At 43.7% G+C, this 71,367-nt stretch overlaps 2 protein-coding genes across 4 annotated transcripts in view; one reads left to right on the forward strand and one right to left on the reverse strand.

Moving 5' to 3' along the window:
• Positions 1-9,628: 9,628 nt before the first annotated feature.
• On the forward strand, positions 9,629-53,918 carry SESN3 (sestrin 3). 3 transcript variants are annotated; one of them, XR_012622126.1, is made up of 11 exons: positions 9,629-9,855; positions 33,115-33,180; positions 36,238-36,435; positions 37,189-37,371; positions 37,759-37,995; positions 39,478-39,646; positions 41,874-41,989; positions 44,359-44,549; positions 44,946-45,090; positions 45,906-46,524; positions 52,310-53,918. XR_012622126.1 is itself a non-coding variant. In XM_074816227.1 (10 exons), exons 1-10 carry the CDS (start codon positions 9,757-9,759, stop codon positions 45,990-45,992), a joined length of 1,491 nt encoding a protein of 496 aa, XP_074672328.1. In that variant the 5' UTR covers positions 9,629-9,756; the 3' UTR covers positions 45,993-53,918. The 3 variants fall into 3 exon arrangements, 2 of the variants coding, with proteins under 2 accessions (XP_074672328.1, XP_074672329.1); XM_074816227.1 differs by having other exon boundaries at positions 45,906-53,918; XM_074816228.1 differs by having other exon boundaries at positions 39,499-39,646; positions 45,906-53,918.
• A 6,645-nt stretch (positions 53,919-60,563) lies between these two features.
• The window catches only part of ENDOD1 (endonuclease domain containing 1), an 11,666-nt gene continuing 862 nt past the window's right edge, over positions 60,564-71,367 (reverse strand). The window contains exon 2 of the mRNA XM_074816236.1: positions 60,564-65,949. Within this exon, the coding sequence (XP_074672337.1) occupies positions 64,816-65,949 (1,134 nt within the window). The 3' untranslated portion in view covers positions 60,564-64,815. The remainder of the gene's footprint in view (positions 65,950-71,367) is intronic.

A 71,367-nucleotide genomic window follows, 5' to 3' on the forward strand; every position in this document is an offset into this window, starting at 1 on the left:
GATAACTGCTCTTTCTGGACTTTTATTTTCACCATTCAGCACCTTGCATGAGTGGATCTCCCCGTACTTCAGGAAGCCTTGAAAGGGAGTATCAGGAGGCAGATGGGGTCTGATTCTCCAGTGCCTCATGCTGTCCTTTATAACTACATAAAGCTTAAAGACCTACAAAGCAATTTCAGGTGTGGGAAAGGAGAATCCAGTTTCACAGAATTTCAAATCTTGGCTGCTTTTCATGATCAAGCTGGATGCTGGTGAGCATTATGTCTCTAGAGAATAACTCTCACACAAAAGAAGACACAAGAAGTCTGTGGCAGCCCGAGAAGACAGCAGTCAGCTGTCCCAACCCCCAGTGCCTTGTTTTAAGAGTGAGCCTCAGCACACAGAGGCAGTGGAGACCAGGGCTTGGATACCAGGAGGATTGGGAAGATGACCGTATTTTTAGCAGTGAGGACTTTCATTGCTGCCACGATGCCCACCCAGGACAGGTGCCTCCACAGCAGCCAACCAGCACCCCTTCTTGTTTCTGAATAATCACTCACATCCATCATCCCGGTGGGCAAAAGGAAAACACGTTGCAGAAAGGACATGCCTTAATTTATTTTTACCAGACACCAACTATTTTGTCCAGTATTTTTCAGATTAAAAGTCAGCTTCTCTGCTTTGGTGCAGACAGCTACAGGTCTGCAAACCCAAAGATGTGATTTATTCACTTGTGCCCCTCTCTCCCACCCATAGCCAAACAAGTTGGCGATACTTTAACACCAGCTGCACATGGCGGCTCAGAACACAACCGATAAAATTACCTGGCATGGTCACAAGTTGTTCACCACACTGACAAACAGTTACCAGTCACTTTCTTCTGCCTTTCCTAGCTTAGTCATATTACAGACACCGCTCATAAACCACATCCTTCTGTTGCAGTATGACTTCTCCCCACTGCTTATGACACATTTTCTGATTAAATGCATGCATGCCATGTTTTATCACGGGGAGAAGTTGCTGCTGAGGTTTGGAGGATCCCCAGTCTGCACGGAGGATGCTTTGCCCACCAGCTGCAGGAGCTTGCTCGAGGCACCAGGACCCCCTTTGCCTTTAACCAAGTGCTATCCTCATCCCATGGTGGACCTCTTGGCACTCTTTCTCCAGCGCTTTTGGCTCACATATTACTTGCACGGTAGCACATCACTACTATTTTACTCAAAGGGAATCTAACAATACTGCCCGGGAAGTAAGGGGAGAAAATAATTTCTCATAAACTGACTAGGAAGAGACAAATTCTCTGCCTACCAACAGGAATGTGCCTATGAATAGCCCCTGTGTAAACACAGATTACATATTGCAGAACGACATCGAGCATGGTTACCGCCAGCAGTGTCTTCCTGAAATTCAATAGACATTGATATTTATATCCAGTCTTTGAGGTTTAGCATGCTTCAGCACAAATATACGCTTATTAATACCGCAATACATTGGGTCTTATTGACTCTTACTGAGTCTCATTTCACTCACAGATATACTTTTTTCCCAGACTGTCATGCTTGAAATAAGTTAAGTCAAGAGTGAATGATCTTTCAACAGAATAAGCAAGATGCTTAAGGCCACGTTCAGCATTATTTTCCTTACTTCCCTTGACCAAAGTGATATTTATAGAAAGGGATACATTCTGCTCAACAGTACATTAGTGTTAATGATATGTGACACCAGTGATTACAGCAGAGTGGCTCTGAACATGTATTGACAAAACAGGGAGCGGGAATTTGGTCCAGTGTTTTCAGAATAGGAGTACTAGGACTGGAGTTATGCCAGGCAAGAATTTGGCCCATACTGTTTCTGAAATGAGGGAGCCAAATAATACAAAAAAAAAAGCTGATCTGTAGTTTCTTTATAAGAAAATCCATGTTTTCCAGTGATTTATAGAGCCCAGGTAGAGGAAGATTAGGTTTCAAGAGCAATACAACATGACTAAAAGAAGTTATTTCTCCCTGTAAAAGGGCATTTTAATAGAAATGAGGACAAATAAAATTCTTAATACATGACCTTGCTGTGGAAATACAATCCTTTTATGTTTTCCATCTCAGATCATGCTCCTGTGCTGTACAAAGGCATTGCTCTGCCTATAAAACAGTCATTTCTCTGCTTCTGCTGTCCAGCATTCTCCTGAATCTTCATCAATATAAATGCTTCAGTGGTGATAGTAAATAGTCAGGTCTATGTGCCTGAGGTTCAGTTATACCAGGCGGATCTGGCAGTTAGCAGAGCAAGATGCAATGACCCCTGTTATTATTCATTTATTTGCCCAAGTAGGAGTCAGTTCTGCCATTTCCAGCTCAGGGGCTCAGCGCTGAAGCTGTGATTGCCAGGGCTTCACCAGCAGAGCAAGGTGCATCGCTTACATCATTTTTTTCCCTTCCAGACTGACTCTCCCTTTCCACTCTCCCAACATTATAGAGCTTGTGCCAACTGCAAAGCCAGGATAAAATAGGTCGGGGAGTCTTCAAAGGAAAATCTACATGCAGGAGTCATGCATTTCCATCCAGCAGCAGACAAACAGGCAGGCTAGAGGAGACAGGAACAGAAAGGAGCTGGCTGATGTTGGTCCAGGGAAGCTGCTGCTCCTTTTCTCTTGCTCTTCAGTGCCAGATGGCTAGGCCCATTCTGCTTGCTGTATTTTGGTATATCATGGCGGGCACCGCCTGGCCACGCAGGAGGGAGGGAGGCAGAAGTGCCAAGGTTAGCGGGTTGTGTGGCTCTGCACAGGCACGCTGTGCTGCCGATTCAGTCAGCCAGCTCCCCTTCAGGGGTCTTTCTTTAAGGCTGAATCTCAAAATTTGGGACCCCTCCTGTCCAAGGATGTCCCTGATATCCAGATGGCAATCGATGAAAGAAGAAGCACGCCATGCAAACAAGCCTTCAGCACTCAGCCGATTTTGCTGGGGAAGATTCCATGTGCTAACTGCCTTCGCTCACACGCCTAATTGCTTCTAAGTGTAATACCTTCTGAGAAAATCCTGTTTGCACTGACACTCTGCTTTTTCAGGGTGTAACCATCAGAAAAATAATGAAACAGGGTAAAAACATTCTTAAATGAAAATAAGCCAAGTCCATAACAGATGCAAATCTTTCAGCACTTCAGCTCTTCTTTGTCTAGAAACAAAGAATAAAAGTCTGTCATAATTCAGCCTGATCTTCCAACATACTTACGCTCATATCTCAGGGGCTTCAGGGGGAAATGGACATAAATTATGTGCCATATCCCAAAAGCTGCTGAGTTTTGTATTTGTCTTTTGTATTTGTATTTTGTATTTGAAAATAATGAAAGTCATAACATTGCCAGTGAATACAGGAAGCTAATTTCACTGATCAGCTCCATCCGTAATGTGGCATCATGCCGTACCATGTGTTTCAAAATACGAACAGACAAGCTCTGCTGCTTGAGAAATTTTAGTTTTTTTCAGCCAAAGACATTTGTGTGCTTCATACTGGCTGGGCACAGAACTGAGCCAAAGCAGTGGAAGGAAACAGGCAGGAAAACCCCGAGTTCTGGTTCACCTCCCAAGCCAGCAGATATCTGAGCCAGCTCTCCTGCTTGCCCTCTTTTGGCTCCTTGGCTCTTGAACTCTTGGCCTCATGGTATCCTGGCTGCAAAATGAGAGCTTGAGGTGTTTTTGCCCAGCCTGACCTACAGTATTGTGGTTAGGTTGTACTCTCCAGTGATGTGCGATATAGCTGGGAGCCGAGGCAGGAGCTCCCAATTCCCAGCCAAAGGCCAGCAGTATTTCTGTGTCTTCTCAAGGAAATCTCACCACCTGGACCCATGCCCACGGCACTGGGGGACACCCACATCTCACAGAGATATCATAACCACAGCTTTGATGCAGGCACCCATGTTTAGGAGAGGATGAAACTTCAGGCTCATCCTTCCCAGTGCTGCGGCCGGTGCCTCACATCGTGGTTGTGCAGCCGGTGCCAAGAGCCAGTCTTGTCCCTGCTCCGTGTGTACAACTCCAGGCATCTGTGTCCAACCCGTGAACTCCACCTCCAGTCCTGGAGGGGAGAGGCATTTCTGTCACCAAGATAGTCCTGCTGCTGTCATTAAATCTGCTCAGTAGGACTACTATCTTCAATATTAATATGAATACATTGCAAGGGATTACTTGTAATTGTCATTTTGCAGGGAGTAAGACCAGGCTACTTTTGTCCTGCCTTTCAGATATTTTTCAATTAATGTATTTCCCTGCTGTATCACTCCCCAAAATTGTACAGGCCAAAATACTTCCGAAATTAACTCAAAGTATAACCTATTTTTTTCCAGATGATCCCTATTTACAGGCCAGTGTGGTCTCAGAAGGCTGAACTGAAGTAAACAACATGTTGAAATATATTTAGTGAATTATCATGCAAAGCACGAAAGAACATAAAGAGAGAGAGGAGAAGAGGTTTCTTAGTTGGGTAGTGATTTAATGCTTTTTAGAGTTATTTAACTGTCAAAGAAATTAGATATTAAAAAGGCCTATTAGGTCAGCGAGCTCAGTTCTCCTGGGTCATGCCGTAATTGTTTCTTATGATAAACATAATTTTGAGTGCTTTATCTAGTCAGGGTTTAAATGCTGCAAATGAAAAGGCGTGTACCCCCACCCTCAAGGAAGAATTCCACAAACCATCACATCTCTCTGTCTCATGCAATTATCTGAACACTCATTTTGCAAATGAGCATGTGTAATTGTAAGGATGGGAAGTCATTTTGTAGTGTTAAAGTGTGCGTAACATCACTCAGGGCACAAACTTTATCTGCTGCCCTTCCTTTACCTAACAACGTAAAATAAATCCTGTGCAAATGATATTAGAACAGTGCGACAAAAATTACGATAATGAAGGCAGGACTATCACTCGTTTGACATAATGGCAAAATGGGCTGGATTTTTGGCCTGGAGAAGCCACATCTATTTTCCTATGTATCCATGTTCAGTATGGCTTTACTGAATGATTCATCGACTCATGAAATGTGAGGCATGTGACATGTGTCAATCACTTCGTCTAACCACACGCATAGCACTTTATCGTGGCAGTCAGATGGGGAGAGTGGGTAAGGCTCCAGAGCTGGGTTCTCAGGCATGCCCTCTTTTCCTGCTCCTGGGCAAAACTTGAGGATCTTTTAATTTCACGTGGGATTTCTAGTCTTGCAGCAATCCAGTCAGAGCTATTGTGTGGCAGCTGCCCCCTCCCTTCCTCTTTCTCCAAGCTGCTGAAGGTTTATGAATCACAAACATATTCACTGCATAACAAGTTCGATTTTACAGCACTTGATCTTGTCAATCCAACCTTTTCAGGAAGCATCAAGCTGCTGCATTAATGTCTGAACAACAAAAGCACTGCACGCTTGTACAGTAGGTGCACGTCTTGGGAAAGCATCGCGTGGACTTACTGAGCACTCCCATAGCACCTTCACAGCACAGTGCAGCTAGGCTGACTTTTCCAGGACACACAGCATGGTCAACACTGCACAGACAATCTACAGAGCATCTTCTTATTGCTCTTGCAGTAAGAAGACACTTATTGCTCTGTGCTCTCTCACAGACTGGTTGTACATTGGATGGCTGTTGGGTGTGATGCTTTCTGGAAGGCAGTGGAGATGCATTGTTTCGAGCTCTCAACCTTCTCTTCAGGAAATTCCAGGCAGAAATATTGCAGCCCCAGCAGGAGTTCAAAGCTGGTATCACACTGTTAAACCACGGTGTAAGTGCTCGTTCTGGAGATGAAAGCAGATCGATGTTTGGATGAGCTTTGTCTCTTAGCTGATCCGTTTCAACCATGTTAGTGTGAAGGCTGCATAAGGCATTAGGAGAACTTTGACCTTCTAGCAAAGGCCGTCACATCTCATCCACTCCTACGGCGAGGGCAGCAGTCCACGCCTGGCTGCAATGTGTCTGCCAAAAATGCATCTGATGATTTCAGGAGGCAGAGAAATCCCTACTTCCTTTTAAAGTTTGTTCCTGCCTTTTTGTTTCATCATAGTGTTTGGTTTTTAAACTTTGCAAAAGTTACAATCATTGATGATAAAAATCTGTTTAAACCAGTAACCACTTGTGCAACTCTATCTCAGCAGGTCAGTAATTTCTCTGAAAGGATGTGATGGTCTCAAGACGGTAGGTTTCGTACCATGAAGAAAAAAAAATCTCCACCTTTCCCACACACGGCAGTAACTTGCAACCTCTCTAAGTGACCTCAGCAGAGAGGACTGGTTGGGTTTATAGAACTGATGACCTTCTTAAAATTTTCAGGCAGGTCAAGATGCCAGGCAACTTCTAATTCAATTACCTCTTAATTTCAGGATTCTGCTTTCCTTTACGACTCAGTAACAAGGCAAAAACTGAAGGAAATCCATAGCAGTGGATGGCAAGTGAGGTACAGCTGGATCATAAAAACTGCCAGACAATTGTGAAGGGAGCACTCATTATTTTTTGCAATACTTCTTTGGAGAAATAAGTTTACAAGGAGAACTTTCAAGAATGTGGATATATTCACCAAGAAGCCAGCTTGCACAAAGAGAGGCTTTTACTCTGCAGAACTTATGCACATGTTTAACTCAAAATGGAACAAGCCAAGAGCTTAAAATCAGGCACACATGCACAAGTCTTTGCAGGCAGCAGGACTCTGCAGATGGCGTAAACTGAGTACATACATGGTGTTTTACAGGACCAGTGCCACAGGGATCCCAACAGTTCATTTCCAAACACTGCATCTAGACAGAGTTCAGGTGGTTTGAAAATTCTGGTATTGTCTCTAGTCTAAACACTAATTATCGAATACTGATACAGGATAAGCACTGCGTCTAGCCCTGTTAGGTACACTTCTGATCTCTATTAGGCATTAAAACTCTTTATAGAAAGAAAATGCAGAGGAAAAAATGAACTTCAGAAAAGATATCTGAGAGAGCTTTTGTTGGGTGCAGAAAAGGATTTTAGGCAACCTTAATTTGCTATGCTGTTTCCAAAAACAATGAAACACTTTCAAAGTTTATGCTTCTCTTGACATTTCTCAGATACTAAAGTACTGAAGGGCAAGACTGGGAGCCACAAAGGTACTTAAGTGCTTATGGTTTAAGTGAGGGTTAGTCAACCAAATACTTCAAGCATCTGGGCATACATGTCCCACCCCCTTTCACAAGAAGTTTGTGGCAGAACAGACACCAGATATCAAATTTCTCAAATTTTAAACTGCGTTACAAGTCAGCCTAACTTTCACACTTGGCTAATGGAGACTTTTCACAGTTGTAACGGGCTTTGCTAAAGGTCTGAATTTGTCACTAAAGGTGGAAATAACTTCAGTGTAGAGGAATAGGACCCAACCACATTTCTGAGGATGTCCAGTCATGTGTACTTGCCACTGTGGAAATAAATGAATGGATGTTGCTACTGAAATTTGAGTATTTGCCAATGTTCCAATGTTAAATATTAAGAGTAACTCAATCGAAATCATTCTTTTACCTGTGTTTCAAACTTGCCTGCTACCATCCTTGCCAATGGGTTTGTTTTCAACCAGGCACTTTGACAGCAAATGACTCAAAGTGTTCTTAGTTGAGCTAAAGAGTCAGCTCTGTATTGCTTGTGGCCTTAATAACTCTGATCTTCTGCTTCTTTTAAAACTCTTCATTTCAGATAATATTATCATGGAATTCAGCAAGAAATAAAAATGCTGTTTACTTATATTTTAGCATTACATTCCGACCAGATAATGGAAACCAACCTCTTTGGCTCCCCTTTGTCACTTGTTTTAATAGCACCGTGCTGTAGCACGTGGGATTCGGACATGGCACCACAAGTACCTGCACTCAAGCAAACTGTTTTCTCATGTTGGAATGGCATTTCTGCTACACTGCTTGGAAAAAAAAAAAAAACCTCTTCCATTTATTCCTCTCCAAGCATTTTGTATGGCTGCCTGTGACTGTAACATTTGGATGCATTCCACAGTGAACTGACTGGCAACAGCAGAGTCCACAGAGCGCCCGTCTGCTGAAGGCAGCTCTGCCTGAGGAAAAGATCCTTTTGGAAATGGATGGAAGGGGAAGAATGGAGGAGGGTGTTGCTGTGGATGGGTTTTGCTTACGGTGGCAAAGTCTGATTTGAGAAACTTTTCAGTAGTTCTCAAAGACAGTCGGGTCTAGGTTCAATTAGTCTCCTTTAAGATATGTAAATTACTAATTGCATTGTGTCCTTTTTAGCCAGCCACTTGGCTAAATTACACAAGGCTTCATTTTGCAAAAATATAAAGTATTCCCAGGCAAAGCAGATCACAGTTCTCAAGCAGCTGATTTACAACTGTTTTGCCAGGAGAAGCCTTGAAAACAATGTAACACCCTTAGTCTTCTTAGAAATTTTATAGGGCTACAGCATTCTGTTTCCATAACAAAATCAAATCCTTCTATACCATCATCTTTCAAGATAGGAGTTATACAATGTTCAACATTTAATAAGCAAACTTTTATTGACATTGGCATGACAACTCATGTTAAAGCTCATATATACGTATTTAAAATCTAAAGCTAAAGAGCACACAAACAAGGAAAACTGCAGTGATGCTATGATGTAAAAAAGAGGTTTATATCCCAGCTATCCTAGGCTGCAGATTATAGATTTGTCTCTATCCTAATTATACACTCCATCTCTGAGCATTAGCATGGAGCCTAGAAAACCTGACTCATCATTTCTAACAATCCCGGCGACCTGAGGCAAACACACACACGCTCGCATGCGCGCTCCAAACGTTCCCAACTTCCCCTAAAGCAAATACCTAATCCTATTCTGCCTGGCAGCAGAGCAGTCTTGTCCCTACATGTGCAAGCTGCCACCTCAGAGCGGGCGCTTTTGCAGAAAGCAGTTCGTCCTCCACACAGGCAGCCCCCCGCCCCAGACGCCTTCGGCTGGCAGCAGTGAGCACCCTCGCCAAGATTAACGGATCCGCGGCTCTGGGGACGGGATACCCCGGGAGGACGGCCTGGGCTTGGGCCTGGGCCTGGGCTTGGGCCTGGGCTTGGGCCCGGGCCTGGGCCTGGGCCGAAGCCTGGCCCCGGGGCCGGCGGCCAAGCGAGGCGGGAGGCTGAGGCTCGCACTTCATCACACCGGAGCCCCCTCGCCTTGCCCTGCTCCGCGCCCCCAAACTTGAGCCCCTCGGGGACCATCCTGGAGCAGCGCAGCCCCGAGCAGAGCCGGGGGACCGCCTGGGGAGGGCCGAAGCCCCGCGGCCCGGCCGCCCCCCGCTCCCGCTCCCCGCTTCCTCCCGGCGCCCGCCGGGCCGCGGCCCCCCGCTCCGGGGGCGGGGCCTCTCGCGCCTCGTTTGCATAGCGCCCGCTGGCCCACCCTATTGGCCGGGAGAAGGCACGCGCCGAGGCGCCGGCCCCGCCTCTCTCCCCAACGCTGCCCAGAGACGCGGCCGGCCCCGCCCCTCCGCGGCGGTGGCCACGCCTCTGACCCCGCCCCCGCTCGCAGGCTGCCTGGAGATGGGAACCGGAGAGCGCTCTGCCCATTGGTCGGCGGCGGACGGCCTCCGGGATTGGCCGGGCGCGGCGGCTGTGGGCGGGGCGGCCCGCGCGGATTGGCGGAGCGCGCAGGGGTGTGCGCAGGGGGCAGCGGCCCGGAGCGGGGTGCTGGGGCCGCGGCTGGAGGATGGGGGCGGCCGGCGGCGCGGGCTGCTGAGCGGCGCGGAGCCACCTTGCCGCCTCCCCCCTTTCCCCGCCCGGCCAGCGCCGCGCTCTCCGCCAGCATGAACCGGCTCGGCTCCGGCCCCGTGGGCAGCGCCGCCGCCGCCTCCGCCGCCGGCCAGTACCGGGTGTGCGGCAATTGCCGGAAGGTGCCGAGACAGGTACCGGGGGGGGGCCCCGGTGTGAGGCAGGGGGAGCCGAGGGGGCTGCGGGGGGCGGTGGGGTAGGGACTTGTAAGAGGGATTGGGGAGCGGCACGATGGGGCAGAGATTTGGGGGGGGGGGGGGAGAAGGGGGGCAGGGTCATGAGGACAAATGGGCCATAGGGCAGCAGTGGGGCGGGTGGATAGAGGGGTTCAGGGGGGGGCTCTGGGGCAGTAGGGTGGGGGCTGTGGGGCACCTGGCGGGGGGGTGTATGGGACCCGCAAAGAGGCGAGTGCCTGGGGGTGTGGGGTGGGGGGCAGCAGAGGGGTGCAGGGCGGGGGGGACACGGCCCCAGGTGTGCCGGGGGTGCTGAGGGTGCCAGGTCCCGCACCGTCATCGCCTCCCTCCCCCTGGGACGGTTGTCACTTGCCCCTGCCCTAGACTGCCCCCCCACAGCCTCCCGGCGAGGATCTGGGGGTCGCCTGCCCTCCCCGATAGCATGGGGGGGGATTGACTTGGGGCCCAGCAGCGCTTGGAAAGTTTATCCACACATTTCACCGGTAAAATCAATCACTGTAATCTCCGTCGAGTCTTTGTGCGGGGACATCTGAAATCAGAGCTTTAAAAACGTTGAAAAAGCCCCCCAAAAGCCCCTGCCCCCCCCCTCCCAGTCCGCTACACCCCATCCCTGCAGTTATCAGCCGCTCCTCTGCGCTCGGGGCTTCAGGAGTGTAATCGCTTTACCACCTCCCCTCGACATCTGCGGAACGGGGAGCATTAGTTGAGGTGCTTTTTGTTTGTCCAGTGCAAATGAATTAAAATTGCTGAGCTGTGCAAATGCGCAGAGTCCAAGCGCCCAAGATGAACGTGATGCCGTTTTTGCTTTTATTTTAATTCAGTCTCTCCCCATACATTTCGCACCAGGTTGGTTCTTGCAAATGCTAAGAAAGCCTCTAAGTCAATGAGCTCAAATATTTGCGCTCTTTGTCCAAAAACTGTTTTTCTTCCTCTGTGGGTCAGGCCAAGTGCCAATCAAAGTTGTTTTTCAAGCCTCTCTTCCCTGCAGTAGGACTGCTTTTTTCTTTCTTCTTTTTTTTTTTTTTTTTAAGGGTTTGGTTTTTGGAAAGGAGGTGTGTATTTAGGGGAGGGGGGAGGAGAAACGTTAAAAATCGGTCAGAGAGAGAAGCAGATCTTAAAAATCATGTTTCTCGAATATTTTAATGGAAACAAAATCTTATTAAATGTGCATGCTTGGTATGTGCAGTTATTTTTTCCATAAACTCTTGGATCATATTACAGTTGATACTTGGTGCTCAGCTCTTAGCTCAGCTTGCGAGAAATGTAATGGATCAGAGAAGCACACATCAGCAGAGTCTGATTTTTAACTATTTCGTTGCAGGATCGAATCCCTTCTTGGCTTTAACTTGCTGCTGTTACTGCTTTAAGAAAAACAAGTACTTAAAAGAGAGAAGTTCTGCGGGGTTAAAGCCTGAAACAGCTTCAGACTTGACATATGTCTAAAGACATACAAATTAACCGGTGCCAAATATGTCTGTGGAGAAAAGCAGGGAGGGAGCTTGCTTTGTTCTTCCAAATAATCAAAATGTTTTGTTGACAAATAAAGTGGTGCTTGGCAGCACTTGTAGATCTAAAATTAAATTTAAATTATTGAATTTTTTTGAAGCCATAGTCTCATCCTGCTGGGTAGGACTTTTTTTTGTATACCGCTTTAATATCAGTGGGGGGTGGAGGGGCACGGACTGGGCTAGATGGTACTTTTCTGGTAACAGGAAACTTGCTGGATTAGATTTTTGATTAGGGTTTTTTTTTTTTTTTTTAAAAGTAATTTAGGGATGCTGATGGTAAAACATAGGTACCCAGTTGGGTCTGTTGAGGAAGGCAGCTCAGCTCTGGCCTGCTTTGTCTGTGGTCATTTCAACTACTTACATTGCAAAATTGGGGAAAGAAGAAAGAAACTAAGCGACAGCCCGTGAAACCCTCTTGAAATACAGGTGTTTTGTGCTTGCAGTGGCTGTACTAGGACATTGTTGCATCTGTGTTTTAGGATGGACAATAACCATAGAAGTATAGAGCTTCTGACTACAGCTGTAATAAAAATCACTGTAAATTTTAACCTTTTGCACTTCATTGGCAAGCATGCAGATAGAAAACAGGAAAAAAAAAAAGGCTTGGTGGAAGTGAGATGCAAATTTGACCTGAGTCTCAGAGTAATAATCTTCAGATAAGTGCTGCCTCATCTGTTCTTTTGATGGTGTTGGGGTTTTTTTAATGCTCATGTGATAGTATACTGGAAAAATGATTGGCCTTAAAACATGTTGAATCTCTTCTGCCCTCCTCAGTCTTAAGTCTTTATTTGAAGCCACTTGAATGCTTGCAGTTTAGGTAGTGTTGTTGTCAAAATTATAAGGGGCAAAGCAAGCTTTCTACTCAGTGGCATATAATGAAATTTGAAATAGTCTAGCAGGTTTTGGATTCTCATGGGTGAAGGTAAGTTTCTCTTTCAAAAGGGGAACAGGAAAAGCTGGACGCAGTGCTTTAGGTTTCAGCTCATTTCAGATTAATCAAAGTTATGTTTTATTACGGAAAGTTCTATTAGAGGAGCGCTAGAAACTTGCTAAGGATCCATGGGTTAAATTTCCCTATGAGGAAGGTTTTTCATATTAAAAAGATACAATTTCCAGTTGGATTTGTTGTTATGGGACATGTTAAATAACCAGATCTACTTGCAGAACAATTGCTGCTAATCAGAAGGGCTTAGACAGTCATAGATATGACAGCTATGTTATTATTTGATTTAGAAAAAAAGATGACAACAACCAGTAATAGGTGATGCTGGTTTGGATTTTACAAGTGCTTGTTGAACAGACAACCGAGGCTAATGCTTTGACTCAGGTTAAAATAAATGGAAGAATGAACAAAACAACAGGAGTAGCTCTGTTTTGTGGGATTGATGGACAGGCTTTGTAACAAAACTGTGAAATATCAGTAGGGGAAAGTGCTTAAAATGGCATATGAGTGCTGTGGCCAAGTCCTTCCTGGAGGTGGCTGAGAGTTGCTGCCATTGCAGTTACCAGGATAGCCTCCAGCTCTCATGTTTTAAAATCCAACATGTAAGGGAGTCCCTGGGGAGGGGAGCACTGGGCTGTAAATCTGGAGGGGCTCTGGAACCTGATGGAAACCCAAGGTTCTCCTGCCTAAACAAAATCAATAGCCCAAGCAAGCAGGAAGAGAATATATAGGAAGGGCTCAGTATTCCTTTGGACAAACATCTGCTTCAGGAAGGCTTTTAGGAATAAGGAAAAAGTCTTCAGGGGATGGAAAAATCCTGATATATCAGGAAATGTAGGAACAGGGAGAGTTTGCCAACTGTTCAAGCTTAGTTGCAAATTGCAAAGCATGTGAAGTGAAAGGTTATTTTACATGTGCATACAAGTCGGTAGGATAGAAAAGAAAATTAGTATAAACGTGGTTCTGGGATTAAATATTTGTTTTATGTTAGATTTCAGCGAGGGAGATACAAGAGCAACAGCAAAATGGGTGATGGGGAAGTAGTGTGGTTTATAAGCATCTATCGCTGTTGGCAAGGTGGAAGTGAACCCGGCTTAGCTGACTCTCCTGGCTTGAGACAGTCTCTGTGCTGCAGTCCTGGATAAAAGGTAGATGAAATCCAGAATCTGTTCCTGTTTTTCATAGACCTACCCAATCAGGGTGATCCTGTGAGAGGGAAATAGCCATCAGTATGATGGATATCATTTTCAGTGCTCCTCATACCCCCATGCCAATCGCCTGCTTTAGCACAAGTCTCAATACTATACAAGTTACTAAAGCAAATTTTGACAGAAAAGTATACAGATACATGAAAAAAAAATGTATGACATGATACTGCCAAAAGCAGGTCACGCTAGAACTATGTAGTCTTCTGTAGATAAGACATCTGCTGGAGTGTCCTCTTCCGAAAGCTTTGGGTGGACTAAAACTAGACTTCATTCATTAAACATCTGAAATAACGTCAAAGGTTGAACTTCTTGCGGCACTAGCAAGTCAGCTCACATTAAACTTTGGGATTTACTAACACAAAATGTTCTAAATAACAAAAAGTTTTAAGTGGGTTTGAAAAGTATTTGGGCAAATTCATAACAGAAAAATTAAACTGGACCTGTAAATAAGAAATAGCAACAATCTGGTATAGTTTCTGTATGCCTTCCTGGATGTTACATGTCTGCTATTGCCCCCTGTGGCAGTGACAGGTTACTGGGCAATAGGAGACTTTGATCTGACACATGTCTATTTTTTGTTCCTGTTAATTATAGAGGAGTGTTAGGGAGCTGATGGGAGTGGGGATGGTGGTGGGCCATGCTGAAAGAAGTCACTGTGCTGAGAGTAGATTACCTGTGGGTTTTCAAAAGATCGCTTGAAACTAATCTGGTTTAACACTGTCCTGAATTGCGATGAGAATGTGACTGTTTCTAAAAGACATACACACAGCAGAAGTGGTAAATGTTGTTGGTCCAGGGAAAGAGTGGAACATTTCGCAGAAAGCTGGGAGACCTTGAGTGCTGGTGTAGTTAGAAGTGGGGTGAAATCCAGTGGTATGAAATGTAAGAGTTACAGCCTTGACTACTTGTTACTCATAATTTTTAATAAGAACAGCTCCTTGAAGGAGAGAGAGAAGGATGTAGGTGTGCAGGAGGACCAGCAGCTTACTGTCACCCTGCAGGGCAGTGGTGTTGGGGACGAAGGAAGCTGGGAAGGATGGACCCTAATCAAACAGGTGTAGAGGTGAGCTGGTTGGGTGCTGGGACAAACAGAGTGCTGACTTTGCAGGAGAGGATACTAAAAGACTGCTTTTTTAATACAGCAGAAACAAAGTCTGAGAGGGGATATGAATACATCTGATGGTAAGAGCCCGTGAGGAGAATTTATCTCATGAGTAATGGATGTAAAATGGTCATAAATACACTTAGGTTGGAAAATTAAAAAGTGTCTGAATTTGTGAGGCTCTGGAAGTTTGTTCTAGGTCTAGTGCTGTCAAAAAAAAAGCACTACTTTTAAGACAGAAAAATGTGTGAATGTCATTAAATGATGTAGTGCTTGCAATAGAGGTCATATAAAAAAAAAAAAATGAAGAGACACTTTCATTCACTTTATTGTTCTGTATGGGTAAGTGAAAAAAGTAGCCCAAAAGTGAACCAAAAATAGTCTAATGTCAGGTCTCATAAGCCTGTGCAAGCTAAAATATGTGTCACCATGAGTCATGAAGGTGCATGGAGATGCTGTTACCTGTTCTGTAGAAATCAAGAGGCCTTTCAAGGACGTCTTGACTATTTTGAGGTTCAATCTATTTTGAACATAGGCAAATGAAAGTTGCTATGCCTTTGCTTGAAAAACACCCTGGGTGTTCCACAGTGCAGCATCTTTGTCATTGGGTTGCATATTGTAGTTGGCTTTGGAAATCTGAACAAGCTTGACTGTCACAGAGAATCTTACTTTGTAAAATCAAATTATGTCTTCCATAGTTTGACCACTGTCAATAATAGTCTCGTCACACCGTAGTTGTCTACATTTACAGTTTCCTAGATGGCTTTAAATCTCTGATGTGCCTCTTTCTACAGGAGTCCTCAAAGTGATTTGCAAAGTCTATCACGGAAACCTAGCTCTGTTTCTTATTGGTTCTAATTTTAGCAACTTTCTGTTGCTTAAAGCATAGTGTCTGCCTTCGGTGTTTGTGTGTTCTGTGGTGAAACCAGCTCGGGTCACTCCACCACTAATCCTTCAGGCGCAGCTAGGGGGAGAAGACGGGTCTTTTGAGAGTGCAAAATGTAAAGCTGTAAACCAAGAGCAACAAACCCAACCTTTTAGGGCAGTTAAGATTGTCAGCAACAGGCTCCTCACCCTCATCATTTGTTCTTACTTTTTCTGGAAAGATTTGGTTAAAAAAAAAACAACTTACAAAACAAGATTCTTTCCTGTGAAATAAATGCCATGGAAATCCAGAGATGACTGTGGTTTCTTTCCTTCCCCATCCTCACAAGTCTTGCAGTGATTTGTATCTCTTCAGACTCTGACCCCTTGACATAATTGTTCTCCCACCCCCCTGTGTTAACTATTGGCTTTGCTGCCTGGAATCGAAGACTGCTATTGCTCTTTGCACGTCTGTGCTGGTCTTGAGGGTTTCTGGGTTCTCCCACTTTTGCCTTAAAAGCCAGGGTAAAAAATTTTCCTTTTACCTTTCTAGTCTCATGTGCTGAAAATGAGAAGGCAGAACTATTAAATTTTCATTAGACCTGTAATGAGAGTGGCATGAGTGAAATGAACCTCTGGTGAAGGACGCTGTTTTGCAAGAGAGAAAAGCTGTAAGAAGTGGCCTCATAGGAACCACGCTCATTTAGAATAGTCACTTTTATTTAAAAAAAACAAAACAAAACAGTCTTCCCTGAATTACAGGGAGTGAGTGGAGGTAGGAAAGGAAAGAAAATGGGGAGGAGGATTTTCTTCAAAAGAAACTTTGAGGTTTAGTGTTGGGAGTGGGTTAGCCAAGCATGGAGGTTGTCCTCTGTTAAGACTTACTGCTGCTGGTAGGAGTGGTGCGTTGCATTAGCCAAATCGCAGGCTGTGGTTTGGAGATGTGGACTCTGTGAGCATTTGCTTTAAATTTATGCGTATTACTTAATTAGTGCTTCAAATTTCACCTCTCTTTAAATGGTGGTGTTTTGAAATCTGAAAAAATAATATGGTTCATTAAGCATCCTTGGTTTTTCCTCTCTCCCACATTGGCGAGGGAGCTGTTAATACTTGTTTGGTTCTTTATTTGAACCTTTTTTTCTGGCTAGGGAGATTTGAGCGAGAGAAGATAGTGGTATAATTGTCCCCTGGCTTTCCATAGCTAGGGGAGCTGGTCTGGAGATTTTATTATAAGATTTCCATTTCCAGGGCTGGAGAATAAGGATCGCAAGCATAGATAGTTTGCTTGGCTAGGCTAAATATTGGCTTTTGTCTTAAGTGGGTCAGGATAGACTGGGGGTAAAAGGGGCATTTTCAGTAGAAAAGAAATTTGAATTGTCAGGAGGGAGACCTCAGTTAATGAGAAATTTCACCTCATCAGCTTTGGAAAAACCTGTATGGAAATAAATTATGCTATGTAATTTCTCTGTTCTTTGCAAGTATTCCTGTTTGTATGCAGAGGTCCTTCCCATTGTTGTCTCCGCAACCCAGCCTGGTAGTCTGTGAGCTTTGAGTAGAAGCTATAGGGAGCGTAATGCAGATGACTCAAATATCTTGTGAAATTCCATTACAGGGATATTCTCCACAAACAATTTTTTTCTGACTGTTTATCTATCAGTCAGTCCATTGAATGTGTTAGGGATAGTTCAAGAAATTTTCTGGGGTTCTCAGTATGCCACCCTGGCCAAACTAGCGTTACTGATAATAGAGGAGGCCATGATCAAGGGGTATTAATTTTAAATGTCTCTCTTAACCACTAATTTCAGATTTTTATTATAGGATGCTTCCTGCATATCAGACATTGGATAACTATCAGTTGGGGCAAAATACTCATGTAATGATAGTTAATATTACGTGTTTAGAATGCTGAGAAACTATTTTGTTCTTGGTATAGACCATATCAACCATTGATTTATTGAAATACCTTCATTCTCACATCTTATTTAAATTGAAAGTAAGATGTTTTGAAACACAGGCTTTTTTTTCTTCTAGGGCATAGTGTTTGTGGCAATCAGGGACTTAAGTTAGGGAGGGGCTGAACAGGGTGTAAGTGATGGTGCTCAAGGTAATCAACAGAAGTCAGTGCTTTTAATCTGGAAAGATGTCTTAAATCTTTCCTGAAGGTCCCTAGTTACCTGAATTAGAGTAAGATAAATAAACAGATACAACCTCCTGATTAAACACCTTTCCTTTTTTTTTTTTTTTTTTTCTTGTTAATGGCTCAGTCATATTTCTCTCAAGGCAAGCATCTTGTTTTGTTAGACTGACAATGGATTTCTGATGGATTCTGAACTCAGCACCCAACCTAGTGAACTTGGTACCAGTGTGAGGCTATCTGCAGTCCCTCAGGGGATCAGGTGTGGAAAAATAGTAATGGAGAGGAATATGTAGTATTCCTGGCTTCATGTGTTTTGAGTAGGCTGGAACTGAAGTTATAAGCCTGCATCACACGGGAAGTAAGTTCCTCATGACCTTGCTCCATTTGTGTGATCGCTGTGTGGACCACCCTTTGGGTTGTTTGAGTCTTCCAATGTACACAGATGTTAGGTTAACATGTATGAAAGCCAGGAGAAATCCCATTCTTGAGAATTACGTGGAACCATAGATGTCTATTATCTCTTCAAGCACGGAAGACATTTAGAAGAAAAATAAAAGGTGACTTTAAAATCAGGTTTTCATCCATTCAGAATGAGCAATAAACTTGTAAATACAACCACTATGTCTCAGTTGCTGCACTTTGGAATCAAAATGTGTAATTGTGTATCTGTTTTAAAGTGCATTAAATTTGAACTTAGTTTTCCCATGAAACTAGAGAGAATTATAAATCTTTTAGAGTCAATCGATACTTTAAAGGGTCAATTAAATTCTTCCTTAGAAGGGAGGAATTGTTTCAAGGATAACCTCTTAACATTTTTCACACAAAAATGAACATTAATTGTGACTTGAAGGTTACTTGGGAATGAAGAATCTGTGCTTCTGAGCAATTCCACATAACCTAAGTAGAATAGAGTTATGTTGATGATAGCGAAGAAGTACTGGCTGTCTTAGTGTAAGCCATTCTTAGAGCAGTACAGTGCTGCTTACTCAAATTAATCTTTTCTCTGTCTCTGAGCTGTTTATTACTGCATTGGATTTGGTCTGGCTGATACTAACAAAACAATTGAAAGCCAGCGTATGTTCTCTCCTCTGTATGAGTTGTGCAGTTAAAAACTATTTAATAAGACAGTATCTTAACAGCGTTGAACCTAATTTAATAGCATGTGCTTGTAAATATGTTTAATATCTCCTGCTTTAGCATGTGGTGAAGGGAGTGTAGTTACATTATTGGCTAAATGTATCTGGAGGGGTTTTGGCCATATGGTTCTAAATCTGTTTTAATGTAATTATCCATATTAACTAAAAAAATAAAAAATACTCCCTCTGAGTTGATTGACATTCTTCTCAGTAAAGCACCCTTGTTACTGATTAGAGGTGTGGAAATAGTAATTTGTTCTAGCATTTAGAAATTTGATTAGACCTCTGATGAAATGGAGTGCCTACATGCTGTCTAAATATTCTACCTGACACCAGTTGGATCTCATCCAGCATGGAAGAACACTTGAAATGTTGCTTTACTACAATATGTTTTGTGTCTTGAAATCAACTGTGCTGCCTGCATGCAAATACCCACTGGCTGTTCAGCGGGCAGAGTGAACCTTGACCCTCCCTGGAAATCAGCATCAGGATTTGATTATTCCAGTGAGCACTCATTGCCTTACTGCAATAACTAGCTTAGAGCTAGAAAATTAAGGCAACTATTTATGTGGAAGTACCCATACTACTAACTCCATAAACTGGACTTTAGAGTGGCTGCACACATACATTATATGTAGTATGACGTGTATATGAGGTAGAAGCATGCTGTTAAAGTTCACAAGTTGTCACTGGTTTTGTGTAGTAATAAGTTGATAATAGCACACTATAAATGAAAATTTAAAGATAAAGCACCACATTTCTTTCCCCCTTAGGAGCTGGCTTGTTCTGTTCCCTCCAAAGGATGACTGAAACACCCACTGGGTGCCATGGCAGCTGTTCTAGCATCCATGTTTTACATCCTCTTTAACTCAGTTACAGCAGTTTTCACTCAAGAGCACTACTGATAGAAAACTCTGGATTGGGACTCTTTGGTAGCATCCAGCAGTGGAAACTTCCAGTCCTTAGTGGTAGGAAATGCATTAAAACAACACTTTAGGTGCATGATGTTCATTAGTCAGCTCTTCATTTTGACTGGTTAGCTTCTCCCTCTGAAATACAGAAGATAGGCTCTAATGCATCTGAACTAGAATCAGATATAGCCTGTCTTCCTTGTAGTTTTTTTAATTCTGTTTCTCCACCATATTTAATATTTTTACATTTTGCAGTCTCCACAGTTAAACAAAACAGTGCAAGTGCCAAACCAGAAGAACTCCAATTAGTTTATGATGTATTAATGCTTTAGGAGAGTTCAGAAATTTTTTTCATCTTCTGTTCCTTCCAGAAAACCTAAACAAATTGTTCGATTACATTAGTAGTTTAAGTTTTGCATTACTGGGGAAAGAATGGACAAGGCAGTAACATCAGGGTTGATGCAGGTAGAACCTGCTTTGAGATAAGTGACTTCTATTCCAGCAATTTAAAACTTGTTGTCTCGCTTCAATGCTGGTGCTTCACAAGTAGTTAGAAGAAAAGGTGTGTTGGTTGAAAAGGTCAACTGTAAGGTAATTAAAGGCTGAAGGAGTCTGCAGCTGGTGTTGTAGTTCTTCAGGGGAGACAGAGCTTGGTGCTTGTTACACCTGAGCAGAGGACAAGTAGAAAGCAGTCTGCACTGAGGAAGGGTATGCTGGAGCCATCTTTCACACAGGGCTTAGAAATGGGAATGGAGGTGGAAGGTCTCCCTCCATGCCCCTGCTCTTTAGGTCACTTATGCAAAAGGTATTAGATAAAGCTATAGTTACTTGACCTATTTATCCAACAGAAACTTGCAGTACAAGCAGAAGCAGTTTGACTATCCAGTGCTGTTGCTGTTTTGTGTGGGACACTCCTTTAGGTTAAGCTGTGCCTCATGAATACTTACAGGCAGCATCTAGCCATCCAATATGAGTAATTTGTCTTGTTTGAGAAGCTAGGTCTATGGTGTTTGTTCTTGTTTCCCAGAAAAGTTGGAATACCCATTGCATGGTCTAACTTCTGTCTGTACAGAGCTAAGCTGGGTGCAGGTGAAGGCTGTGAATGTGTCTCTTAGGAGCTGGGCTCACTTTGGGTTTGGTGACTTCATTCAGAAAAAGGGCAAGTAGGCTGGAACACAGTGGAGGGTCTCATTAGGCAATGCATGTTAATAGCTCTTCCGTAGCTACAGAAGTCTTTATTCAGGCAGGGTGTAAAATAAGTGGGTTTATTATTTCTGTAGTACTTGCTGGTGATTTTTTTGTAGAGTCATTAAGTCACTAAAATGTAGCCGAAAGTTGTCTTAGTAAGAAGTGTAGGCAGTAATCTGAGGAGATGGTAAATGCCTGTCAGCTCTGAGGTTGGAGGTAAATCTGAAGTTCTGCCAATCTGCTGGCCTGGACAGCTGAAGAGAGCAGGAGTAGCTGATCTGTCTATGGACACAACTCTGTATTTACATTCAATAAATCTTCTGTAACAGTTATGAGTCTTCGTTTTTGAAAATCAGCATCTCTTTTAAGCTCTGTCGGGAAAATACATTTGTACCTTAGGTCTTTGCTGCCACCAGCTCAGCCACATTAAGTCAGTGTGTTTTGAAGATTGTATCTCAGTAATGACTCACTTTGGGCAGATGTAGTTTAAGATGCAAAATGTTCTTTGGGGGGAAAAAAAAAAGGAAAAAAGAAAAAAAAAAAAAAAAAAAAAAAAAAAAAGAAGAATGAGGCAGAAACTGCCTGACTGCAAGTATTGTTATGGTCATTCCAGCAAGTCAGTGGCTTTCGAATGTGCTTCTGAGATGAAATCTTTCCTCTGTCAGTCTCTTGCCCAAACCTCTCCCAGGCTAATCAAACATAAAACAGTTAGCGTGTCAGCTCCTTGCTCATTGTAAAACAGTCTCTAGCCTTTGCAAACAAGACTCCTTGGAGAAATAATTTGCTCTAATTGGTGACTATTTTAGGATTTCCTATCAGGTGAAGAATCAAAAGGGCTCACCTGTGGTTTTCCATCTGTGGCCCTAGCACCTGTAAGATTTCTCTGGACTTCTTTTAAGGAGACTGTGTAAGAAAACTTATTACAGTAATCTCAGAGGCATGGTGCAGATGCCACCTCCTTCTGAAAAATGCTTACAAGTCAACTAATCAAAAAAGGCTTAAACTCGTGGCTTAGACAGCAAGACTCTTGCTCTTGGAAATTGTACCTTTAGGCTAGAGGTAAAGCGTGTTAGTCAGGGAGATTTTATTTTTCGTCTGGCACATTCTTTGTTTGAGTCATCGACCAAAGAAAGATGGCAAAAAAAGGTGCTTCTTTTAAAGCAGGACTCTGCTGCTTTTGGACATCCAAAGGGGCTAGCCCTTTCCAGGCAAAGCTGTGAGAATAGCATCAGCGTTCCTTACATTATTTGAACTGTAACAAAGATGCTCAGTGGTCATCAGTTCTACATGAGCATTTGTCCGAGAAACTTGTGCCAAGGGGGCTTCTCTTTTTTTTTTTTTTTTAAAGGCTTTTCAATGGATTAACTTTAAAATTTTAAGGAACGTTGGCCACAAGTTCTGTTTGCTATAAACTAGAAACCTTATGTCACCCACATGTTTTAATATTTTGATGTTGGTTTGAATTTTAATGTGAACAGCTTAGCTGAGATTCTTCATGGTGAGGTGGCATAGCCAATGTCTGCTTATATTCTCCCAGGTAGACACCATCAATCTAAACAAGCATCATCTGTCCATCAAGTGACTAGGGAGGATACATATTTATATTGTCTTGATGTTTTAACTCTTCAGGGGTTTTTTTCTTCACCTTTTTCAGATCTAAATTGATGTAAATTCTGATGAGGCACATTCAGAAAAGGGGAAAAAAATAACATTTGTTTCCTAAAAACAGTGTTAGTAAATAACTGAAGTGTAATTTACTCAAGATTATGAAGTAAATGATATGATACCACCTGTGTTGAACAGACACTCTAGGAATGTGCTCACCCAGGCACTAAGGATCTCCATAATGTGGGCTGCATCTTTTAGACTGGGATTAGCATAATGCTTGTTTCTACAATAGTCCAGTTTAGCTAAAATGTCTCCTTGTTTGGGTGATGCCAATTCCTATCTCTATTAGAAAATAGATTTAATTTTTTTAATAGTATTTATAGAATCAGTATTCTTGAACCAATCTGCTGCAGATACATAACAGCATTAGAGCAGGTATAGTGGGTCAGATCAAAACTCGGTGTCCTGTCTCTGACAGTGGCCAAGGGAAGGTATCTAAGGAAGAGGACACAAAATGGAGCAAGTTCATCGTGACACTCCCTTGGCACTGTTTCGCAGTCTCCCAAGTATTTGCAACTTGAAAACTTCCTGAGCTGGAGGTGGTTTCTCTGTGTTTAATAACTGTTCCTGCATTTCTCTTCCATGAGCTCGAACAATTCACTTTTAAACACACTCTGACTTCAGGTGTTCGTAGCATCTTACAGCAAGGATTTCCACAGCTTTGTTGCACATTTTGGAAAATGTTAAGTACGTCTGTTTGAGCTTGTCACCTGCTGGTTGGTTCATAATCCTTTTATTGGAGGTGGTAAAAGCATACTATGCATGGACTGTGACAGCCAGGAGGCAATCAGTTAAAATATCTTGACATGCTCATGACAGCAAGCTCAGCAGTTCAGAGTTGCTTTCCACAACACAAGCTACTGTGTTTCACAATCCTATGTGAAAAAGATGATAGAAAGCTAGCTGGGGGGGCTCCAGTACTGAGCTGAGCACATTTCCCTCTTTTATCTGGGTGAGAGGATTTGTTTTTCTGAATTTTGGCAAATTACTGACATGACTCTTAAGATAGTTCATGCACACAGATTTAAAATAACTGCTATGATCATTTTGTACATAAAATGTGTGGGAAAAGCACTTTGAAAACCCATGCTTCTGCCATCTGCTTGACTTTCCTATGTCTCAGAATAGAATTTGGTTTTATATAGTACCTGGTAAGTGAAAGGTGCTTAGGAGCATGTTTCTGTAGCAGCATATTCTGGAACACTATTTATTTGCTCAGTAGTAGTTTTTATCGAGCTGAAAACACTCCAAGGACACAGACTTATCAAGAGGGACTGTTGGCAGGGACACATGGTGAGTTTATTTCTGGAGTGTGAGGCTTCTGTGATTTTTACCTTTTTCTTGAGATGTGAAGAAACACCTGTGATGTGCTCCAAGTAACAAAATGCTCTTGTGCAGCGGGTGTGTTGCTCTTCTGCTAAAATTCAGACTTTCCACTTAAACATCCAGGTTCACTGGTTTTCACCAGTTGGCTGATCTGGGGAGCAGGCAGAGCACATTTTCAGAGAACAGCTACAAGAAGCGGGAGCTGTAACCTGGCAGTGGCACTGCGTGGTGAAATCCGTGATGAAAAGTAGTGGAAGTGCCAGGGAAGCAGGACTGTATGGTCCAAGATCTCATAGCTAGAGGTCAAATGGCTTTTCACATTGGAAAGATCCTCAATCTTTGCCTTCTTGAGTTAAACTCTATGGTGGGTTTCCACACTTTCTAGTAAAGATTTCTCAGTGTTTGGTAGTTAGTAAACATGTAGTGTTTGACAACAGTCACAAACATTGCTTGACTAACACCTCAGCCAGCAAAATACCTTGTGTGGTGGGGACACCAGTGCAACCTTGTTGCTTCTGATAGCCTATCATGAAAGTAGTTGAAGCTGAGAAGGAAACAATTTTAGCAAGCTGGTGCAGAGGTCAGAGCCCAGCTTCCTCCTCTGCAACTGCAGGGGGATAGAGATGCTAATCAGAGGAGGATATTGTTACTATTTTTCCATTAAAGTGCAAAGGTAGGACTCTCTATTTGCTGTGAGCAGATCTCTTTATGGTACTGTTCAGTCTGAACTGTCTTGCTTCATCATTTCAGCTGAAAACTCAGCAGTGGCTGAATTAACGTTTGGCTGGTTTCTCAAGCAGGTTGTGCAGCTCAGCTCCATGTGCCTGCCTGATTTAGGAACGGTTAACCAAGGACTTCTTTAAATCTAGCTTTAAATATTTCTGGAAGAGCAGCAGTTGTGCTAGCAACTGCAGTGCAGACAGTAAAAATCTAAATCTTAATGTTTTAAGGCACACTGTGCCTCAACTGTGTTTCTCCCTGCTCTTTGTCATAATGAATGCAACAGCAGTGCCAAAGAGGAGAGGTAAGAGAATGCAGCCTTGATGCCAGTCCCTGGCTAAACAGTTCTCTCAGTCTGCTTTTATAGTAACCTGCAGTTAAATCCATTTTCTTTCCTATAAACCCTTGGTGATGATGATCTCTGCTGGAATACTGTAGCACTTGAGGATGTTCTAGCATGAATTGCAATGGAGTCTGTTAAAGCTTTTCTTTAAAATTTATTGTTGCAGTATTTTGCTGTGTACTGCTTTTATATTAATCTAATATTTTGAACATTTAGCATCTTTGGAATACTTTTTAAAAAAAAAAAAACCTGAAGCCACTTTCTTCACAGCAGAAGGATGCCATTATGCATTTACAGCGTGGATGAATACCATTCAATTTTGCTTGCTTACAAGGCATGTATTTTCAGACAATACTTCTATTAAAAATTCGGTAGAGCATTCTTGGGAGGCGGTTCTGCCAGAGATACATGAGGAATTTACATAACCCTAGGGGTCTTTCGCGCTCTCTCTTTTTTTTTTTTTTTTTTAAATATCTACCAGTTATGCCTCTCCGATTGGCAGTATGCCCAATAAATCAAATGTGTGTGCATTTACGAATTGAAGTATTTAACCATTCAATTACTGTATTGTAAAGAAGCTGTGCTATCAGTAGCTAATTTAGGTATTAATTCAGGCCTGTCAAAGCAGCTGCTGTTTTATCTGTACCTTCTATCAAACGTTTGTTCTACCTGTTGGCAGTGGTTTGCTGTGTGGATTGAATGGGGAAGTTGATACGGTCTCTCTGTAGGAGGACAGAGACCACATGCATGACCACGGTTGCTGCCCTTGCCCACGCTGAGCATGCAGCCTCCCAAGCACGTGGGACCCCGCTGGCAGAGCAAAACCAGGCTTGGTTAGGTGGGCTGTGCTCAGGCAGGACGAGGCAGCCCTCTGCATGGAAGGCGGTGGATTAAAGGATATGCTGTGCTGCTTCAGAGACTCTTCATTAGCAAGCAGCATTGCTGTCCTGGCTGATGATGAGGCAGATTAACTTGATGCAGTTTTGCCAATTTAGTGGCTAAAGGCTATGTTCCCCAAACTAGATAATACTGGTCTGTCTCAGTACATCAGACTTGGACTAAATCTGAAGGTGGAAATGTGCCAAGGTACAGATGAAACAAGTCCCAGCTTAGGCAACTGAAGTTTTCTGCTGTAACTTTTGCTCTTGATATCTGATGCTGTTGAAACATAGAAGAAGCTCTTCTGCCGTGCTCGTAGGATTTTGAGTCATCTTGACAATCACAAGATCTTCTGTCCTCAGGGCATTTCTTGGGGAGCACACAAACTCCAGTGTTACCACTGGGTGTTCAGTGAGGCAGGAGGTCAAGTTCTCCATGGACTGATGAGGGAAGCTTTGTTTCTCTTCCCCCCCTGCCCCACCCCCTTCTGTTTTTTTTTAGCCATGGATTCCTGTTAGTCTGTAGAGGAAAACCAGGCTTTTCCATGGCACAACTGATCTCATCCTGAGTTAGACATCACCTTTATTTTTCAGTTGTAGCCAGGATCCAGCTGGCTAACTGATTTGTGTGTCCGTGTTTGGTGAGTTGAGTTTCACCCTCTGTATCTGATAAGGATTGGGGCATGGATAAGAACCCACATTTTGAGATTTGGCTTAAATTAAATTGAAGTGATTCTCTAGCAACAAGAAGTAGAAGAAGTAGCTGTTTGTCTCTCATCGTTTTCATGTGTTCATAATCGATGTTTAGGTTTGACTTAATACCTTTAGTTGAGCAAATCTTCTCATTAAGATCTTTCCATTTTTCTGGTCAGGAGCCTCAGCCTTACTTTCTCAGTTAGATGTATTCTGTACTTCAGTTACATCAAGATTAAGTTACAGATGTGTCTTTTACTTGATATATTCAGGTCTATTCTGACAAAAATGCAAAGCACAGTTTGGGCTTCTTAAATAAAAAAGTGTTTTGCAGCATACCTGTTACTCTGACATTTGACTTGCAGTCCTTACCTGTCTGCTCCCACTTGCAGTTGAAGGTTGGTTTTGGTTAATAGAAATTATCTCCAGGACATGGAAAGTGATAAGACAGAAGTAGGACTAATAAGGATGTAGATGTAGGCTTTTTTTATGAAAAAGGAGGTAGGGTTTTCTGCCAGTAACTACGTGTTCACTCTCGAGTTTTTCTCCCATAGGTTGGGTGTACCGGCTATCTGTCAAAGACCGAGGAACTGCTGTTGGTTGGACTTCTGCTGCCTGGCCATCCATCTTGGGTTGGGTAGAAATTGCTGCCCTTTGGTTTCTAATTAGTGTGGATTGTATTCTTAATAGCTGGTGGAGGGATGGGAACTTGGGATAGGCTTCCTTTTATTGTGTGAAATCCGAAAGGGCTGTAACCTGTTACCAAAGCAAAAGCTCCCCATCAATTGTACTGCACTGGCTCTCTTCCCAGCTCCTTGCACCACTTCATCAGCTGTTAGGCACAAAGATGCCAAATTCTTAATGTTAAAAGTGACTGTTTTAAGTATTTTGAAATGCTATTCCATAAAAAAGATTTCCTACTGTTTGACTTCCTCTGCTAATTTTCATCTTTATTGCTTAGTTTGCATTTTTGGAGTTGCACAGTCTGTTAAGAGGAAGAAACTGTTGCAAAATCACTTGAAATACCCTTAACAAATGGCTGTAAGCTAGGACTTTTATTTTGTGAACTCTTAACATTTTGACATTGTTTGTTCTGAACATCTCTGTTATTGCTTCTGGAGATATGTCCTGGGTTTAATTATAGGAATGGGTCAGTCTTAAAGAAGAGTTCTGCACTGTCAGCAAATAAAGTGTTGTTCATCATTCAACTTACATATTTTCTCTTTTTCTTTCTCTGTGGAAATGGTTTTGAAAAACAGGACACCAAGGTTTACCCTTCTAACGTGTATCCAAATTTTTGAAGTTGCAACACAAAGGATTTGCAGATATATTCTGAAGCTATAAAGCTCCTGATTTTACTACATTTGATGCTATAAACAGATTTTTTTCTTTAAAAACTGATGCATCAATAAATGTTTGTCAATAAATTTCAATTCACAGCTTTGAATGTGCTTTTCTGTTGTTGTCAATCAGAACCTCCCAGGAGTACTGACATGTGAAGGCAAGTAAGATGTGACTATTTAGTTTTCCTTTTAGTCAGTAAGACTATATGTAGCTTTAAATATTATATTAATCCTCTATAAATTTATTAAAAGTATTAAAGTTTCCACCTAAAATGAATTGGATGCGTCCTAAACTTCTGCCACATTTCTAAACTGTTCTTCCTCTGACAAAGTCAGGTGGATAAATTAAAATGCACCTTGGCATACGTAGAAATAAAAATCCCTCCCACATCCTAAGGAATGGTTTGAATAATAATAGAAGCTAAGACACAATCAGTGTTCAGATAGCTTTTTTTTTTTTTTTTTTTTTTTGCATGCTTTCTCCTGTCTTCAGTAAGGATAGAATGAGCAGATGGTCCAGTATGACTGCAAAATTGTGTTAGAGCAATTGACTGTGATCAGAGCAAGTGGAGGTAGACCCTGCTCCAGGATCCAAGAACTGAAAGTGGAAATGTGTTCAGTCAGTGACAGTGGGAGTAGAAGAAACCAGTTTGTAAGTAGGGTTTTAACCACCAGCAGCCAATAATACTGCCTGTACCATGTGAAGTAAAATGCAAGGCAGTTGTGTCTGTCAGACTGAAAACCAAAAGTGGGCTCTGCAGCATCAAGTCTGTGAGATTGAACTGGTGTATTTTGATTTTGAAGAACTGCAAGATAAATCTGAGACTGGGACAAAATCGATCATTTTAGGGAGATTCAACCCTAGATAGGGAGGGCTAAACCCAGTTCTCAACTCCCACCCAGGTGTCCCAATGAGGGACTGGTCTCAGATTATTGCCGCAGATGATAGTGTGTATTATAAAGAGATAGACTGCTGAATTTAAATAACAAAGATCCTTAGAAATGCTGGATGGTAGCAAAATTGCTTTAGATTATAATGTAAGAAAAGGTGTAATAAATAAGAAATTACATACTCATCACCCCCCAGAAAAACCCTTGTGCTTTTTTTAGGAGAAAGAGTTTGTTCCTTAGGAGAGCTAATTTTGGGATGCCTTTAGCATTTATATTTGATCTAGTGCTGTTTATTATCCTCATGTCTTTATAGTGGTGGCAGTTTTTGTCAGAGTGGAGGCACTGAGCCCCTTCGTGGGTGTTTCCCGGCTGTTTGCACTGCTCTCAGAATTTGCAGGGATATGAGTGGCAGCGTTGCGACAGCTCACAAAATGTCTTCTTGAGGTGCAAAATGTTTCTTCCCAGTGATTTTTTTTTTTTCCCTCCCCAGTCACAGCATGACCACCTTGATGAATTAGCTTTTATGCGCCGTGTGTGTGAGAAGCCCCCGTATACCCATGTCAGTGCAACCACTTGCTTCTTGCCTGTGCTTTCTGCGTTCGTGTGTATTCAAAAGTACTTCCTAAACCAGCTGTTCGATCAGCCCCACCAGCTAGCGACTCCATTCTCAAATAAAACAGCTTCCTTTTACGGCTTGCTAAAAATAGCCATTTCTTTAAAGCCTGAGGACGTGGTGACTCGTGATAGCAAAGAGGAAGAAGGGTTATTTCTTTTGCTTTAGCTTTGGGAAGAAAGCTGCTGTGCTGTCCCAGCGCTGGCCAGACCTGTGCTTGCTCCTGCCTGGGCATCACGGCTGAGTTACCAGCCAAGTGGCTCCAGCATCCCTTTCTTTGCTGCTGCAGCCCAGCAACTATTTGAGATGCAGGTGCCGTGTCCTAGTGCCCGCGGCCTCTTGGCTTTGTAGAGAAGGTGCGTGGTCACTGCTACAACTGAAAATAAACCCATGAGATGGCAAGTCGCAGCTTTTGGCTCTGAGGGGTTTGGGCAGAGCTCACCCAAGGATGAAGGTGTTTCTTGCAAATTATAGACATGCAAATGGGAGATGGTTCCACTTTGTCACTGTTAAAATTCCTGATATTTAGCTCCCAACACCACTGCAAGTGCAACTTAAGGACAGAAAGCAAGTTGCAGATAAAGCTTGCTCAGATGTGATTTTTCATGAATTCCTGCAGCAGCTCTCCCGTGGTCTGCAGAGGTCTCGGTCTGACACCACGCTGTGCTACTGCAAAACCTGCTTCTAGGCTCTAGCTTGCAGTAGCCCCTCTCCCAGTAACCCGCCCAGGCTGTTTTCTCTGCTTATCTTTGAAGATCTTCATCATATTTTTCCTTTTGAAGAAATGCCCCCCAAAAAGGCACTAGTCTTATTGTAAATGGAATTGGTTGCGAAGCTTTTAAGATAACTTATTCATACTCCGGCAATGCATTTCTGGAGGAATGTGAAGCAGAAAATGGCTGGTATATGTGCATACGGCATTTCAGTTGCTGAGCAACCTATTTCTTGCTACAGCCACTTAGCATAAGAATCCAATTTCAAATAAGATATTTGGGACCCTGGCTGACTTAGCAAAGAACAGGAAAACAAACCCACTTTCTCAGGAATCAGGAACTTTCACTGTAAAGGACCATATATCTGCAATATTGCTTTCTAATTCCCATACATAGTTTTTCATATTTGAGTTCTTGGGTAGACCTTAATTCACTGCTCTAGATAAAGCGTGCTCAGAAGCAGTGGTTCTTATCTACAGCTCAACAAAGCCAACATTATCTTTCTTAATGCTTGTAAACTTCCCATGTTTTTATTAATGGCATCCTGAGAACTTGTGCAACTAGATGATGTTTGCTCCTTTTCTTCTGACAAGCTTGTTTTAACCAGTTTTAATAAAATAAAAGCTTTGGTGTGAAAGCAAAATAATCTTTCATGTTGATGGAAGAGTATACACTTCTAATATAGAAAAAAAACAGCTCCCTGGAAGCATGCGGTGATTAGACTCTCCAGCTTGAATTCCCACGTTTGGGGTTTTTGGTTTTTGTTCTTCTTTTGGTTGTTTGTTTTTTCCAGGGTTGTGTCTTTTAGAACTGCCACCAGCCAAAAGGAGCTGCGTTTTGTCCTTTTTGTAGTCTATTTAACACACCTCATTTTTCTTGTCTGACTGTCTTCTTGGCTTTCTGTCATCATTCACAGGAATTAATTGGAGATACTCGCCTACGTTCATACACCCAAGTACTGTTTCCTCCTTTCCTTCTCAGCAGTAGCTTATTTGCAGGGTCAAAGGAGTAACAGCAGTCACAGTGAACAGGGAAACAGGGGAATGGAGCCCAGATCCTGCTCGAAGAAGTGTATGCATTTTTTTGCCCTGATCTGGCCTCAAGGACCAGCTTTGCAGAGCCTGAAGAAGCAGGGTATAGGTCAGAGAGCAAGATGGAGAAGGCAGTGGTTCAGCTCTGGTTTAGACCTGTGCTCCAGCGAGAGCAGCTTGCAGCTATCCAAGTTGTGTCTCTCACGCAAGCTGCTTCCTCTGGATTATTCAGTATGAAGTGAGAGTTTTAAACTCTAATATCCAGATAACCTTCATAAAACAAGTAAAATGCAACCTTAATAATAATCTTGGAAAGCATTTCTTGTTTTGATGTTGGCAGAAAGGACTGGCTGCTAGCAAGATTATCTATTTAAAGCTAGAAGATGCCTTCCTGTGCCTTGTGTAGCTGTGTGAAAAAGGGGTTGTGTGCACAGATACCCAGTTTCCCTGCACCCTTTCTTCTTACTTTAGACTGAGTAAATTTGATTCATAAGTATTTCACAGGATTTTGAGGCTGTGACAGCAGGCAGCAGTTGCACTAAGTTGTCTCCTGACTGCTGGACTTCACACAGTAGATCTAGCTTATTTCTGAATCTTTTAGCAGCTAATTATTCCAAAATCACAAATTTAATTGTCCTGTGAGAGTTTGCTTTGGAACATCTTTCCTGAATAATCACTGCTGGTTTTTGCATGTTTTTTCATAATCTGATTTAGAAAGGACAGGATGTTTTTAAGGAGCAGGACAATAGTTACGCAGCTCCAGTGGCTTAATTTTCCTGTATGGAACTCAGTAGCACGGTCCTTCTGGGACCGGCGCTGTTGTTCATGCACATGGTAGTTAAGCTTGAGCCCCCCTGGTAGAGGAATTTAAGTGTCATTTGTTATGGGAAACCTTGGAGTTTTACGTTAGGGGCACAAAATACTTCATATGCAAATCCAGTACTGCTGTTGATGGATAACTTACTAAGAGTCACCAATGCTGCAGTGCAATGAGGGGCTTGAGAAAGTGTGCAGCCATGGTTTCCAGATAGGTGGAGTATAACCATAAAGAGGAAAAGAAGAAAAGACAAGAAGCAACTGCTTTAAAATACTGCAGGGAAAATTCAGGTTAAGTATTAGGAAAACTTTGTAACAATCCGAGGAGTTAGTCACTGATATAAATGACCCAGGGACACAGAGGAACCTCCAGGAAGGTCTTTAAGAGGAGGTTGGACCAGCGTTGGTCAGAAATGACATGGGCAGTGCTAGTCCTGCCCCTGGTGAACCAGAGGAGCAGGCAGCCAACCCAGGGTCCCCTTTACACCTCTGGCTGCCAGTGGCCATGCTGTGAAAGCCTCCACAGTTTATCTTAGTTCAATTCTTATCCCTAATAAATCAAAAAAGTTCTCTGGCTCTTGTTACGCTATCAGCTTGTTCTGTACTAAATATATCATTCTCAAAGGGTGTTTCATGACTTCTAGCTAGGGCTTGTACTGTGTGTGGTGTTCTCCTCTGCTCTGTGCTTTTCATGCCAATATTTGGCACACAAAGTGCTTACACTCTTCTCAACACTGAGGATCTCATTAGATGCTGATATTGAAGAAAACAGCGTCTTGCTTATAATTTCCTGAGTGTGGCTTTTTTTTCCCACCACTTTCCAAACTCATTCAATCCAGTAAATGGCTAATTTTGGCATCATGCCAAATGTTTTATTGCTGCTGTGTATCTTCAAGTCTGTCTATAAACCAATTGGGATTCGATTTTTGGTTTTTTTCTGTCTTATTCCTTGCCAAAACTGGTGCCATTCGTTTGTGCAAAGTACAGGGGATGCAAAGCTGATGTAACCAACATGGTGTGGTGGCTTCATCTCCTCAGTGGGCTGTAAAACGCCCAGGTGGCATTGGGAGGAGAACCGAATCCAGGCCTTGAAGATCTCGTCTTGCGAGATAAAGCCAGTTAATATGTTATTCCTGACGCTGATCAAATTATGTGATTGTTTTGCAGGAAAAAAGAGTACAAGTCTCCCCGCCATTGACAAGAGGACCAAGTGCCTTTATACCAGAGAACGAAGTAAGTTTACGGTTAGGTGGGCTGGGCGGGTGGTAGCTTTTAAAATGGAAATACTGAAGGACAGTTTTATGATCCCGCTTGTCCCATGATACCTGGATGAGCTCCTTTGTGAGCAAAAGCGATGATTTCTCTGGAGCAGGCTCCAGTGGATAAGAACCACCTTGCCCTTTCACATAGGTGATGATGTTTGACATCTTTTCAGTCACCAGCACTCGCGGAGAGAGCTGTTTGTGCCAAATCTGCTCTTCTTGTGGGGGATGATCACTTATTACTCTTAATGCCAGGCCTAAGGGGAGACCTATCCAGTAGTGCAGTGGTATGATTATAGAGCTCTCAGACCAGTGTCTGACCTTCGGTTTGAGAGAACCTGAAAATATGACTAACTCTTTAGACTGTAACTGTGGCTTTTGAGAGAATTTATGGTTGAAAGGTATGGTTTGACTTCAAACTCAAGATTTCTGCCCATGATTTAATGTTCATCTTAAGCCTTGATTTGCAGCTTTCTGGAGTAAGTAAAAACTTTGCTATGATGGTGTTCTCCTGTGATCTCAATCTTCACAGAGTATTATTTATTGATGAGTTAATTATTTAGGATGGCTTACTATAAAACCAGGACCTTTTTTTGTTTTATTTTGAGTAGTTGCTAAAGGCAGGTAATTCACATGCTAGAAGGGCCAAAAAGACATTTTGAAAGATGAGCTAGCTGCTGTTCTCTGAGTCTCTCTCCATTTATACACCAGCAAGGTTTGAATTTAAAGACAGAGTCTAAAGCCTTGCAACAAGAAAACATAAGGAAGGAAAAAGGGAGAGAGGTCAAAAAGAGTCTTTTAGACTTGGGAAGAGGGGAGCAGAATGAGTTCCACCCAACCAAACTTGTGAAGAGGACTTCATTTTTGTATGAAATATGAGATGAAGTTGAGATGCCAAACTTTGTAATGACTTAATTTTTCTCATAAAGTCAGTAATTGTATAAAAAGTAGAAAAATAAATATCATTAAAATTATAACATATTTTGAGATAATTGTCAATTAATTTATTTCACAGCTGATACACCTGGTAAAGGTGCTAGCAAAGGGTGCAGGAGGAATCACTGTGTAGCTCTCAGACAGGAGTAACCCCAGCAGTTACCCAGTACAAGCAGGGAACCTTCACCTGTATGAATAAAACAGCTGTGCAGTGTCACAAACAAATGTTAAGGACTACCTTTTTCCCCTGTTCCTTGGCATGAAATAATACAGTGAATAGGAAGGATGTAGTTAGATAAGTAACACACTGAATGTCTCACAGATCTTGATAATAACACTGCTCATGTCAAAGCCTGCTTTATTGTTGTAATGGAAGGAATATGGACAGAGCAATAACAACTTAGTTGTAAAGTTTCCTGTTAAAGTGCCGTAAGGATTTACAAGCAGAATAAAAAAAAACATGTTTGTGGATCCATGGATGGTATTAAATCAGGAGGAAGTACATATACAGTATGAAGAGCATAGTAATATAGGTGGAGATCAATCTCAGAAGCAATAATGCAGCATATTGCTATGCCTAACATAGCAACAGTGCAGTCCTACAGGATTGTATTTCAATTTTGTCAGCAGAATTTCTTCTCCATAACTTGTACTGTTACAAGGAAAACTCCTGACAAGTTGGAGGAGATTAGAAACCGTACCAGAGACATGAAAAGTATGATTTCCCCAAGAAACTACTAAATGAGACAATATCTCTTAAATACATGGGAGATACACTCGCTGAAGAATAAGGGGACTCGGAGTGGAGTAAGGGGTATACTGTAATAAGTGAGATAATTTTATCTCTAATGTGTGAATAAACTTCCAGTGGTAAAACATTTTTAAGGAGAACTGAGGAGTCATCATTTTTGGTACAAAGCACAGAAAAGCTGCCCTAGTGAAGAGCTACACGTGTAAAAATGACGGAACTGCCTAACTGCCTAGCTGTTGCTACCCTTTCTTTCTGGGCCCACAAATTAAAACAGGGAAGTACAGTGGTGAGAAGTGAAAATGTAGTGTGTTGTTCGTGTTTCTTTGTATGTAACTTCCATATAAGATTTGATGGAAAAATATTTGAGACACGGTCTATTCATCAGCCCATCATAAAGAAGAAATATGTATTTTAAATAGAATATTTCAGCAAAATCATTGTGTTGTCTTGGTTTTAGGCACTTTCTATCTTCATGTGCAGTAAACCAGCTAAAATGTTTTCTCCTTTCATGGTGTTTGCAATAGTAAGCTGGCTGGTTTAATGCTGTGCAGTTTCAGAGTAAATGCTGGGTATTCTAGTCTTGTGCTTGTAACTTCAGTGGTGAACATGTTGAGAATGGCTGTTCTTGGTGATAAACACTGACTAATAGCACTAACACTGTGTCAGGGCTTGCAATACAAGAGCTACTTATTCTTTTGCTGTTTTATTTCATCTTGTGCCCAAGGTTTGGATTGGTTGGAATAATTAAAGAACAGCTTTTGTTTAAAGAAAGCATTAAATTCCTATTCTAAATAATACTTGAATCTTATGGACAAATTAGTATTTGATCTCCCCTTCAATTATAGAAGCACAGAAGGGGTAGATTGCCAGGCTGTTTCTATAATTTGGTTACATAACCCAGTTCCTCTCCATTAATTTTGAAATTGTTTTTAGGGCTGAATGCTCAGGTGGTGTGTGTCTATACAGGCTGACTTCCATAAAGACTTTACTTTCCATTTAGCTCTTGCTTCCAGCTGTCTGTACAGGTTTGACTTTAAGCATCTGCGAGTTTAGCCGTTTTGGAAAGATCTACAGAAAAATGTTTTTGGTTTTCCTAGAAACATATTAAAATAACAGAGGTACAGTGTAAAGTGCTCTTCAGTTCTCAGTATATAAGTAGCGTTTGTATGTCTGTATTCACACGCATGCAAGCATGTGTATTTACAAATATTCATCCCGATCTCCAGCATTGCCTTTAAGTTTGTACACAAGCAAACCTTTCATACTGCAATATGTTTCTCTCCAGGGCTAAAGCTAGAGAAAATCTCTTTCTCTGTTAAGTTTGTCCGTGTTGTTTTTAAGGTTATGCAAGCAAATGGTTTGGATGAACGTACTAATCTTCTTGTGGAAGAATACTCTACATCTGGTCGCCTGGACAACATCACGCAGGTCATGAGTATCCATACTCAGTACCTGGAGTCTTTCCTCCGCAGCCAGTTCTATATGCTGCGGATGGATGGGCCCCTTCCTTTGCCCTATAGGCACTACATTGCTATAATGGTATGTACCAGCAGGCTGTATATTTTCTCCTGTGACCTTGAGTTGTGTATTTAAAAAAGAAAAAGAAGGACTTTAGAAAGGAGAGAGTAGTGTGATGTTTTGACAGGGTGTGAATTTTTGTAGTTGATTTTCATCAGAATAATGCATGTCTAGCCAGAAGGTTTTCAATGAGAAGGGAGAATTGGCAGTGTACATGTTTCCCAGTTTCCCACAGTAATACACTTCTCACATGCCCACGAGAGCGAGGTTTTACAGAGAGCAGTTAAAACTGTGTAACCTTATTTCTGGATATTTAACTGTTCAGTGTGCAGCAGTAGGATGAGATGCAGTGGACTCAAGTCACACCAAATTTCAGGTGGACACTAGGAAAACAGTTTTTACCATGAAGCTGTTGAGACATTGCAACAGGGGCCAAGAGAGGTTGTGTCATCTCCAAGGATGGAGATCTTGTCTGGACAAGGCTTTGATCAACCTGATCTAAGTCAGCCCTACTGTGGGGCAGGGGGTTGAACCAGATCTTGTCTAGAGAACTCTTCCAACCTAAATTAGATTCTGTGATTCAGAATAAAGGAATCAAACGTCTTTTTATTGGAGAATCCTCCATACTGCATAGAAATGCATTGCAAGATAAAAAATGCCCCTTTGGAATGAAATTGTATTTTTGTTTTGTGTTAGTAACCTGCCTTCCACCTGCAGCAAAATCGGATTACACGCTAATGTGATGCCCTTTCCCTCTGTGTTTAATTATTCCAGGCTGCTGCCAGACATCAGTGTTCCTACCTAATAAATATGCATGTTGATGAGTTTTTGAAGACTGGCGGGATTGCAGAGTGGTTGAATGGTTTAGAATACATTCCCCAAAGACTGAAAAATCTGAACGAAATAAACAAACTCCTTGCACACCGGCCCTGGCTAATCACAAAAGAGCACATTCAGGTACCTCTTAAGTCGTGCCCTGTAAGAGCAGTAAATGTCCGGTAATAAGAACTGCTAAGAACTACACAAGTGTCTGGTTAGGCTTCATTACCTTGAGTTAAAAAATTCAGGGAAGTACTAGAGCATCGAATAAGCAATAAATTCTTCTGTGTGACAAAGCCAACAAGATTTATTTTCTAGGCATAGCATTGGCTAAAATAACCCCAAAAGAAAAGAGGTAATATATTAGGTGTCTCTTTTTTTATCCCGTGAGAGTTTGTGTGCAGGAGAAATAAGGTATTGTTGGAAGAAAGGAATTGATCCCTTTTTTAAAATACATAGTGTTTTATAGAAAAGCTAGGGGCCAAAAGAAATTTTATATTTACACTTTTTTTATTCTCATTTCAGAAACTTGTCAAGACTGGGGAAAATAATTGGTCTCTTCCTGAACTGGTGCATGCTGTTGTCCTGTTGGCACATTATCATGCCTTGGCAAGTTTTGTATTTGGTAGTGGCATTAATCCAGAGAGAGATCCGGATACATCTAATGGAGTCAGACTTATAGCAGTCAACAACTTCTGTGTCTGTGATCTTGCCAATGACAACAACATAGAAAATGCATCTCTCACAAGTAGCAACTTTGGGGTTAGTGTTGCAAGAAGATTCTTTTGCTTGCCTCTGTTTTGCATTAGAAAACTTTCTTCCATTCTTTCCGCTTTAAATTTCAGGGTAGTTTGAAAGTTTTTGTCTACTTTACTGGAATGCTTGAGTCTGGTAACTCTTATGTTCGCTCTAGCAGTTTTCAGTGTAATCTATTGAAAACCACATTGTGACAGTGGAGGGTAGTCAGAACAATGTGATTTTGATAGTTAATCTCACAACCCATTGGGCAAGACTAAAACTTTGCTTTCAGCTGAAAGCTTAAAGTCCTAGTTTCTTCAGATACTGTGTCACTGACTGGAGCATTGTGTCATCCATGTTTGTAACGTGGAATGAAAAAAGAAATGGGGAAAAAAAACAGAAGTCATAATAATTTTTACTTCAAGGCCTACAACCACAAAACAGGTCAATCCTAAAACACTTCCATGTAGATTGGAGGAAATGTCTGAAATAAAATTACTTAATTCTCCATGTTGGTGTTCCAGTCTTGAATCAACCAACAGAGAACTTTGATTACTAGTTAATTAACGTAAATGTGGAATTTTTTTTTCTGAAAGTGGCTCTGTAATGCTTTGAAGACATGTCCTTGAATTAATGCCAATTGATGAATTAGCCTCATCACCTTTGATGGAAGATCGGGATTATGAGCAGAGCCACTAGATATGTTTTTAAAAATTAGCAGTCAAATGTGAACATGTGATCAGTCAGTTCAATTGCTGGGCTGTAAGACGTGCTAGCTGAAATCACCAGGGTGTCTTATTCCCTGTTTGTAGTGGGCAAAGGGCTGCCGCTGACTTAAGCAGTAAGTAGCATACTAGAAAACAGCTATAGCTATGGGCAGAAGAACAGAATCAAAAGGAAAAGATGGAAAAGAAAAAACAAACAATTTATCTTATGAAAAATCTGATTGGTAAGTACAGATCACAGAACTCCAAACACTGATCTATTTCTAGAAGAGGCCAGTTTTCCTCACAAAAGCAAGTAAAGGGGTCAACATAATGGTTATTTTGATCACGTGTAATGAAAATAAAAAGAAAACTGATTTGCTGTCTCAGGTTGTGTTCATACATTGCAGTGTTGCACTATATCTCTTCAGAAACAAAGCTTGCATTAGTAATAGACTGAAAAAATTAATACTAAAAGTTGTTTTCTGATACATGTAGGGCACACAAATGGCTTTTCCTGAGCTGTCTACATGGTGGAATATATATTATAAGCAACTATGGTTTCCACATTCAAATACCACCTCTTCCACTGTTAATCCCATTGCAGTAGATTACTGCGATAGGTTAGATTTAACACTTCCCAGTTCCCTTCTTCTGTCTGAAAGCTGTTTGTCTATGCTGTATGTGCCATATGCATTCTGGCTTGAGTTTTTGTGTTTGCTGCTGCTGTGTTTTTGAGAACATTTGTTGTCTAGCATGAAATCTGAAGATGACACACGTTGTCTATCTTCTAATTTTGCAGAATGTCATGGTGTTTTTGCAGATTGCAGATTCTTTAAGTGAGCTGGAGGCCTTAATGGAAAGGATGAAGAGGCTACAAGAAGATAAAGAGGATGAAGAAGCCTCTCAGGAGGAAATGGCAACTCGCTTTGAGAAGGAGAAGAAGGAAAGTCTGCTAGTAATTAGTGGAGGTATTTGTGCTTTTCCAGTTCCATTTTGTTTGTGTTTTGTAAGAACTAAACACTTGAGGCCAGTTCAGTGACTACAGCTTTTTCTGTCCATTTCTTTATTCTGGCTCTTGGTGTAGGAGTGTAGTAAGGGTGGTCCTGTCAGTTCCTTCATCTGCTTAAGATTTCTTGATTGGCAAATAACACCACCCTTTTTGCTACTTGAAATTTAGCTTTTGTATATTAAAAAAAAAAAAGCCTGTAGGCTTCTTTAAAAAGTTGGGTGTAAATTTCTCTTTGTTTATATGCTCTGTATATTCAAATTAATTCATCTATGTAAATATTCAGTAATATTTCACAGGTTTTAGGTTCTATAGTGCTTAAAACTTCAATGACACTCATAAGTAGCCTTCAGGTAGTTCAGGAAATAGGGTTGAGACTCAGCTTCTTTACCATTTACTGTCCACCTGGAAAGGACATTTCTAACTTGCCATTCTGAGTGATCATACTGCTGTGCTGTTCCACTGCTTGTGTTGTGATAGAGCTTCTTACCATTTTTAAAAATTCTTAAATAATGTTCAAAATTCTGAGCTGAAAGCTTCTTTTTTAATATTCTTCATATGCTCTGGAGACCTTCATCTCTAACAAACTATACAATGAAATCTGTCTCCTATTGACAGGAAGGTGAGGGTTTTTTCCAAAGGTGTTCAAAGAAAGAATACTGTTAAGACCATCAGAATCTCTAACCATTTCTTCATAGTAGAGGCTACTTGAAGATGATAGCTTCTGTCTTTTTAAGAAGGGACTCATGAAATGCTTCACATTTTACTGACACAGTTCTTTGTGAATTTAGATCTCTTTAGCTTCAGACCAAACATGTTTGAAGGTGTCTTAAGTTTTTGTTCACTGAGCTCAAAAGGGAGGAAGAATGTATTATGGATCAGCAGACAGATTGTTTTGTGACTCTCTAGGAACATGCAAAATTTCTTAAAGAAGATACATCCAGCAACTTCATGTCTGGATCTTAAGAAATGGACATTGTCCATTCATGCGTTCTTTGGTCAGACAGTATCAACAGCGCAGATAAACTGACAGCCATTGCAGTTTCATTATCAAATCAGGACTTCCATAAGTCTCTGCAACTTCAGACATATAAGGGAGAGGTGTTGTTTGGGACAGAAGGAGGTTTTTTTGATGGGGTTGCTGAGAGTTTTTTTGAATTTTCTCCCTCTTTTCCTTTTGCTGGTTTGAGTTGAGTAGTCCGTATGTGTTTGGCCTTTACCCTTTCATGAAATTCAGTTCTTGTCAGGGGAGAGGACTGTATGTGTGAGGGTTTTTTATTCTTTGCTGAGGATTTGCTGTGGCAGTTGCTGTGCAAGCTTCTTCCTACGCAGTTATGTTTTGATTGTTTAATGAGGCAAAGAGGAGATAAAGCACTTCTGCAATTCTTAGATTAACTGACTTTTCAAGGTGCTAACAGTGGACATATGGCAACTGTTCTGTCAATGCATGTGGAAGAGAGCCAGGATTTTAACATCAGGGTCAAATGCAGTCAGCTATGTAGTAGTCAACTTCTGCAGAGGTAGTTACACAATCAAGCCACCTGTTTATTTGGGAGGAAAAGATTGATTCCTGATAGAGAACCTGCGCTTGCTTAGTGACACATTTTGGAGCTCTTTGAAGATGCTTAGTTACTAGAGCTTCTGGCAGAATTTCAGCCTGATGTACTGTAGAGCTCTTTGCTTTCCTGTAATCTTCAACTGATATTTACAAGTGGAGTGTTGCATTGCTTTATGGTTGCTCGTACTCCAGGTTATAGAACAGAGCTGGTGTAATTCCTGACACTGTACCTGCTCAGCATGGCAATCCTGCTATCAAGGGTACGTTTTTCTTTTCTTGTCCTAGCACAGTGACTTTACTAACAGGATTCATCTTCCTGATTTAAGATACCTAGCCTCTCTCAGAAGTCAACAGAGAGAAAAACACACCTCCAGACAGAAGTTTAGCCCATCTCTTCCCATTTTAAAGAAGTACATTAGATTTCTGGTGTAGGCTGACATTTATTTGGCTCAATGAAAGGGGTGGATCCCATAAAAGCAGGTTGGGATTGAAATGTTTCTTTCCTTCGTACTGCACTCTTCTTTTGCACAACTTCTAAAATTGTTCTTTAGTCCTGTAGTAGAGTGGTAGTTGGAAGTCAGTGCTAACTTGTGCTTGCCTAAAGCAAAGCATTTTGCTGTTTTATTCACAGCATTTGATGATGAAATAGTTTCCACAGATGTCTCCCGCTATATTGAAGATCCTGGGTTTGGGTACAAAGACTTTGCAAGGCGAGGAGAAGACCATCTGCCAACATTCAGAGCTCAGGTACCATCTCTTTAAAGTACATTCACTCAAAGAATGTTTGTTTATCTCATTACAGGGCAAACAGCATAAAGCAGTTGTAGTGGGGCATGTTTGTTGCATGCTCCTTTTCTTGTCCTGGTCCATTAAATAACTCGCAAGCTTCCATAAATCTACCTGAGATGAGTCTTTCACTGTTTGTAAATCTCAGACAATGGAAGACTTAGCTTTCAGTCTTATTCCAATTATTACCAGAATTAATGTTTGAAAACTGTAAAGCATATCACTAAATCTGGAATAAAAATGAAAGGTAGAAAAGAAAATTTCTTTCCTGTCCCTTCAGATGTTGTAGAAAAAAATCCCCTGGAAGAACTCTTTATTCCTGTCATTTTATCAAGTATTCTCCATCCAGTGGTTATCAATACCTAGATGTGTATATGTCTATGAGAACAATATGTGTCTGTGAGAGTGAGTATCGTTCTCATATATGCACCAAATCACTGGACTTTGAATGTCAGAAAAGGAGTTCTTAAATATGATTACTGAAGGTTTTGGCTATATTTGAATATATTTTTTTAGTACTGTTGAAAGAACAACAGGTACATTTTATCTGTACATTGTCTTACATATTTGCACCTTTTTCTATGACCAGACTCACGAACTTCTTCATGATATATATAACAGGAGGGACATTCTAGGTGATTCTGTTTCAACTTACAGAGTAGATTAATCAGCAGTCTAGTAATAAATTGTAAGCAATAAAAGAAATCTTAAACCAAATCAAAGAATTTAAATTTTAAAAAGGGTGCGGGAAAACTTCATGGTCAGAAGATGTTTCTAAGAAATAAAGCATCACTAATCACTCTCAGGAAATGTATTTAGCTATATAGCAGTCTCTGCTGCTCTGGATAATTTACTCTGCAGTCTTTATATGAGCCTAAAGTAGGTAGATATTGCCAAAAAGAATGAGGCAGAGTCGGTGCCTATAAATCAAACATTCTGCTTAACTACTTTAGGAGCAGCAGGCTCCCATGGAAAAAAGCTCTACAGAAGTTGAAATTGGAACTAAAACATCTCTGCTCTTAAATAAACAGGACAGCTTCTGGCCTGCATTCAGAGGAGTCACATTGATAATTTAACTTTATTAGTATGTCGTACTCTTCAGCCTCCCAAATGCTCTGCTATTAATGCTATTTAAATTGCAGTAGCATCCCAAGACTCTGCAATAAATCCAGTCCTTATTCTGATAAAACAAGGCTGCCTTTATCTCTGTGAGTTTAAATTTAGTAATAGGAAAAGGTATTCCATACGCAGCAGAATGTCTTTGAACAGGGTTTTTTTTCCCTTTTTCATTGTTAGTATGGATTAACTGCTGTTAGTGAGCAGCTTCTGGTTTTCAGAGGCTTTTGTGATACCCCAGGTGTTCTGGACACTTTTACAGGGCTGACAGGTATGTCATATTTCTCACAAGCTTTACAGTATTTTGGACTGGCAGCTGGAGGCCAAATGTGATGTTGTGGCATGTTTCAGATGTCAGTGAATGGCTCTGTTAGGCAGCTGAATATTGTCCTACATGCTCTTCCCCACTATCCTAATCAGGGGACCAGTCCAGTAGATGTGCTCTAAAGCACCTGGGTGAGGACCCTTGCCTAGCAGTACCTTTTGAAAACAGCTAGACACAGGAAGGACGTGGAGATGATGCCATCGATTGTAAGATGGCATCAGTGACTGAATGATTGAACACTTGCCAAGAATGTGGGCAAACTAACATGTTCTGTATAAGCGCAGCGTGGAGAGGGGTTTCACGCTGGTCTGAAGCAGGGTCATTCTCCATTGCTGATGCCATGTCACCACTCTGCAGAGATTTCCCGTGCCTGATGTGAGCAGGCAGACTTTTATCCTTGCAATCCAGGTGTTTATCTAAGTCCAAAGCAGCCTGGATTTTATTAGTTTGCTCAAGGATGGTTCAGCACTTTACCCAGCGAGTGTGCATCCTGGGTGGAAGTAGATACTCCATCTCTGCTCAGAGCTAAGCATCAAAGCCTCCAAGAGGAACAAGTTTGTAAACTTACAGGCCTATCCCACATGGCATGACACTGGATGGAGTGGCAGAGCAAATGGTGGAAAATTGCCTCAATGCTTTAAGAGAAGCTTGGGGTTTTTCTCCTGTAGGCTAATGATATCCAGCTGGAGGTGGGGTGCTCCAACATGATAGTCATTGCCAGGAAGCCTGGCAGAATGGAGCAGGTGATATAGATAAAGGATTCAAACTGGAAATCTTTTTAAGAGAGTAAAGTTATAACTAGCAGACTACAAAAACTATTGAGCTATAGAGATCAGATAGGGACTTCCACTTCATTTGTGCATTTATACAATTCCTTCTCTTCCTGCAGGACTATACCTGGGAAAATCATGGCTTTTCCCTTGTAAACAGGCTTTATTCTGATATTGGGCATCTCCTCGATGAGAAGTTTCGGATGGTATATAACCTCACATATAACACTATGGCAACCCATGAAGATGTTGATACAACTACACTAAGAAGAGCTTTATTTAACTATGTCCACTGTATGTATGGAATCAGGTATGGACAAAAATCCCCTGGCTTAGGAGTGCGTTTTAAACCGTGTAAACAGAATGAAAAATGAACCGTGTGAAAAGCATGATCTTCAAATGGAGATGGTCCCTCAGTCTGGAAGTTAAGAGGTTTTGCTGGCATATCAGTATAACATTTGCTTCCAGTGGAGAAAATGATTGTGAATCATGATGGAAATTATTACAGAAATGTCTTCTCTGAAGCCAGCCTGTATCTTTTGTTCAGAAAAGCAACATCCTAGTACTAAGCCTTTCAGATTCTCTGTCAACAGGTGGTTTTCTAGCATGTAAAATGCTCCAATTCCCAAACTTAAGAACATAATGCTGCAAAAGACCATGCTTTTAAAAACTTATATCCAACAGAGTGATTGCCTTTGTTATTTAGGTATGATGACTATGATTATGGAGAAGTTAATCAGTTACTTGAACGCAGCCTGAAGGTTTACATAAAGACAGTGACCTGCTACCCAGAGAGAACTACCAAGCGCATGTACGACAGTTACTGGCGTCAGTTCAAGCACTCGGAGAAGGTATGTATTTCAAAGCCAAACGGGCTTCACAGAGACCCCCATGTGTTTAAAAATGAAAATGTGGCAACACCTAAAAATGGCAGTATTTGTCAAACAAACTGTTTTTAACCATAGAAAAACAGATTAATTAATTGAGTGTTAGATATCAATTTTACAAAAAAAAAAAACCAACCTAGTGTACTGGAAAGATTGGTTCTTTTTTTATATTTTGAGTGACTTCTCCATAAAATTGAACTGACACTGTAAAAGAAAAGTGGATAAACTTGGGAATGCAGAAGTGGTCAACTATGCCAATACTTGGGATTTGGGGATCAAAAAAGGCCTTAATTCATATATGTAGATATAATCTTTGTGATGTTTTTCATCAATAAAAATGTCAACATGTCTTCAGCTATCCAAGTTAAATGCTTCCTGACTAGAGTTGAGTGCTTGTGTGCCTGCTAGCCTATCCGGCATGTAAACTATTCCTTAATCTCTGCTCCTATATAGTGGTCACAGATGGTAGTAAAGAAAACAAAATATAATTCATAAAGATCTAATACAATTAGGGTGCAAAAATGGTTTTATTGGGACTTCTCAGATGGAAGATTGCTTAAAGCAGCGGTTGAGGCTAGTTCCTTGCAGTCCTAAGATTTTGTCTAGTATTGGCATGCTACACAGCTGTCTCTAGAGGAACTGGAGTCCTGCAGCAGGGTACAGGGAGAAAGAACAGTTTCTTGCAGCGATACTTTACTAAAGGTTAGAAATTTTAGCCTAAATGTGTAAACGTTGTTGTATTCAGAGGTGAACTAAATGGCTGATACAATTTTTAACAGGTTCATGTCAATCTACTTCTAATGGAAGCTCGTATGCAAGCTGAACTTCTGTATGCCCTTCGTGCCATAACTCGTCACTTAACCTGAAGCATTCGCTGGGCAGGAGTAAAGGAGTTTTTACGGCGTATGTAAAGACCTTTTGAAATAGATACACACCAGAAGCTGTTTGTGATGTAGCATCAGGTTATTCAATTCTCTAGTGTCAAAGTTTAGCCGTGCTTCTTGACGGCTGTAATGTGCAATGACGTGTTTTATTTTCTTGATGCTTAACATTACTAACGATAACAAAAGTAACACTGAGGAGCACTACTCTGCATTGTTTCCGCCTGGATTTCTGCACAGTGGTCAGGATCCTGAAACTGTTCTTCTTATATCCAATCCTAGCGCTTTGTTCTTTAAGCACTGGAGTGAAGTGCTTAGAGACTTCTTTTTCCAAGCAATCATTTTTCAGATTAGTGGAGTCCAGCAGAAGATCAGTTCTGCCTGTCCTGAGAATGTACCACCATGCCATGACTTGTGACCGAGACGTGCGGGCTGCGTTGCATTGAACTGCCCACTGGATTCTTCTGTGTCTCCTGGAGGCTGCTTGCCAGTCACTGTCTTACTACAGCAATTGAAGGTGATGCAAGATGTGGATGCAAACATTGAGCACACTTTAATGTGAAATTAATCATGATAAATCCTACAGCATGCTACTGAAGTGCAAAATTCATCTGCTTTGTCGTGCCCCTTCCCAAGAGAAGAGGCCTCACAATTTGCCATTTCAGCCACACTTACTGTGTTTCAATCACGCATAATCTTGTTTTACTGACAGTCACCCTCAGTTGTCCTCACAATATCCATGCTCATCACATGTTGCAATTTGTTTAGTTGGCACCTATAAAGTTAACACACAGGCTGACCAAAAATAGGGTTGTGGGTTTTTTTGCACTCTCTTCTTTCTCAATGTTTTAACTAAGGAAAGTAAAGGAAGGCTAGCATATCTGTTCTTTCATATTGGATGTATAGAAATTTATTTCCCATAATTTTTTCATAACATTAAATTTTAATATTCAAAGATTAAAAAGTTCTATGCATTAGTGTGAGTGAACAAAAGAAAAGTGCAATATTTAAAAAGAAAGCAAGCTTTTTTCCCTATCATGCCACTGCTAAAGTGTCCTTCTTATATAGCCATAAAGAAATTTTAAAACCAAATTTCTTTATTGTCTAAGGCCTAGCAGTTTTGTTTTAGCTTTTACGGCTTAAGACAACTGATACTGAGATGCCAAAGCATCCCCAAAACAAAGCATTCTTGGACAACGGTAATATTGGGGAAGGGAAGAAATAAGCTGCCAAAAATGTCACACTTTTGTGCTGTTCTCTGTTGCTTTTGACTAATTTTTAAGAGCACAAAATGTTGATATTTATAGCTTTATTTTGTATTGCATTTAATGAACCAGTGAAGTGCCTAAAGAGATGCTTAAACTTACCCGATAGGATGCAAGTTATCACTGCTTCAGCTTTTGTCTGTTGGTTTGGACTTTTCATATTTGAGGAGGGTGACCTTTATCTCTGTTGCATACATTCAAAACTAACTGGATAGGTTTATTTTTAATGTTCCATTGGATTGTAGAAGTTAATACAGGATTTTTTTTCATTTGTGATTGCAGAATAGTTTACAGAAATACTATCAGTCATATTTTAACACTTTTCATTGACAAAATCATGGACCAGTACGCTACTAAAGTTAGTTTTCTCTTCCCTTTTCCTGATACCGTGCTGTGACTTTGCATGTTGGTTTTTTCGCTTTATCTATCTGTTCCAGATTGGAAAGCTAAATGATTGTACACTTTTCTGCACTTTCAGACTGCAGACTCTGCATGTGAAAAACTTTTGAGGAAGAAATCAGTAATTATTTTTTTTTAATGTAATGTTGGCTATTTAGAAAACTACCCAATAGACAGCATCAGGCTCTCTTCTAGAGGGAGCATTGGGTAAAACATCAGATTTATTTATCTTGTATAGCTAACTGCAAAGATTTCTCAGAAGTATTGAGATGCTCATATATATATGAACTTAGATCAACTTTCTAAGTTGTTATGATCCTTTTTCCTCCCTCTTGTGACTGTAGTGGCCATACCTAATGGCTTTTGTGCATAAAACAGTTCTGCTGAGAGAAGTTTTCATGCAATACTTTCGTTTTTTTCAAGTGATGGGAACTGTACAGTACTACTTCAAATTCCTTTGCTTTGAAAAGTCAAGTAGTCCTCAAGAAGCACAGTTGAGCTCTGGAAAGGAGGTGAAACTAGATTTGGGTAACTAATATGATGGCTTAGTTTCCCTTCAGAAATGCAAAGACTCTTAGAGTAGGTTGAGTTTTACGTTTGGAAACATGAGTGCCTTTACTTCTTTCCTTATGAAATATACTTGCCAGCTCAAATGCCTTCTGAGTAAAGTACCTGAGCAGATTTGAAATCTAGAAACCATAAATGGATTGCTTCATAAAATTTGTAGTAAACCAGTGATTTTTTTTTTTTTTTTTTTTTGAGGTGCCATATCAAGTCACATATGGCCTGCAAGACATTCCACCATAGGAAATGTCATTGTACAACTAGTTTGCTATTTCTCTTTTTTTCTTAATATTAAATGCAAACTTGAAACTTCTGGAAATGTTTTCCACGTGGCATTTTTTTTCAAAGTATTGCATTTACAGTGTAACAGTTTATAGCCTAGTTTTTATACTCAAATTTATGATTTTTAATAGATGTTTGTTCAGAATAGGTGTTTAAACAACTCTACCATACACTTTATGCACGCTTTAGGCTCACACTGTGCCAAATTTTAATGTGCAAGTGTTCTTGGATTTTTTGCATTTTTAAAGCACTCATGAATGTGAATCTTCACACTTTGTTCATTAATATGATTCTTAAAGAGTACCGTAATCATTAGAAGTGTAGATACTCTCCCTCTGTGTTCCTTTATTGGAATTGATATTTACCAGCATTAAAGTTAGTCCACAAAATCCCAGCTGTGACCAACATAAAAACAAAGTGTGCAGTCTCCTGTCTACTGAAGAGAAAGCTTGGTAGGTACAAATTAACCAGCTAGCACAGGGAATGCTGTAAGTAGGGAACAGAGCTTTTGAGCATGGACAGCTTCTTTCGTTGTAGAATAGCTTCAAAATGTGTGTTGCGATAGAGTACATTCTTGCTGAAGTGGCTCTATTTTTGGGGGTAATGAAGTGAAAAAGGTGCCGATTGGAGAAGGCATTTCCATTTCCCAGAACAGTCTGCCTGCAGCTGAACATCACAAGCGTGCCATCATACAGGAGCAGAACCCATTTTAACTAGGGTACAGTTTGTACAGATAACTACTAAAGCTAGTGTTGTGGTATCCTATGAAAATTTTGGTGAGCTGTAGATGGATTTATTTTCATCAAGACTGAAATAAAACATACATTCTTTGTCCTAAAGCCTTCATTAAAATGAAAAGGATGTACTTTCAGCTTTAAGAGTTAAAGAATTGCCACTATCAGCTCCTCTTATGTATTAAAAAAATGTTAAGGACAGGAAAAATCAGTGATTGTAAAAATGATAAACATAGGTCTCTATAAAGTTAGAACAGATCAGAACAGAACAAAAAAGAAAATATTTTGCTTCTCTGTTACTTGAGTGCAGAAGGTCAAGGCACCAGATTCTTCAAAAGTATTTTTGTTCATAGTGATACTGATAGATGTTTTCCTGGGATTTGGAAAAAGCAGCTAGTTGCCTAAATTTCAGTGGGAATTTAAGCACGTAGCCACTTAGCAAAATCCTGCAAGGTGCCCACATGCATTTTTGAGTCAGATTTTTAAAGATACTTAGTCACCTAAATTTAATAGAATAAAATCAGTTTCCATAGAGATTAAAGGAATAATGTGTAGCCAGATCCGCGTGATTTGCAGCAATTGTTAATGAAATTGTTGTTTTGGGGACTTAATATAGACTTAGAGAAATCTTTCCCAAAGCAGTTAAACTGTAAGCTGCTGCTCTTGCAGAACAGGTTCTCAATGTTTCTCATGCATGTGTGTTTTCCATGAACATAGGCATGCATTTCAGGCTCATGTTCCAGAGTTTGGGCTCCTTTTTAGAAGAGCTGGATTATTTAACCTCTACTTGCAGAAAAGATTTATTGGTGGTAGCAAGTGCATGGCTTGTGCCTGAACTAAAAAGTTTTGGCCTGAAAGAAATACTCCAAATCTTCTTGATTTCAAGTGATGTTTTTTCGGTTACTTTCCTTAGAGGTTTGGATCCTTCTCCCATAAATAAGGGGTGATGTTGCACAAAATGGAGGGGAAGGGGAGTGGATTCATCATAAATGAACTTTCCCAGAGCTGATCTGAATATAAATCTGTAAGAATTGGTTTGCCATTAGCGATCATAGCAAGAGCTGGACAAAAATGTCAATTTTCACTATCTGAACTTCAGATGTATTCTCCCTAATGTCCCCCAGCATTATGTTTTCCTGAAGAGATGCATCCACCAGCTTCTCCTCAATTGGGAATTGTAAATTAAAATTTTTATTTCCAGATGAAAATGAATTTAGCATTTCATACTGACTGCATAGATCACAGGTGTGAGAGATGGAGATAGCACAGCAGTATGGGGAAACTTTAGGAGCATCTTGATCAGTGTTAATTTATCCCTCAGAGCACATTTCCTGACATGTAGTCATGCTGCTGCACCCCCAACACACATCAGGTCTCTCTTGCAGACATTTAATCCTTCTGCTGCTCACCAGGGACAAAAATTGTCATTTTCCACCCTGCCACAACCATCACCGTGCATCAAGTGCTTCCTGTCTTCCCAACCTCCTAGCCTTAACTTTGTAAAACAATGCTAGATTCCTATACCACCATTTGCTATTGAGTTCAAAGGGTCTTTCTTCTGTTCAGAAACACTTAATTGCCATATTAGGTTATTTCTGGACAGGAAAATCCTAAATCTGATTCAAAAGGATGACACTCAGTACTTGCTTACAACATTTAGGTAGCATTTGCCAGTAGTGTGTCAGATCCCATCTCTGGAGTTACAGTAATAATCCAGTGGCTCCATTAAGGAAATGCTTTCTTTGGCAAAACGCCCTGTGCTTGGGCTGTTCAGCCATGCAGGTTTCTTTGAGGAACATCTAATGGGGGATTTGAGGTCCTCTTGTGCCAGGCAGGTTTACAAGGCTGTTGAGTCGGCAGCTCCTCGGGTGCCTTGCAACCGGGCAGACTGCAGCCAGCCTCTGGAACAAGTGGGTTTGGGTTTTTCTCATATCTATGGGATAAATCCAAATGCACGCCCTGGAGTGGCTGCTGGAGATGTAGGCAGGGTTGGGTGTTCCTACAGGTACTGAGTATCATCAGGGCTTGTGGAAAATAGAAATCTGGATTCTGCTCTTGTTCCCAACAGTAGTTACAGGTGGTATTGAAGGTGCCAATTAATATACTAATTGTGGGGAGCAAGCCATGCTATCAGCATCAGAAGGTACAGACCACAAGGGCTCTTGAGGGGACACAGCGCAGGAGGAGTTGACATGTTGGTCAGTTGAAGAAGCTTCACCAGTGTGTCCGAGAGGTTCTTGTGTATGTCTGTGCATAGGGGAGGTGGTGGGAGATGCCTCCCACCAAGATGTCCAGAGGGCTTCTGTAGGGCAAGAGCTGGGACCCTTTCCTTACTCCAAGGATGGAGCAGGGGAAGGGAACCGTTCACTTCTGCCCAAGAAGAATGTGCCACTGCTGAATTACATTTTTTTGCCCCCATCAGCCCTTTGAAGGGAGTTTTCAGACAAAATGGGTGAGTCACCAAACATTGTGTCTCCAGCTGAAGGGTCTGGGGGGGCAGTGACAGCAGCAGGTCCAGACACACACGGTCCAAACCTGTTTCCCATTCCCCACTTCACACTCATGTCGTGCCACTAGACCCAAACCTCTTCCCCCCAGCCCAGCTGCCACGTGCCTGGGTGGCTGCAGGAGTAGCCCACTCAGGGTGGTGGGAGATGCGGCCACTTTTAGGGGAAAAATAATAATTAGGCTACAGCCCTTGGACTCTGCAGGGTGACACAGTCAGAAATCTTTTCACGACTGTGATCAGAACTGGATATAAACTGTAGCTTAAAAAAATAGAAATTTTGTAAACTTGAAATTTCTCAGTTTTACCCTTTTCTCCTTTTGCTGGAAAGCCACACGATGAATGTATATGCTTTATCTTTCTATCTGACATAACTGAAAATCAGACTGCCAACTCCTTGTTTTGTATTAGCATTTTTTTTAAAAAAAAAAAGTTTGTGAGCAATATATGTAGCATGCTGTGAACGTCTGTTTTGATCTTTATAGTTACTCTTTAATCCATCAGTATTAACACCAGTTCTTTTTTGTGTTCCCCTTGGTACTTCGTATGCAGTGTAAGCAGAAGCTGTGATCGGCTTTGCAGTCCTGTGCCGTGTTACTGTAACTCCTTGATTTTTTTAGGAAGCACCTGACTGTGGGCCACCCTGGGGCAGGCAGCGTGCCCGTACACGACTGCCACTTTTCGGTCTCTTGTACTATGTATAGTTTTAAGTAGAATAAGCTTTTTAACAGAATATTGATGCGGTTTATGAGTCACGCAGGCTGCAAGTGTCTGGTGTGTGAGAGTCTTTGTATTTATAGTTGTTGGGATTTGGTTTTTTGTTTTGTTGGGTTTTTTTTAATTCATAAAGTAGCAAACTTGATAAACATAGCCACTTTAAACTGCTCTTGCTAAACAGACCCTGCTGTAGATAAAATACCACTGTAGATACAGGGAGGCGTGACGGCAGACCTCTCGACCATGGGTGAGCTGAACCCCTCTCTGCAAAAAGCACGGCCGCCCTGCGTTTGGCTGCATTTGGACCCAAACGCCGGGAAGGTGGGGGTCAGGCCTGTGTTTCAGCCCCCCGTGCCCATAAGCCTGCCACTGGCCGCCCCCCACGGTCTGCTCGCCGGTGCACGGGGGTACACGTGAGCCTTACTGGCGTGGGAGGGATGGACGGACCAGCTGCTAGGCCGAAAACACGGGCATGGTGTTTCTGCAGCTGAAAAGCTTCCAAGCCTCTCTCGAGTGCAAAAACTAGCTCTTGATTTGCTGTCTGCAGAGCCCGGCATGTCTGGGGGTAAGAAAGGGCATTGGCTCCCCATGGGCAGCTGTGGGTCTGAGCCCCCTTGCCCGCAGGCTGGGGCAGCAGGCAGGGCAGGGCAGTGCCCCGGGGGGGGGGGGGGGGGGGGGTGGCCTTTCATTGCACCTCCCACCTCTCGCCCTCTGAACAGGGGGTAAATTGTACCCAGCCCCAGCCTGGCAGCTTCTTGCCGCCTCCTGCCACGCAGGTGTTTCGGGATGGAGGATTAAGGACAAAGCTCTGATCCTGCCACTGCCTCCCACCACCACGAAGCAGGGAAGCATGGTAGCTCTGTGGTCTCACAGTCCCTACAGCATCCCGCGGGCGGGTGGCACATCACCTGTCCTGCCTTCTGGGCCACCACCTGCCCTGAGCTCCAGAGACGTGCCACAGGCACCATGCTTTCGCAGGAGGTTTGCCTGCAAGGTGAGGCAGCTGCTAGGAGCTCACTGTGGGTTTCCACAACAGCTTTTATAATTTTTTTTTTTTCTGTTGTTGCTGGTTGGGGTTTTTTTTGTTGGGTGGTTTTTTTTTTTGCAGAGGACAGACTGACCTAGTGGGATGGATTATTTTTTTTTTTTTGTGTGAGACTTCTGTTAGTTTTTAAGTTACCCGACTTGAATTTATCTGAACAGATGCAGAAGGAACTTTTTTTTTGTGAGTTAAGAGACAAATGCATTTTTAAACAAAGGAATCATGTATTAACATTTTAACAGCAATTCATAAATCTGCACTTTTTATGAGGTTTTGAAAAATCTATTTATAGGTACGGAACAATGGGGTTTGTTTAAAACTGTATCTCATTTATACTTGCTGAAATTACTTTCATTGTTATCAGTAGGAATTTCATTGGTTAAATAAAATGTATAAAACCTGTCTCTGGTTTGAACCATCATTTGCCACATGTGGGGAAACACATCTCTGGAGCAGAGCATCCTGTGTTTTGGGACAAGATCCAGTCCTGAAAGTGTGCTTCCCCTCCATGCCCCTGTCCTGGTTTTTAGTCTATGTGTTATTTATATAGAGATAATTTAATCTATACATAGATACAGATAATAATTCTATTTAATCTATGTGAATGTAGGTCCTGAAAAATGTATAGCGCTTGCCGAAGGGGATGTCTTTTAAACAGGCAGTTGTCAGTGATAGGGACAGGGTGATGGGCATCATGATGTTCACTCGATATGGGGCTAGTCACCTTCCCCTTAGAAATTTGTTTTGTGAAAGCCACGGGCAGTGGGATGCAGCAGGAGCTACTCCCTCTTCAGGGAGCCCTGAGCGAGCCCCAGAGCAGAAGTGGGTGAGAGCCATAAAATCATGAAGGAAACGCAAAGGAGAGAGGTTGTGTGTGCAGAGAGTGCTGGCTCAGGGCAATGCCAAGCTTATCTAACAGCCAAATTGCCCCCAAGCCCCCGTGGTCCTGCCATCTGCCCCATCCAGCCCCCAGGGAGTGCTGAGGGATCACTGAGGGGGTTTGTCCTGGGAGAGATGCTCATCTCCAAAACTAGTTATCACAAGGTGCTGACCTGAGGTGTTTTGGGTGTATCTTACCCTGCAGCTGCTGGATGCTCAGCTGGCCTGTCCTCGCCTCACCCTGTAATGGAAATAGCCCCCAAAAAACACATTACCAGTTCTGTTAGAGGTAGAGTGTACCCTGAGGAGGGCTGTGATCAAGGGCTGTCACAGCACAGCCATTACATACTGGCATCTTCAGCTGGTTCAACTTCATCCTGCCCTGAAAAACATACTTACCACAACAAAAAAAAAGTAGATCTGTAAATATATAAAGAGCTTACTTATTTGCTTTCAATGGGAGTTTCAAAATACTGAAAATACCTATCATCTTGGGTCCAGGCAGACCTTCCCATCCCCTTACGGCCACTGCGGCTGTCACCTTGGGGTGCTGGTGAGCTCCGGACTGGAGGGAGGGTGACTGTGTCACCAGCACCATTGAGAAAAAGATGAAAAACTTGGAATATTCCTCAAAGTCAAGGGCTGCTGTGGAGTTCCTGCTTTACTTCCTAAAGGTCCCACAGACAAGGGTACCCAGCACAGGCGGAGGACAGCCCCACTCCCCCGGGACTCCAGGCTTGCCCTGCACCCCATCCTCACCTCCAGCTGGTTCCCCCCAGGACAGTCAAAGACAAAAACGTTTGTGTGTGTTGGTGATTCCCCAGACCTTCGCCTTGACCATCCTCCCCAGGCCACTATGGCTCTGCTGCCATCTAGCCACATGCCTGCTGGCTTCTGCTCCTGCACCCGCTCGCCCTGGCACCCAGCCCATGGCCGGAGAAAGCCAGAGACCGCAGGGTGGTGGCAGACCAGGGACCGCGTCACAGGGATGCTCATGCCCACGCCAGGTGGCCACGGGACAGTCTCCCAGCACCCCATAGGTGACCCCCCTGGGATGCCCCCTAGGATCTGGGAAAGGGCCATGCCTGGGCTAAGGGTGGGCAGCCCTGCACAGGTGTCATATCCTTGGGGAGACCCAGCTGGGCTGACCCCAAGCCTCCCCAGGTCCCTCCCCAGCCTCACAAAGCACGGGGAGATGCCCCAGTGTGCCCCATGACTGTCATCAGCTGGGAGCACGGCCACCCCCAGCCTCCCGGACAGAGCCAAAAAGCCATGAGCAGCAGCAGGGTGGCCAGCAGCAGCGTGTGCCACCGCAAGCAGAGAGCAGGCGCCCACTCATGGTTCAGGCAAGCCCACATTTGTAGGGTTGGATTTCAGCTTGTACTGGGGTCTCCTTGGCCTCTTCCCAGCATCGCCTCAGGCTCCTCATGCTGTGGCACTGGGAAGAAATGGTGACCAGCCCCAGGCCCCTGTACAGGGCAACTACTGGATCCTCCTACCAAATGTTTGCATTAACTGCTGCTGAAGCACACCCACCAGCTCATGACTTGATTTCAACGCTGCAAGCTAAATTAGCCCAAATTATAGGCCACGTGGGAGCATGTAAACCTCCCCCATAACTTTTAATTTGATCATGACAGAGCAATCTGGTGAGGCACCTGGACAGCAGAGCAGAGGCTCTACAAATCTGAGCTAGGATTATAAATGTTATGAATAACATCACTCATCATGCTTTCAATGTATAGAAGAAGATAATCACTGGATTTGTATTTGCTGCTAAACTAAAACCTACCCTCCGCATCCTCCACATGTGCTTTTTGTCCTCAGGCTTTCTTCAGGCCCTTGGAGCAAAACTTGAATGTTTCTGACCTGCAGGAAAGTGCTTTTGCAGAGGGGAAGTCCTCCTTCTCCTCCTGCCTGTGACTGGTCCTTGGAGTACCAACATGTCCAGGGAACAAAACTGCCAAAAACTGGATACACAAAATACAACAAAACATGTGATTTCAGCCAAAACTGAAGTGTTTTAGCAGTCATGACCTGCAACATTCAGTTTTGACTTGCCCAGCAATGAGTTCCCCAGCAGTTTGTTGCTTCAGTGTGTGACCCAACAGAAGAGAGTTTTAGCTTCAGCCCAGTCCACCTCTCCCATGTTGTCCTCATGGTCTGGTGTCTCTCACGATGCACTGAAAGCACCAGGAGAAGAGCTGCGCTGGGAGATGATGCTGCCTGAATACAGACTTTTAACTTGTCTTGCTACATTACCTAGCTAATCTCTCTTGGCTTTCTCTGCAACCAGTGGAGAGATGGGGAGACTCCACCAGAGGGTGACATCTGACCTGAATCATCTCCTGGGGAAGTCTGATCCTCCTCCACCCTCCACGTCAGGGGAAACACAGTTGGACTGCAGCATTCAGCTTGCAGAAGATTAAACTCCAGCTCGCATCTTCTGTACAGCACAGTGATACTAAAAAGATCTGCTGAAAACATTTTTTTATTAGATTTAAGCTAACCCCTAGGATTTTTCTTTCTGTTTTTCGTGATGAAAAAGAAAAACAAGAAAAATGCAATTTTTTCAAAAAACAGGAACAGAAGCAGCTCAGCTGGTAGCATCCTTACTAGCTCTAATTAGTAGACCTGAGTACAAGTCCCCACCACCACAGAGACCCAGAGCCTCAGTGCTGGGTCCCCTGGAGTCTCAGTGCTGGGTCCCCTGGAGTCCCAGTGCTGGGTCCCCTGGAGTCCCAGCAATGCTGGCAGGGCATGTTGCGGGAATGAGCTCAGTGCTGAGCACCTGCACCTGCATCTGCTCACAGCTGGGAACGGGTGATGGAGAAAGAGTGAGACTTTGAATGCACTCCTGAGAGAAATAAAAGACAGGAACCAGGTTCCCAGATACATCCCACTCTACAAAGCCTCTCTCTGACTGGGCGTGGGGGGATGATCTGTGGCATTACAGGATCTGGGGATGAACAAAACTATCTTCCATCGCTGGAGCCCAAGCCCCTATGCCCTAGTCCTTGATGACACCCAGCATCTGAGTTGTCACCCTTTCTCCTTAACTGTCTACTGGTGGGATGATGAGCCTCAGAGATCATTTGCACCTCCTGATACCAAGACCCTAATTGTTACCATTCAAACATCTTCTGCTGCCACTGGGCTCCGTGGTCTCACAAAGCCTTGAGAAGGAAATCCCTTTGCTCCACACAAATAACTCATCTCAATTTTGCGGAGTGCAGTGTTTTTTTCAAGTGGAGGCTATCACCTACAGTGCAAAACTGTACAGTTACATCCTGCAAATGCCTGAGGGTGAAGGATGCACTCAGCCACCCCAGAAATATGCATGTTTTCCATGAACTCAAAAAATCGTGTGCCAGGTTCTTTGGGGAATGGACTCACTACACACAGGTCAGGCCAACTCATAGGATTTGGGGTGCACACGGTGGTTAATCCTGTCTGTTGCAGTGGGACCACACACAAACCCCTACCACTGCCCAGCACTGGGGGGCGTTTCCAGCAGCACTCAGGAGGCATCAGCCCCTGGTATCATTCCTTTTCCACCAATGTGGAAAAGACCATCCCACCTGTACAATCATCTGGGTGACCCATGTCAATGGACACCTCAAAGGTCTCCACGGGTTGGACAAGCCCCATCAGCCACCAACCCCAGCTAAGTTTCACTGGCCCCAGCTTTAGGCATCCAGATGACGTGCCCAGGTGAAATCCTAGTGAGATATTTACACTAAATGGAGGGAGTCCGGTGCCTGCAGATAAGAGATGTTAAATGCCCACACTTGGGTGGCATCAATCCAGATAGTGATGACCCCCTGAGTTTACTGTACCGTTCCTCTGGAGCTGCTCCACTCATCTCAGCAGCCTGTTGGTGTCAGGACCAAGCAGAGACCACTCCTCAGCCATTACTGTTCATTATTTAGCTACCACCTACCTTGGTTCATAGAATCATAGAGTCATGGAATGGTTTGGCTTGGAAGGGACCTTTAAAGATTTTCTAGTCCAATTCCCCTGCAATGAGCATCTTCAACCAGATCAGATTGCTCAGAGCCCCATCCAATCTAACATTGAATGTTTTCAGGGATGGGGCATCTACCACCTCTCTGGGCAACCTGTTCCAGGGTTTCACCACCCTCATCATAAAAAATTTCTTCCTTAAATCGAGTCTGAAACATCCCATCCATCTGCTGCTCTTCTCCCACCAGTGAGGAGCCCCCATAGTTCTTCCCCTGCCCACTAGCATTGTCCTGTTCACCTGCCACAGCTCCTGGCTTTGGTCCACAATCATCTTCTACGAGCAGACACTGGGAGGTTTGGCAACATCTGCAATATCACAGCAGTAAACACACAGTGACATCTGCTCCAAATGTCCCTTTTCCACCATCTTAACTTAGTTTAAAACATCAAGTTGTTAATAAAGGTGTTTCTGCAGAGGAATTTGAAGCCGCTGCTTCAGCTGTGCAGGCAACTTTGCTCTGTCTCAGTGTAAAACGGCTTCTACCTCCCAGGGAAATGGTCACATCTTCAGCAATTTTTGAAAAGAAACAGGGTTTCTTCACCCTTACAAATGGGAGAAAATGACAGGCCATGGCTGTAAGGGCACTCCTCTGAGATGGAGACAGCCATGGTCAGTGCCAGACCTGGCTTTAGGCAGGAGCGGGTGCTGAATGTCCACATCCAAAACTCTAATCCAGACCCTGGGCTGCCCTTGGATGATTCTGGACCTGAAAAATCTTTTACACTAAAAATGGCAAATTGCCATGAAAAGAACCCTGTTTGATAAATCACCCCGTTCTGACAGGATATATTTCCTTGGAGATTTTCCAACCAGCTGTAACACTAACACCACTGGAAAGTCTGCAGGCCTTTCTGCTTGGCTGGAAACACCAGTTTTGTGGAAATCAATGACAGATGTTACCCAGTGTGAGATCCATTCCCAAATCGAAAGAAGTCCAACAGCCTGGGAGACCATGTGGCAAAGAGAAATTGTCCCATGCCAAACCAGTGGGATTGCAATCTCGCTAACACACACACCTTGGACACGCCTCACGCTCCTTGCTCTCAGGCAATCCTTCCTGGCCAATCGAGTTACACTGGTATTTCTTTTCCAATATCTTTTCCATTTTCTGGCACTGACTACGCTGGAGAGATAACCTGTGAACAAGCATGGCTCTGTTCCCTGCCAAACTGAAGCAGCTCCCTGGCTGGAGGGAGGTGCAGGGCTGGTGATGGAGAGGTGAGCAGCTCCGAAACATGCAATGGCAGCAGAGGTGTGACCCAGAGGACCTGAGCCCAGGGCTGAGACCAAGGGGCCGTGCTGCCAGGGTTGCTGAGTCCCTCTGCCGTCAGTGCCCAGTCCTGGAGTGAATGCAGCAGAGACAAGGGTCACCTCAAGGTGCACAGAGACCCCTGTGTCGATGCGTTGGGTGATCTGGATGAGGCAGGGACATCTTTCACTAGACCAGCTTGCTCAAAGCTCCATCCAACCTGGTCTTGGCCTCTTTCAATGATGGGGCATCCACAACTTCTCTGGGTAACCTGTGCCAGTGTCTCACCAGTTCCTGCAGAGAGGAATGCAGACTTTACCAGAGGGTTTCATCTGCCCAAAGAGAGGTACCTGCAAAATGCAAGTGCCAACATCCGGTTTACTCATCCCAGGATCTCTATATTGTCAGTGGAGGAAAATGGTCACTTTTAGGTAGTGTTTTGTTCTCCTCCTAAAGAAGTTGTGATAAAACTGGCCAAGGGAATGACACTGCACAAGAGGGAGTTTCTCCCTGTCAACTGCAAAAAATCATCCTGCTGTGATGTGTTTTTCTGTGTCAGAACTGTCCATCATGCTGCAGCCCAGGTGCACCTCACCGCATCTCACAAGAATAAAACATCCCCTCTCCCTCTTTCTTCTGGCACATACAGAGATAAATTCACTGCCTGCAACCCCCCAGCTTTTACCTACATATTCTGCAACTTAATGAATTGACTCTTTTAAAGTGCTTTGAGAGAGGAAAGGTGTTTTAAAAGCACAAAAGGGCCATTAATATCAGATGTCAAGCTGTAACAAAGAACAACTGTGCTGCTGGTGCTTTCTTGATTAGTCAGGGTACCCCGGGTTGCATTATCTTGTTTGCAACCGTGACAGAAATGTGATACCAGCCCCTCTTTGGAAAAGTAACTTTTATTTTTTTGAAGCCATATGTTTCCAAGGATAGAGTAAAGCTCAAAAGCCATAAATCATGCCCAGATAAGAATAATCTCAAACAATAGTTAGTTTGTAGCAGGATGTTGCTTGTTCTGTGATAATTGCTCAGCATTTGAGGCAGATTTCCCATTGCCTGCTCAGACATGCTGCAATGCCCCGTGCTGGCTGCGGTTCTTAGCATTTGAAATCTGAGCATGTTAAGACAATTTTAATAATACTGTTTCACATCTTCCCAAATCCTACAGTGCTGCAGCCCCTTAGATTTCAAGGACTGTCCACTTGTGGTCAGAAGACACGGTTGCAGCACGGAGACCTGCTGGCCTGACCCGAGCTGGGCTGGGTAGCGATGGTGATGGAGGTGTGGCAGTGCAGACCTCCAGAGGTGCCTCAGCTTTGCTGCTTCTCAGCCCATGAGCTCCCATGTCACTCCGACCAGGGGTGCACTGGAGATGCTGGTGGAGCTGGGATGTGGGGGCTGCTGGGTTAAGGTGTGGGGAAGCTGCTCTGGGTGCAGGACCCCCAAGAAGTGCATTGCCGGCTGCTGTGCAGCACTTCACAGCTAAGATGGGTCAAAGATGAAGCCACGCAGAAGGCACGAGACAGACAGCTGTGGGGGGCAGCTACCTCGTCCCCAATGCTTGGGCTGCACTTGAGAGCTTCTGCCACCACGTGTGCCTTCAGAGGCTGCTGGGGACCCTGGGTCTCCCAGGCTGGTGCCCCTGTCACCCCACCCTGGCATCTCCTGGGACCTGAGATGGCTGCTTTCCTGCCTTGGCAGCTGCCACATAGTCCAGGAGGAGTGCTGGAGTTGGGACAGGGTCTCAAGGAGGAGTGAGAAACCAGGTCCACATCTGGCTCTGCAGCAGGGATGGCACATTCAAGTAGGCAGAGATGCAAAGTTTGGAGAGCATCCGCAGGCTGCTGTCTGCCTGCTGGGAGAAGTAACCTGGACCTGAAATCCCAAACCAACAGCTCTGAGGTGAAGAAGGGATGTGTAAAACACCACTGACTTCACCCAGCTATATCCATATTGACACACAAAACCTGCCTTTCCTTTTGAACAAAGCCAGTGCTGCTTGCAGGCGGCCTCTTTCTCTCCACAAACCAGCTGTGGCCTGTGAAGAGTGAGACAAGGAGTCATTCTCTCTCCCCACTCATCCCACCATGTCTCCACTTCATTTGGCATCCCTAACAATGCCATTAGCATCATTGCCAAACAGAATGCCACCTGGTCAGGGTGTGCTGGTCTAGGCCGTGCATGCACAGCTGGTTTGCATTGAACACAGCCCCTGAGCTAAAGAAACAACACTCTGTTGCAGCCATGAACCATTCAAATTCCCTTAACCCTCTGAATCCATTCCCCCGCCCCCCAGCTCAACCTTGCTGCAGGCAGCGGGAGGCAGACAGGCAAAGCTGCTGTGTTGAGTAATTGGGCTATCTTCAACCCAGGACTGGCCACCACCAACACAGCACTGCTGCATCCCCCATGGGGACAGCAACACTGACTTGCACACCCCTGGGACTCCTTAGGGGATGCTATGGCAGATTAGAGGTCCACAACCAACCTGGTGCTGGAGGGAGAGACAGAGGTGGGGGTGAAGGGAAGGATCTATGTATGTAGGACTCCTAAATGCCTCTTGGAGTCCAGCTGGAACAAATGCTACTGAGACCGAGAGCCTCCCTCCTGCAGGCAGCTGCACCAAGAGATCCAAAGCCCCTCGTGAGTCCAGTCCTGGGGAAGGCCAGCACCCCTGTGCCCTCCTCCAGCAGCAGCAGCTGTGCCCCTCTGCTGGTTTTGGCCAGGGTAGAGTTAATTTTCTTCATGGCAGCTAGTATGGGGCTATGTTTTGGATTTGTGCTGGAAACAGTGTTAATAATTCAAGGATGTTTTAGTTATTGCTGAGCAGTGCTTACACAGAGTCAAGCCCTTTTCTGCTTCTCACCCCACCGCACCAGCGAGTAGGCTGGGGGTGCACAAGAAGTTGGGAGGGGACACAGCTGGGACAGCTGACCCTGACTGACCATATCACATCATGCTCAGCATATAAAGCTGGGGGGAGAGAAGGAAGGGGAGGGACATTCAGAGTGATGGTGTTTTGTCTCACATGATGGAGCCTCGCTTTCCTGGAGATGGCTGAACACCTGCCTGCTGATGGAAGTAGTGAGTGAATTCCTTGTTTTGCTTTGCTTGCACGTGTGGCTTTTGCTTTACCTGTTAAACTGCCTTTATCTCAACCCATGAGTTTTCTCTTTTACTCTTCTGATTCTCTCCCCATCCCACTGGGGGGTGGGACGGGGACTGAGTGAGCAGCTGTGTGGAGCTTAGTTGTCAGCTGGGGTTAAACCACGACAGCCCCTCATCCAGCTGCAAACCCCTGATGGTCCCCTGCAAAGCCCCCACATGTACTCTGGCTCTGGTGTCCCAGATGTTGGGTATCCTGGCCCACACTGGCAGGGAGAAGAGGTGAAGAGCAAGCAGAGAGGACAAGCGGTGCAGAGAGGGGTTGGGTCCCCCTCCAATATAAATGTGTCTGCTTGTGCATGGGCTCACCAAGTGGGTATTTACACAGCTGCACCCCAGATCCCACTCCTGACTTTCTTCCCACCTGACAGTCCATAGTCCTCACAGGAGACAGAGGCAACACAACTGCTTTTTCCCTCCTCCAGGTTTCCAAAACCAGCTAAGGAGGGGAAATGCCCAGCAAAAGGCTTTGCTGTTAGTGCTCAGGTTGAGCTTGGCCATGCTGGTTCCTGCAGCTGCGACAGCCATGTGACCTCTCCTCCTCTTGCTGGTGGCAGTGGCCTCTTTCACAAGCGCTGCCAGGACCTCCAAGTGCAAGTAATTTGCCACGAGTATCCTATTCCCTCTGCCTTTTCTCTCCCGGATGCTGGACTACCTTCCCTGACATCCCTCAGGTCAGCTTCACTCCCAGCACATCACTAAGGTTACCCACCTGCCCTGCCCAGGGCTGGCTACAGCCCCACTCCAACTCTACCTCCAGGCAGGGGCTATGAAAACACCAAATCACCCCATGTGAAAGCAGCAAAATCTCCCCCGTGCTCCCCATGCATCTCCTCTCCCATGTCCCTTCTCTATAAGGATGACCCTGCTGCCAGCCCAGACCAGTGGTAATGGCAGAGCTGCTTTTCTTTTGCCCTAGATAGAAACCCAGGAGGATCATTTTTCCCCATGGAGGCGTGCTTTCAAAACAAGCCTCAGAAGGATGGCTGTGGTGTGCCCATCACCAGCCTGGGCATCATCTCACAGAGACCTCAGACACATAAATAGCACTGCGTGCTTGGGGAGCTGTGAGCTCTCAAGGGAGGCAGGGCAGGCTGGCAGCTGATTCAAAGCCAAAAGTGTGATGTCCAGGTGCTGCTGGGCTTTGGAGCAGGCACAAGGGCTTCAGGGCTGAGACATTCAGGGGCTTAGACCTTCAGGGAATGCCATCTCTTGAAGCTTCAGGGCTTAGACCTCCAGTGGTCACCAGCGAGCAAGGAAGGGTTGGGGGAAGATGACCTTGGTATGGCTAAGGGAAAATGTTTTTCCACCAAGCAACAGAATGGGCAGCGGATCTTTCCTCACAGCAAGATCCATGCAATTCCAGATGCCTGGAAAGACCTGAGGACTACAAGATACACTCAGTCTCATCCCCTCTGTCAGTGGGAGCCCGCTGCAATAAGCAGTGCAGCCAACAGCAGGACCTTGTTCCCATCCCACCCCACTCCCCACTGTTTCCCAGACCCAAATCCTTGCACCCTTCCCTCCTTCTCCTTTCTCCAGGTCCCAGAAAACCCTCTGTAACTAAAATCTTCCCCTCACCACCACCTCCCTGGCAGAGATGGGCTTCTGCAGAACTCACTGCCAGTGCATAAGTCTCAGTGTTATCATAGCCGGAAAGAAATAACCTCGTACCACATTTAGGGCAAATCTCCCAGAGGAAGCATCTTGACATCTACAAATCACAGAAACTTTGTGGCCTGCACCGATAAAACCTGAACACTTTACAACACACAGAACTTGAGTTACAATGGTGGCAGCCCTCAGCGACGTTACCTCAGCCCTCCCTGTTACGCCCCAGTTGGTTCATTATTATTAATGTCACTACAATAAATACCAGAACAAAATTGACAGTGTTTGGCCATGTATCTTAAAGCATTGCCTCAGTCCTCCTTCAGTCCGTGTCTTGGCAGCCTTGATTTCCATCCCTATCAGTCATCAGAGGAGCCTTTAGGGACAAACCGTTTGACTATGTGACCAGCCAGGTAATAAAAGCCGTGCAGAAGTGCAGCTGTGGCATCGATGACCAGTGAGAAGGTGCCCCCGATCCCAGTGGCCATGTCTCTGAGGACGGAGGGAATGGCACAGATGGAGTGGTAAGGGAAAGCAGCAAGGTGAAGGACAAACCCCACGGGGATGCGCAGGATGCTGTAGGTGAGAGACACCACATCTTGAACAATTTGCAGGAAGCCCAGGAAGATGTTGACGATGACCCTCCCCACGTCATAGGGGATGCTGATGAGCACCATGCTGATGGCTTTAAGGTAGGACACCACCCCGTTCCACAGGCTATAGACTCCATCCAGAACTGTACCACCAACTCGCTTGATAACAAGCCACAGAAAATAAAACACAAATTTCACCAGCTCCACAAACACGTAGATGACGAGTTCCAGAATTTTGATGAAAGGGGTAGCAATGATGCCAGCCACTTTTCTCACAAAGCCACTGTCTTTGGCCTCCTGGTTGTCACTTATTCCTACTTGCTCTCCAGAGCGGATCTGACTGACAGCTTGTAGTATTGCTTCTGTTTTCCCCTGGCTTTGGTTGTCTTCCCCACAGTTGCCCTTGAACAAGTGAACTCCTGCTAGAAGTTGCTTCTCCAGCTCTCCCACTGCGAGGTCCACCAAGCTGTTTTCATCATTCATTTTTTTCACTAGTCCCAGGGACCACCCCTCTGGAGCATCACAGCAAGCTGCCAGCCAGAGGGTCTCTGGCACTGACACCTTGCCTTTAACTCGGACACTGGAAGGAATTGCGCCTGCAAGGAGATACAGATGATCCTTCTTGGAGCAGTGAGGGACCAGAGCTTGCTCCACTACCCTCCCGATGTCTCTGTGCCAGCTTTTGCTCAGAGATGGGCTCAGAGGCACGGCGTTTGTGAGCGTGTAAGTGGCCATCTGGAAATCCTCCTCATTGAGCAAGCTGGGATTGAGCAACCCTCTCTCATAACCAGAGCCCACATAGTCTGAGGTCAGGGCTTGATTTGCACCAAGGTTGGCCACAGTACCAACAATATTGGCTTCATGAACCATCTCACGCAGGTCATTTTCTGGATCGTCTATCTGAAATAGTAGAGAGAAGAGTTACTGGATGCAATTTGCTTCAGACCACATCCTGCTCTCCCTCCTTATTTTCCTTGCAGCGCTTCAGAGGAGCGTATGCTCTACTTAGCTACCCTGACAAACACATAGGTTTAGGCTGCAAGGGATGCTTGCAGCTCTCCAGTCTGGGACACAACACAACAGAGCCTCCAAAATCTCACCAGCCATCCTGGACCAAGCTGCTAACTTGTGGTTCTCTTTCTAGAAGAGATTTTTAAGACCAATAGATGGCTTGATTTAGGGCACTGTTCTCACCTCGTACAACGGTTCATTTAAACACGTACTGTGGCACCTTAATTCAGTCCCTCTAAACTACCAAATCCAAACCATGGAGAAAAAACCCGTGGTATGTAAGATGCCTAGAGAAGTCATTTACTTCTCACCACTGATTGTGTAAGAAGCCAGAATAAAAACCAGGCACCATGGCAGGTGACCTGAACTTCCCTGCCTTGAACACAGACATTGCAGTGAGCTTCTAGGGCTCTCTGAAGGCTTGTCATTGATAGTCTGAACCTCACGTCATTAACAGTCTGAACCTCATCCTTCACGACCCCACACCTCTCGGCGTAACATGGGCAAGGATGCCATCACCACAGGTCCTTAATGGAATCTGTGCTACTTGCTCATGTCTGCCATTCCCATGCTGCAGAGCCAGAGGTAGCAATTGCTGCAGCAGGAATTTGTCCTGGAGTCATGCACAGAGCCATGCACAGGGAGGTAACGAGCAGTGGGAGCAGAAGCACTAAATGTCAGGGTGTGCTCAGATCTTTCTTGGGCAGCCGCAGCTCTGTGTGCTCCTTAGACACTCCTATTGACACTGCCTGCAGCTGCTCCAAGGGGGTGTGCCAGATTGTCATTTTCTTCCCCAAATTAGAGGGTGACCATGTTGGTAGAAGCTCAGGGGTGGCAGACGGTCTCCAGCAGTTGCTGACTCCTGTAGTCTCTGTTTCTGAGGCTGTGGCCCTCAAGTCCCAGCACTGTGCTGGCCCAATTAAATCTGCTGTCTTTGCTCCTGGCCTATAGACTGTTTATCGCACCATATAATATGTACTTTAGAGGCACCTATGGCAAACAATTCATTTTCCACCTTGAATCACTCCCCAGTCATCCTTCCCCTTCTCTTGGCCATCCTGCAATGCACTTGGACAGATGTCCACTTACATCCTTGCAACCTCATGCAGAGTTTGCATCCTCTTAGTGCCGCATTACCTTCCCACAGCTCTGCAACAGCTTTTGCTGAGAGCCAGGGTGAAAGGGCCATCTCCAGCGACTGTCAGCAGCTATTCATCACCCTTGCCGTAGGACTGAGCTCTGGCTGGCCTCCTGCAGCAGCCAAGCCCCTGCGGTCCAGGCTCAGGGCTCCCTCCGCACCAAGGCTGGTCACAGTGCCAACACTGGCCACTGCAGAGGGCTGCATTACCCCCATGTCCTGCTAGGAGGTTGCTTGCACTTCATTTTGAAGCATCTGATGATGATTGCTTCAGGACTGGAAGGATCACAGCAAGTCCTAAGTGCTGATGCGCAAGTTGTAGCTTTTTCTAAATCCACCACTTAAAAAAGACTCATGCTGTGCCTTATTCTGCTCCTCTTGCTCAGACACCCCAAACTCATGGGCTGCAGCTGGCTAATGAGGCCAGACATCTTGCATTCCACAAAATCACTGTCCCTTCCTGCCCCCCAACCCATTTTCCCTGTTCTGATGAGATGGCAGTGTTGTGCCAAGGGATGCACCCGGTGCATTTAATCTCACAGTACAGGTGGTGGGGGAGCAGGCACAGGTATGAAGCTGTGCCTGGGAGCAGCTCCCTGTGTTATGGCCCTTTTGAGCCTGACACCCTTGCAGAGACACTCACCCCTTCTTGTTCCCATGGCAGCACTGCAGCCCCTTTCCTGCTTCAGGACTCTACTGCCTTCTCGACAAATGAAGTGAAATGGTGGAAGAGGGCTGAGGTGCCACACCACAAGGACAGGTGGACCTAAGATGGGTCAGGTCTGTCTCCTGACAGAGATTCCCAGCCTACAGGATGCAAATAGTATAAACTTCATTTTCTCTCCTTATGAGCTGATGCATGCAAACCTTGAGGTGCCTATCAAGAAAATATGTCTCTGGTTACCTGTTCAGCTGCAGGCTTTTGCACATACCATTGGGATTGTTTAGGCACAATTAAAAAAACATGATAAAAATGTGGCTGTTCATGCATAAGGCTCTGACATCACCAAGTTATGCTTATAATAACTCATATTATGGTTTGTAATAACTCATGTGTAACTGAGGTTTTCCTGCCTACTCCAGCTCAGCCCCAAAGGCAGCTGTCTCCAGCACTGCATCTAATCTATATTGCAACCTACCTTTCCTCACTGCTTCAAAAAGTTTTTGGCTTGTGTCACTGCCAAAGCATACCTGCATTCATGGAGTCAGCCATAAGCCACCTGTTCAAATAACCTGGAACAGCTAAGGGCAAGATCCAAGCAGACAGGTAAACACCTCATCCATAGGATGGGGATTTAAAAATAAATTATGCATCTGAACACCTGTATGGTTGTTACAATATTGATGTGTTTCATAAAGTGGGAGTTGCACTTTCACAGAAGGGGTAGAGGCAGAGGGGGATTAAAAGTTTGGCAACACCTATTAGAGCAGGCAACTTCCATCAAGTTTGGTCATTCGACAGTGTAGAACGCTGTTACCTCCCACCTTCCCCACCCTAGTACCATTCCAGGTGAACTTCAGCATCCCACTCCCCTCGCTGCTTCCTCAGGCATGCTTATATAGTCTTTGATTGCAGTGGACATACTTCATCTACCTTTAGTACAGGTCCCAGGGAGGAGGCACAGTGCATCTTAGACCAAGGTTTCTGTTGTACGACGTTCACATGAGTGGCTCTAGAATTACCTGTTTCTCTTGACTGTCTACCAAGAGAGCTGGTAAGAGTAGCTCAGAGGTAGCTAGAGTTGGGCTATGCAAATCTCACCTTGGTCATCTGGCTGGTGGTTAGTCATCAACCAAATGAAAACACAAGGTGATTCATCCAGCCCGTCATACATAAGGATAGAAAAAGCAACTCCAGAGTTTTCCACCTCTCTCTAAGCTATAGAACGAGCCAAAACCATAGGTTTTCAGACAACTGAAATGAGATGAGGTGAAAGCCACCTAAAGGTGATTTGCTCTTAACCCCTAGGAAATCTGTGGCAGAGCAGGTTTTCAGACCCGAGCCTGGGGGAGTCCCATCAGTGCCCTGCTCATCAGCCTACCTTGCCTGCTCTCTAATTTTTCACTAATTGCTGAATTAATTCGCTGTTTCCAGCTGCCAATAGGCAGTGGGTGGCACTAACATTCCTCGCACTTCTCACCCAATTACTGCCCCTGTGCTACATTTGGCATTTGTTTCTCAGGCAGACATTCCTGAGGAGGTAGGCATGCAGTGAGTGAGATGGTGCCCTCACCACTTACATCATTACCCAAAACAAAAGCATGTGGCAACCCTGAGGCCCCCACCAGAGTGCAGAGAGCATTTTTATAGTGTTTTCTTTCTGCTTGCTGTGTCTCTGTATCTCCATGTGCATGCACATAGGCATAACCACAGGCCACTGTGCAGCCGAGTCTGCTCATACCCAGCTACCCCTGTCTTGGCAAGAAAATTACCCATAAAGTAGGCAATATAACCTCATGGGGCTATGCTGCAGAGCAGGTGTTGCTAAGGGTTCCCTTCACCAGCCATCTGACCTTTCCTAACTATCTGAACTAGTCTTGATAGGAACACACATAATGAGTGCAAAATCTCTTCCCCACTTTCTCCTCCCAGACCTGGTGTGGCAGTATCTGAGAGGCGTGTAGATACTTATTTCTTGAGTTATAGGAATTTTTTGTAGTCCTGATTTCTTCTCCTTACAGATTCTTCAGACAATTCTTTTTTAGTGGTTTTCTGTCTCAGACTGAGGTTCCTTCAGTGAACTGCAGATCTGCTACCTCCTACCTCTGAGACACCTGCATTTCAGCAGTGGGTGAAGGGGACCCATTAATGTAAACTGAGAATGGACCCACAGCAACCCACAGGGATGCTCTGGAGAAGCCAGAGAAACTAAAGATAACACCTGGCCAATTATTTCTGGGGCTGCAGTACGGTTTAGAGGCAGGAGACACAAGGTCTGGGACTCTGGAGTGCTGGTGGGGATGATGACAAAGTGAGGGGTGAAGAGGGATGGAGCGGGGAGGGCAGGGGAGCCAGCTGGAGGGAAGTGCTGGAGAACTGAAGCTGTCGTGGAGGGGCTGCCTGCTGCTCCATGGCAGGAACGCTTTCAAGCCTGCCTGGGCAGGTCTGGTGAGTCAGACCATGGGGAGCAGGAGGAGATATGGTGGCTAGAGGTGACAAAGGGCATCAGCAGCTGAGGCAAATGGGAAAGGATCTCATCTCTGCTGCTTTGCCTTGCTGCCTCCATGGCACTGACAGCAGATGCTCACTCGCCTACGACCTCTTTGTGCTTTAAAAACTCATCACCCTTCCTCAACTCCATAATGGAAGTCTGCAAAAAGCTTCCCTGTTTTAAAAGGGCAAGCGGACACCTCCCACAACCATCTGTGAAGTGGAAAGAGAGCAGATCAAAAGGCCCTTGGGAACTCCTGCAACTCAAAACACAGCCCAGAGAGCAGAGAGACAGTCCAAGATAAAGAAAGGGACACAAGATTTCAAGTCTCCACTGACTGTGACCTCCTGGTCTTAGTATCTTATCACCCCACATGAGGAAAATGATCATGGCAGCCACTCTCTTGGTGCAGGGGTGAGTTTTGATTCAGGCTACATCCAGCACCAGCACCCGAGGGCCCCGCTCCCAACACACTGCTCTGATACTGCAGCCATTCCTTCCCTGATGAAGCACCCTTGCCTGCTGCCAATCTTTCCTGACCTCAATAGATGGGGGTAGTTTGATGTTTGCTACAAAATTCCCCATGATCACTGCTGAAAAACTTGAAACAGGGGAAAAAAAAAAAAAAAAAAAGGTAAAGCATACATGTTCTCGTAGGGCACTGGCAAACTTTTAAGGATTTCCTTTAAATTTAACAACCTGAAGGACTTGCTTAAACATGCCAAGTGTCAGGGGAGACAAAACAACTGAGGCTCCGGGGGAAATTAATTTTATCCTGCACACTTCTGACCTGACTGAAGCCTGCCCGCTCGAGGACACGGCAACTCATTTCCCTACCAGAGTCTGCAACACAGGGACACAACAAAAAGCTGCAGCGTCAATTTGGTGAACCGCAAATGGATGTTTTATCCCTGCGCAGTGAAGCTAAAGAGCTCTTATCCACACTGCGATCACACTGGCAACAGAACAAACTTCCACTTGACACTGCGATGTTTAACCCTGCTACCCACCGGCAGT

The sequence above is a fragment of the Strix aluco genome, chromosome 2 (genome assembly GCF_031877795.1).
Source record: "Strix aluco isolate bStrAlu1 chromosome 2, bStrAlu1.hap1, whole genome shotgun sequence".
Classification (NCBI taxonomy): Eukaryota; Metazoa; Chordata; class Aves; order Strigiformes; family Strigidae; genus Strix; species Strix aluco.

Bases quoted from the DNA above. Each gene is read 5' to 3' on its own strand.
- SESN3 (XM_074816227.1), top strand. From the start codon at position 9,757: ATGAACCGGCTCGGCTCCGGCCCCGTGGGCAGCGCCGCCGCCGCCTCC. The intron at 37,996-39,477 runs GTTAGTGTTGCA...CTAATTTTGCAG, and splicing joins TCACAAGTAGCAACTTTGGG to AATGTCATGGTGTTTTTGCA. The intron at 44,550-44,945 runs GTATGGACAAAA...TTTGTTATTTAG, and splicing joins CACTGTATGTATGGAATCAG to GTATGATGACTATGATTATG.